The 61,861-nt window shown below is 31.1% G+C and overlaps 1 protein-coding gene and 1 long non-coding RNA gene across 2 annotated transcripts; both read left to right on the forward strand.

Annotated features, from left to right (window-relative positions):
* Nucleotides 1-472: 472 nt before the first annotated feature.
* LOC134720996 (uncharacterized) lies at nt 473-9,493 on the forward strand. Its single transcript, XR_010107820.1, has 5 exons — nt 473-505; nt 1,295-1,321; nt 5,255-5,284; nt 5,693-5,722; nt 9,463-9,493. It is a non-coding gene; the product is annotated as an uncharacterized LOC134720996 (long non-coding RNA).
* A 2,369-nt stretch (nt 9,494-11,862) lies between these two features.
* On the forward strand, nt 11,863-44,371 carry LOC134722449 (uncharacterized). Its single transcript, XM_063586070.1, has 13 exons — nt 11,863-11,871; nt 16,741-16,776; nt 21,264-21,296; nt 21,994-22,069; nt 24,523-24,783; nt 26,238-26,678; nt 26,970-27,121; nt 28,722-29,945; nt 32,938-32,997; nt 33,890-33,955; nt 36,194-36,274; nt 38,073-38,565; nt 43,299-44,371. The coding sequence occupies exons 1-13, from the start codon at nt 11,863-11,865 to the stop codon at nt 43,340-43,342; spliced, it is 2,976 nt and encodes a 991-aa protein (XP_063442140.1). The 3' UTR covers nt 43,343-44,371.
* The last annotated feature ends 17,490 nt before the right edge of the window (nt 44,372-61,861 follow it).

Consider the following 61,861-nt stretch of genomic DNA (forward strand, 5'->3'; position numbering starts at 1 on the left):
ATTGTAATGAATATATACCATGTTAAATCAAGAAGAGGTGGTATGAGTGCAAAATACACAACTATCTACAAGATTTAAAATATAAGGATATCATGCAATTAAACATAATGATAAACAGTGTAGATAAGTCACAAACATTGATAAACCAGATTTTTGACACAACTTAATTGGAAATTCTTTTTCTGATTTTGATAAAAATTATTTTCGGCTATGTATTATTATTTGCAATCGATGACATCTAGAATTCACAACAACAACAAAAATAATAGACAGGAATTGCCTTTACAACTTGTCCTTGACTTAAACATTGTGTCATAAAAACATTGATAAGACTACAACTTACAGCGTACTAGTTCCTTGAACTAAGCTATATTCAAAATTTTAGCAAACCATTGAAATATATAATAAGAAAGTATTTGGTGTTACTTTCAACATAATTAGTTCCGAGTATATTTGATATGTATTTCAATTACAGTATTCAGATTCTGATGAAAATGATAATGAGGTAATTTGTTTTAATTAAATGAGTCTTAGTTGTTTCTGAAACAAAGTTAGCTTGAATTTGAGATATTCAAGAAACTAGTTTGTATTAAAAAAAAAAAGAGGGACGAAAGATACCAGAAGGAGAGTCAAACTCATAGATAGAAAATAAACAGATAACGTAAAGGCATAAAATAAAAAGACAAACAGACAAATAATTGAAAATAAGACACAACATAGAAAACTAAAGACTTAGCAACACGAAAACCACCAAAAAATGGGTTGATAATAGGTGCTCCGGAAGGGTAAACATTCCTTTTTTGCACAGAATCCACCTGCAGTTGAAATAAATAATCTATGTTTTAGTCTGTAGCAATTTGAAATGCACAGTAACTGTTGACATTTTAATCTGATGCAATAGAAAAGAAAATTGAACATTGAGCTGAATCCCATTCTTTTCTTTTTATGTAATGAGATGCTTTCATGAAATTTCGAGAAAATTGGGTATGATTTCAAAAAGAACAACTAACTAAATGTACTAGAGCTAAAATGAAGCGAGCATTGCAACGACAAAAAATGGATTAATCGCAATAGATTGTACTTTTTAACTAATATCTTGTAAATTTCCTTTTCTGAATTAGATAACTATTATTACTTGTTAGATTTGATTATTAACATCAGAACTACACCTAGAAGTAAATACTGCCCCGTCCATGCTATTATTCAATAATGAGATAATAAAATATTTAGCAAATTCATTTTTAATTGTATTTCAATTGTAAATAAATCTTTTTTATATGTTTTGTATTTTCAGATTTCGATTTATGAAGATATGAATAAGGTATTATGTTTTTCTTAAATTGCTTGAATGCATTGTTTTGTAGTTTACGAGTAGTACCACAGTTTGTTTGGTTACAATTTTATTACAAATTGAATTAATGTTCAGTGTTATAATCACTTATATCACTAAAGTAACATAGCCGAAATACACATCTGGCGATTTAGTTTGGTATGATACTTAAATATCACAAATACTATTAACTAGGGAATTTGTCATTTTTTCACATATTTAGTTGCAAAAGAGATTTTGTCACCAAATCATGAAATAAAAATTCACATTTTTGAAAATAATGGAAATGGACAGAATATGAGTCAAAAAGTAGCTGAAGCCAGACATACATTGTGTTTTAATTATGTATTCTCTCAGCGGTTTCAATATCAATAGGCTCCGTCTCAGTTAAAAAAATATACACCGATAACCATACCAAAACTTCATTCAATTTTAGCTGCAAGATGTTCTAACATTTTCATATGTTTCTCTTTCTCGTTTGGTACCAAGTTTAATTGTTTAGTAAACATTTGACAACGTCTAAAATTAATTCATTTTAGAGATCAATGAATTCGAATTTGTAAAATAATCCTATATCATGACTTGTTATTATTGGATAAGTTTTGGGAAACATACAAAATGTAAGACCAGTCTTTGTTACCAAATTAACTTAAAAAGCAATTTTTTTAAACATTTATTTTGAAAATCATTTTTTTTTTCTTATATATAATTACTTACATTAGGATTGGAACTATCAGTCCCGTAGCATGAACTAGATGGCAAATACTTTTACAACCCGTCCGTTGTTAAGCAAACCATTTCAAAAGATAATAAGAAAGTGCTGGATGTGCCTTGTAAATTTATTGTTTCCCTGTCTATACAATAAATATTATATTTTCAGGATGAAGATTTTGATGAAAATGATAATCAGGTAATTTGTTTTGAAAATTGAATGAGTCAAATATTTTGTAGTACACAACAAGTTTAACGGAGGATTAGAAAGACACCAGTTTAAATTATACTTTGCTAAAACTTAAGTTCACAAAAAGATTACACTGCAATTGCCCTTACAGCGCACTTTTATATGATGCTATATTAAAAATTAGGGAAAACATTACAAAAGATAATGAGAAAGTGTTGTGTGTTCTTTGTAACTAGATATAGAAAGATGTGGTATGAGTGCCAATGAGACAACTCTCCTTCCAAATAACAATTTAAAAAAGTAAACCATTATAGGTCAATATACGGCTTTCAACACGGACCCTTTTTAACTCACACTGAACAACAAGCTTTCAAAGGCCCCAAAATTACGACGTTATTGTTTATACGATCTGTAATATAATTTCAGAGTGCAGGTTCTGAGGAAGATGATAATCAGGTAATTTGTTTTGATAATTGAATGAGCCAAAGATCTTGTAATTAACAACCTAAGTTTTGAAATTAACTGAAACGCGACATTTTGGGGTTTACGAATTTAACACACAACACATAGTATCAAAATTAATATCGAACTGAATAGGATCGTATTTGAAAAAAAATCAAGAAGAGAGAATTCTGCCTTTAACAATGAGTTTTATCCGATAAAGTGACAGAGCAATGTCTTCCTCCTTCTCTTTGTGCTTGAAATTTTCTATCTGCATTTATATCTCATCTTATAATTTTTATTTGCATCATACTAATTTTTCATTTCATGTGTTTTTTGTAATGAAAACATACCATGTAAAATCAAGGAGAGGTGGTATGAGTGCCATTTATACCTCATCTTATAATATTTTGTTTGTATCATACTAATTTTTCATTTCATGTATTTTTTTAAGAATATATACCATGTAAAATGAAGGAGAGGTGGTATGAGTGCAAAATACACAACTATCTACAAGATTTAAAATATAAGGATATCATGCAATTAAACATAATGATAAAAATGTCACAAACATTGACATACCAGATTTTTGACACAACTTAATTGGTATTTCTTTTTCTGATTTTGATAAATTTTATTTGTGGCTATGTATTATTATTTACAATCGATTCCATCTAGAATTCACAAAAAATGAATAGACAGGATTTTCCTTTACAAATCGTCTATAACTTGAACATTATGTTATAAAAACAGTGATTAGACTACAACTTACAGCGCACTAGTTCTTTCAACTAAGCTATATTCAAAATTTTAGCAAACCATTGCAATATATAATAAGTAAGTATTTGGTGTTGCTTGCTTTAAATTAGTACCGATTATATTCAAACCATTGCAATATATAATAAGAAAGTATTTGGTGTTGCTTGCAATATAATTAGTACCGAGTATATTTGATATGTATTTTAATTGCAGTATGCAGATTCTGAGGAAAATGATGTTGAGGTGATTTGTTTTATTTTAATGGGTCTTAGTTGTTTCTGTGAAAACGTTAGTTTCAATTTAAGATAGCAAAGAAACTAGTTTGTATTAAAAAAGAGGGACGAAAGATACCAGAAGGAGAGGCAAACTCATAGATAGAAAATGAACTGACAACGTAAAGGCATAAAATAAAAAGACAAACAGACAGATAATTGTACATAAGACAAAACATAGAAAACGAAAGACTTAGCAACACGAAAACCACCAAAAATTGGTGTGATTTTAGGTGCTCCGGAAGGGGAAAGTATAACTATTTTGCACGGAATCCACCTGCAGTTGAAATAAATGTTCAATGTTTTAGTCTGTAGCAATTTGAAATCAACAGTAACTGTTGATATGTAAATCTGGTGCACGAGAAAAGAAAATTGAATACTGCATTGAACAATGAACTAAATCCCATACTTTTCTTTTTATGTAATGAGTTGATATCATGTAAATTATAAGAGATTGGGTATGATTTTCAAAAAGAACAACTAACTAAATGTACTAGAGCTAAAATGAAGCGAGCAATTCAACAGCAACAAATAGATTAATCGCAACAGAATGGCTTGATAGTAATTTTTAACTAATATCTTGTAAATTTCCTTTTCTGAATCAGATAACTATTATTACTTGTTAGATTGCATTATTAGCATAAGAACTAAACCTAGAAGTAAAAACAGCCCCGTCCATGCTTTTATTCAATATTGAGATGATGAAATATTTAGCAAATTAATTTATAGCAGAATAGAAATTTTCGTTTGATGTTGATTGTATTTCAAATGTAAATAAATCTTATTTATATGTTATATTTTTTCAGATTTCGGTTTCTGACGATATGAATAAGGTATTATGTTTTTCTTAAATTGCTTGAATGCATTGTTTTGTAGTTTACGAGTAGCACCACAGTTTGATTTGGTTATAATTGTATTACAAATTGAATTATTGTTCAGTGTTTTGATCACTTATATAACTAAAGTTACAGAGCTAAAATACACATCTGGTGCATTTAAATTGGTATGATTTTTAAATGGCGCAAATCCGATTAAATAGGGCATTTGTCATTTCTTCACATATATGTGCACTTAATACCATATCAAAACTTCGTTCAATTTTTTTTAATGTAAATTGTAGCTGCAAGATGTTCTAACACTTTCATATGTTTCTCTCTTTCGTTTAATTGTTTAGTAAACATTTGAAAACGTCTAAAATTAATTCATTTTAGAGATCAATGAATTCGAATTTGTAGAATAATCCTTTATCATGACTTGTTATTATTGGATCAGTTTTGGGAAACATACAAAATGTAAGACCAGTCTTTGTTACCAAATTAACTTAAAAAGCAATTTTTTTAAACATTTATTTTGAAAATCATTTTTTTTTCTTATATATAATTACTTACATTAGGATTAGAACTATAAGTCCCGTAGCATGAACTGGATGGAAAATACTTTTACAACCCGTCCGTTGTTAAGCAAACCATTTCAAAAGATAATAAGAAAGTGCTGGATGTGCCTTGTAAATTTATTGTTTCCCTGCCTATACAATAAATATTATATTTTCAGGATGAAGATTCTGATGAAAATGATAATCAGGTAATTTGTTTTGAAAATTGAATGAGTCAAAGATTTTGTAGTACAAAACAAGTTTAATGGAGGATTAGAAAGACACCAGTTTAAATTATATTTTGCTAAAACTTAAGGTCACAAAAAGATAACACTGCAATTGCCCTTACAGCGCGCTTTTAAATGATGCTATATTAAAATTTAGGGAAAACATCACAAAAGATAAAAAGAAAATTGTTGTTTGTTCCTTGTAACTAGATATAGGAAGATGTAGTGTAAGTGCCAAAGAGACAACTCTCCATCCAAATAACAATTTAAAAAAGTAAACCATTATACGGCTTTTAACACGGACCCTTTTTAACTCACACTGAACAACAAGCTATCAGAGGCCCCACAATTACGACATTATTGTTTATACGATATGTAATATAATTTCAGAGCGCAGGTTCTGAGGAAGATGATAATCAGGTAATTTTTTTTTATAATTGAATGAGTCAAAGATCTTGTAATTAACAACCTTAGTTTTGAATTTAACTGAAAAGGGACATTTTTGGGTTTACGATTTTTACACATAACAAATAGTATCAAAATTATTATCAACCTGAACGGGATCGTATTTGAAAAAAAAATCACGAAAAGAGAATTCTGTCTTTAGCAATGAGTTGAATCCGATAAAGTGACAGAAAAATGTCTTCCTCCTTCTCTTTGTACTTGAAGATTTCTATCTGCATTCATATCTCATCTTATAATTTTTCATTGTATCATACTAATTTTTCGTTTCATGTGGGTTTTTTTTTATAATGAATACAAACCATGTAAAATCAAGCAGAGTGGTGTAAGTGCTATTCATATCTCATCTTATAATTTTTTGTTTGTTTCATACTAATTTTTCATTTCATGCATATTTGTAATGAATATATACCATGTAAAATCAAGGAGAGGTGGTATGAGTGCAAAATACACAACTATCTACAAGATTTAAAATATAAGGATATCATGCAATTAAACATAATGATAAACAGTGTAGATAAGTCACAAACATTGATAAACCAGATTTTTGACACAACTTAATTGGAAATTCTTTTTCTGATTTTGATAAAAATTATTTTCGGCTATGTATTATTATTTGCAATCGATGACATCTAGAATTCACAACAACAATTTTGGGGCCCTTTATAGCTTGTTGTTCGGTGTGAGCCAAGGCTCCGTGTTGAAGGCCATACTTTAAGCTATAATGGTTTACTTTTTAAATTGTTATTTGGATGGAGAGTTGTCTCATTGGCACTCACACCACATCTGCCTATATCTATAAACACGGCTTCCTCTGCCTCATTCAATAGAGATATATATCTGGAATTTGACATACGCGGTCATTTCAGTTCCAGAATCCATAACAAACGAGACGATGTTGATTTGAAATGTTTAATTTCCCAAGCCTTAGTAGCAGTACTGCATATGTATAGGACATACATTTGATAGGTTATTATGAATTCACTAGCATGTAACTGCTACTTATACTTTAGAAATAAGTCACCAGTGGCTGAGCAGACAATTATTGAGCCAATTTTATGCCAATGAACGTCTCGTCATTTTTCTGTTTCAATTATTTTAGAAGACATTGTTGATAAATATTCCGTGCCAACTCACAAAGAAAAGATAATAGTATTGACGAATATTTTCTAGGAACTGACGTTTTTTATCATATTAATTGAGTGTTATAGTGTTGGTTTTTTTTTTATTTGTCAATTTTAATATTTAATATTTAGTCTATTTTTGGTAATATCATTTTGCTGCAAAATGTGTGACAAATATGTGCAGTTTTAATAAAAGTTGATTTTTTTAAATTTACCATTGAATTTGCTCGATAGTAGTTAATCATACGCAGTCTTATCTTATTTTCATTGGTTTTTATTTCTGTAAAATAAGAAAACAATCTAAAATCAATATATAATGTATTTGATAAATCACACATGAAATTGATTGAAAAATATATCAAAATCGCAATCATACTGAAATCAAAACGGAAAGTCCCTAATCATATGAGACAACTCCTAACAAGAAACAAATGACACAGACATAAACATTTATAGCTGGTCACCGTACAGCCTTCAACAATGAACAAAAACAATACCGCATAGTCAGTTATAAAAGAACCCGAAATGACAATGTAAAACAATTCAAACGAGAAAACTAACGACATTATTCATTTTACAAAAATAATCGAAAAACAAATATGTTACACATAAACAAACGACAACCACTGAATTACAGACTCCTGACTTGGGACAGGCACATACATACATAATGTGGCTGGTTTAATTGTTAGCGGGATCCCAACCCTCCCCTAACCTGGAACAGTTTTATAACAGTACAACATAAGAACGAACTATTAAAATCAGTTGAAAAAGTCTTAACTCGTCAGATTGAAAATAATACAAGTGGACGTGGCCAGGTACTTGTACATCTCAACAACAAAAATACACTAGGAACAGATGTGAGAGAACTCGTAGTTAACATCTTTTGTAAAAAGGACGAGAGGTTCTTAAGATACCCCTGATTTTTCAACTATCTTCTCAGACACTGGTAACGGTTTAGAAAGTCGCGTAGATGCTCGTTAATAGTGAATAAGTTGGGAAATGTATCCATATGCAGGTGCAGTTGGTGAATTGCTTCTAATGTGGGGGACATTAACAATTTAAAAATTAAAAACGTCTCGTTTGTCTTTGATCATGGTAATGATATGACCGTGTATGTTAAATTCGAGATATAGGTCTAAAATGAGGCGGAGAAAATTTTATGGAACCCAACGTATAAAAATAACACAAAAATGCATATAGACAAAGCACATTAGCAAAAATGAAAGAAAGGATTACAAAATATTATCATAGAACAATACTACAGTGACGGAAAGTTTAAGTACAGGGCCACATCGTATGTATTTATCAAAGACAAAACAACAAAAGGCATTTATACAAAGCACATCAGCCAAAATGAAACACAAGAATGCAAAACTTATCATAGAACTATAAAACAATGACGGGATCTAACTTTTGTCGGTTCAAGCGATTACCTCTTAACCAGATTTTGATTTCTTTTAATTTTGATTGCTTAAATGCAAAATTGAACTGTGTAAACAATGATACAAAAACCAAAAAGAATTATATAAAAAAAATGTCGTCGTGTTATTGGCTTTGTTTTAATGTTGTTGGTTTAAAATTATTTTTTTTTTATATTTGAAAACAATTTTGTAAAATGGGCCTAATTAATAATCTTCTTTTGAACCTTTTCGAAAGAAAGTCATCACAAACACCATGTAGCGAGATGGACAGTATTGTATTTATATTCATATGTCATTCGCTTTTTCTTAATTTGATCAGCATCAATTCTAATAGGTAAGTTCTTTGACATAAGGAATAAAATTTATAGGCGCAAAGTATTGCCTAAAACCAACTGCCGTTTGATTATATAGTGACATGATCAAATCTTATTTAGAATTTTAAAAAGATAGTATAAATATGTTTGTTTTTTGCCGTTTATAAAATTGATTCCCCGTATAAATTCTATATTTTTAACATACAGATTCCGAAGAAAATTCAAACAGGGTCAGTTTTTTATAAGTTATGCACGAACATATTTGAACATATTTGAATATACATGTACATTAACCCATGCATTTTAGATGAAGGGTGACGCTCTGTGGCAAAATTGCTTGAAATATATCGTTCACTCTGTATTATTTCTATTGTTTTGAATTTCCAAATATTTTGGTGTCGATATTAACTAGAGCAATCTGTAACTTGAATGATGTATACTGTCATAAATTGCATAGAATTTATTGGCTTTGTTTCAATGTTGTTGTTTTTTTGTTTTTTTATGATATTTGAAAAAAAATTGTATAATGGGCGTTTTCAATGATTTTTTTTTGGGTACATTTTCGAAAGAAAGTCATCACAAACACCATGTAGAGAGATGAACAGTATTGTTTTTATAACTCATATGTTACGAGCTTTATCTAAATTAGATTAGCATTAATTCTTATAAGTAAGTTCTTTAACATAAGAAATACAATTTATAGTCGCAAAACATTGCCTAAAAACAACTGCCGTTTGATTATATAGTGACAGTGGACCATTTAAAAAAAATATGAATATATTTGGGTTTTTTCCCCGTTTTTGAATTGATTCTCAGTATATATTTTATATTTTCAGGATACAGATTCAGAAGTAAATTCAAACAGGGTCAGTTTTGTATAAGTTATGCACGAACACATTTGAATATACATCTAGAGAAATCGGTACCTTTAATGATGTATACTGTCACAAATTGCATAAACTGAGAGATGTTCCAACATTTATTCATGAAGCCAATATTTTTTCCAACAAATCGCACAAAAAAAACAACGATAAACTAGAACTCCTTTAAATGTCACTGGAGTGACACATACATATTTATCAAGCCTTCATCTTTTAAGTGTCGTCATAATTTAGACTTAAGATATTTTTATACATAAAGACCTTTCTAAACCCACTGATTTTTTTCTTTTAAATTATGATAGCTGATATTTACCTGAAAGACAACCTACGTTCGTTTTGAGATTTCCTTACTTTTACTAATAAATAGTCTATATGGTGTTTATTAATCAATGAATTTTAAAATATAGTCTAATCAGGAGCCTGTAATTCAGTGGTTGTCGTTTGTTTAAGTCTTACATATTTGTTTTTCGTTCATTTTCTTTTACATAAATAAGGCCGTTAGTTTTTTCGTTTGAATTATTTTATATTGTCTTATCGGGGCCTTATATAGCTGACTATATGCGGTATGGGCTTTGTTCATTGTTGAAGGCCGTACGGTGACCTATAATTGTTAATTTCTGTGTCATTTTGGTCTATTGTGGATAGTTGTCTCATTGGCAATCATACCACATCTTCTTTTTTATAATACATTTTTGAGACATCTATGACTTTTTGAAATCCAAATGTAAAATATGAAAGTTTTACAGGCAATCTTTATGTTCAAAGATTGCTGTATTTTGCTAATTTACTACTAATAAATCGGATTTAGTTTTGAATTCTATATATTGATATAACTTTGTCTGTATATAGATAAGAACCTTGAACAAAAGCTTTAACATAATTAAATACAGCATTTATTAATTAGTTAAATCGCATAAGGCGACATATAGTTGGGGTTAACAACGCTCAATTTATCTCTTGGTGATAGTTTATTCATTGTTATTCATTCACCATCCCCCAACATATTTTGTATAGAGATAAACAAAGAATTGGCCACTATAAAATTTCTCTCATAATAATTAAAACTTGTGTCATCCAAGTCTCCGTTTTCAAGGCTTCAGTCAAGGTGCAGAAAAAACCCAGGTGTCGTTTATTCTCTGGAAGGTCAAATCTTAATTAAGAACTGTGGTTGAACTGAAACTACAAATGTATGATATACTTTTTTTTGCAAATTCCAATTTCGAAGGGAAAACGAAATTTGTTCTCTTTTGTTGTCGTTTGATTTGTCATTCATAAGTATTAAATACAATTTTCTTCTTCTTTTTCAATATTGAAATTATGATAGAATAAAGCATAAGAGTTTAAGGTAGGGTGTAGACAATAATGTTTAAATGTCGGAGGCTTTTTATAACACTGTACGTATATCGTTAAGGATTAGTTTTCAAATTGATAATCGACTATTATAATTGTTTACATCCACTGCATTCAGTAAGGTAGCTTTGGTGTCTGAATTTTTTCGACGATAGGTTATTCGTTAACTTAGTAAAATACTTCTCGGTAAATGTAGTTGTAAATTTCAAAAGAAGTCTGAGGATCATGGACATAGTTTTGTCGTGATGATATATTGAAATTAACGAAATTTGAGATATTTCACTTCTTTTTCATAAAGGGGAAACATTTTAAACTTCTGAATTATAAAAAAAAAAGGGGGGGTCACAGCCCTTATTCTCTTAAAAAAACATAATATGTATTAATTATTGTTCAGTCTTTAAATTTCAAGTATTAGGTATTTTGTTGTATATTGAAAGACACTTAGTGAAATATATTTAAAACAAAAAACAAAATCTTGCAACATGACCAGAACATGACCTCAACGGACGTTCAGAAAACATACAATTTACCTAAAACTTATAGTTGTCTCATTTTAATGACCCCATATATCTTAATATCATCTTAAAAAAAATCATTAGCTCAAGATACAGGAACATTTTGTATGGTCATATACACAAGATAAACTCGTAAATAATTACATGAAAAAGCTCTTTGTTAATTTACGAAGCACGGTTGTCGGCTCTTCGAACTTTCCCGAAGTCTTCAGTTAATTGACGACTTTATTTGGAAGATGTCTCCTTACATTATACTATATATATTCTAATAAAATTACACCGCGGGTCTTTATTTTGACCTCTTTTACAATTGTTTGGCATCATACTGAATGTATACATTCTCGTTAAATCGCCCTTGGTGTATTATTTAAGCACTACTTCCGTTCGATTATAGCATTATACCGGTACCACTACATTTATTGCATATAAACACACACAAAGCTTGCGAATTACAATTTACAATTACAACTGTAGAATTACCATATACACAATGCTACAGGTATTGATCTATGCAACGAGAAGTTATATAAAAATAAACTCTGAACTGTTTAATTTTCCAGAAACTCATATGCAGGTCCTTATTTTGACCTTATTATAGCCATAACAAATCTCAGGATAATATGCATATGAAGGTTTCTTATTGTATAGAAGTCGTACTACATGTACATGTGGATATTTTACAAATAATGGTACAAGAAGGTATTTTCTATGTAACTGAAACCTCCAGCAAACGTTATATCATTCTTTGTCGTGAAGTTTAATTTTAAAATACAATTGCAGAGTTGTTTCACTTGAACGTGTGTGAACCTCACAAATATAATTGGTTTTGTAAGCAATGCACCGGAAATGATGGAAATGAAAAGATGCAGAAAATCATATTTTCTCTCTTTAATACAAATACGCAGAAATAAGATTTTTGAAAAGACATGTATACGCTATCCTAATAATATAACATTTTTTTTATGTAAAGTGATTATGTCTACGCTGTGTTAATCTCGAAAATTCAGTACCGTTTTTGTCAAATAAAGAGATAAGAAATAGAAAAAAATGTCAGGTACTTACAACACGCATATTGTTATAGTACCAGGATTTCTCATTCAAATGATATATTATATGTGTGTGTTAGGGGGAGATTAGTATCCAAAAATGATGCTCTCAGTCACTGCACTAGTAATAAAACGGCTATCTAGTATATATAATTAGCTTTATATTTACAGGATACAGATTATGAAGACGAATAGAATGATGTGAGTTTGTTCTCAACTTTATGAAAATTTTGTAGTTAAATTCAACTTGATTATAAGATTATGTAATAGTAAAAGCTCAATGATCAGTATATATTGATATTAATTAAAAGACCTTGAAAAATAAAGGCAGGTAAAACTTACATAAATGAAGAGATAAATGATAAATGAAGAGATTGATGCCTGATTTATATAATTCCAAGGCCCTCAGTCGGCTCCAGAAGCGACGAACATGACGAAGCAGCGCATCTATTTTGGGTGGGCAAATATCCTCTTTTTGATTTGGGACGAGCTCTGACGTCCCACGGCCCCAGCTTGTCTGGCAAAACAGCCGTCGGACGTCAGAGTAATCTCGGACTAAGCAAATTTATAAGCTAGATGCAAGGATACTTCGACCTTACATAAAGGGTACAATTGTTAAATCTTTAATTCACAAATATCGTCAGTGCATAAGAATCTGTATTTTTTTATTTTATCATGACTGCAGTAAATAAATTGTTCCTTTGACTTGTTCACCGAACCTGTTCTTTTCTAATAAATTGAAGATTCTTATGAGATGTAATAATTGATTGTGCCATTTTGATATAAAAAATATATATGATGATTATTTATTCCAATATTAACAATATCATGCATTTTCTAAGGGTTTTCATAAATAATATGCCAACAACTTAAAACAACAATTGTAATAATTAGCTAGTGTTCAAGTGATGTTCAAGGTAGACTAAACAATAAATATTTCACAATTAAACATTGTATAAACACTGTTTTTCATTATTTCTTTTGAAAAACGTTGTAATTGACAGTAATGTTTGAACAGGCATTGAATATTGGAGTTGGCATAGCTTTCTTGTTAATACTAACAGCATCAACTGAGTTTGACTGCTTTGGTATACATCTTGGAACTTCAATATGTATGAGGGATTTCAAAAATTAGTCATTACCATCATCATGATCATCAGCTTCCAATTCAGAAATGATTTCATTAATTAGGATTTGTGTTTTGGAGTCGGACAATGACTGTAAAATGAAAGTGAAAATGAGGCAGTTGATATTGTTTCAGTTTCAACGGTCAAACTTGTTTGTGAAAGACACAAATAATCAACATTTGACGACAAAGAGGCTGGTTTTGTAACTTTGGATGTTTTGCATTGTTGTTTTTTTTACTTCCAGTCTCTAACATCACTTGTCTTGTATTTTTTACACATTTTACTTCTATATATGTCTTTAAGTACACATCAGATTTATGCCCAGTGACACTCATAATGTGTTGACTGGGAATGTGTGTTTCATCCAAAATGTAGACAGTTGTAGTCCTACAAGAATGGTTGGTATACTCTCTTGACAGATTGACTGCATTGCTTATCTCATATTGCCTAACTTGTTATGTCCAAAGGGAATGTTTTCATTATATATCCCCTCTTTAGCTGCTGATTTTGGCTGTTGAAAAATAGTATTACACTTTGGATTTAGATGGTAGATATATTTTACAAACGAGCGTAATGACAATTGGTCACTACCTGAAAAGACAAAACACATTACAATGAAAAGACATTGTCTATATTGAAAAACAAATCAGAGATATGCAAATAATATATTGATATTAATATATCAATGAGATAGTTTTCATCGAATTACGAGATTGGTTGTGTCTTTGATTTCTTCGTTTCTTTTTTATTGGCATTTCCATATAAAATTAAGCCAAAACGTCAAATTGTTCATCGTCATAAGTTTCAAAGTCGAGTGACAGGCTCTTCTCTGCCAAACATTAACGTAAATTATTAAGAGCTATGTTGATTTTCCTCTACGTTTTTCATATAGATCTCCGTCTTCGAGGGATGCCAATCTTCGTTTTGTTGGCATTGAGCTATCTACTGCTTGGTGAATGTACCGGAGGTAGTGCAGACAATTATTCAATTGGTTGTTGAGAATGCGTCATTAAATGTATTGATTTTTATACCTCTAATTTTAGATTTTAAAAAATGGCCGTGCAATATGGTTTTTGCTATCCGCCGTTTTTCTATCTATCTTAAAAAATATAGTTTAACATGTGACTATTCATGAACGGATCAAATTAGTTAATATACGAATTATTAATATAGACAAATAACCGTTACCTAATTGCATTCAAAACGGACCGATTAAATGGCATTACATTATTTAATAAATTATCTATTTGTTTATTTCGCATTTAGATAGGACCATTAGATACTTTTATGAAAATAACTTTTCAACATACGATTTTCTATTTTATAAATGAGGAAATCAAAAATCCGATACAGACCTCATTCACAACTTACCAAATAATGTTCTGCGCTAAAACTTCTTGCAATATATATTTGAGTTTTTTTTTTAATCTGTCAGTTATCATGAAATAGATTCATTATGATCATACCAATTTAAACAGTAAGTAAACTCTTTCAACAATAAGCTATTTAAACAGAATGTTTCACACAGATCTAGAACTAGATTCATAAGGGCATTCACAATGCAATATTTACGTGAATGTTCAGTTTTGATTCTATAAATTTCCTACACTACGTTTCATGTAAAATAATTACTGTTGTCTGTTCAGTACAACTAATCAGTCAATCGTATTTTGGTTGGACTTTGTGGTATTGGCTTTGCTCATTGTCGAAGAGCGTACGGTGAACTATAGTTGTTAATATCTGTGATATTTTGTCTTTTGTATAGTGTTGTCTCAGTAGCAATCATACCTAGATATATTATTCTTAAATTTCAATACAATGTATTATATAAAAACAAACTCTGTTATTTAGTCGTTCATCATTCCCTTTTCACATCTAAATGAACAAACAACTTTAAAATAAGTTTTATAACCGCCTGACAAAACCTTATCAATAATTGCAATTAAATCGTAGTAAATTACAAAACCACAAAATAAAATATTGCACTATAATGAAGTTATTTAAATGAAAATTTAACATTACTTACATTTTACAAGATCTTGTCCTCGTGAACTGTGTACATTGATTAATTTATAGACTTGTTTGATGGTTGTTTGTTTTACCTCCAGTACAAAATATTTCATGCATGTCCATGACGAGAACACATAAATTTTTAAAAACAATAATTGGATCCTGCATTAGGATGTATAGACATTGAGATAGGACGTGAAAATTCAAATACCACTGAAAATTAGGGATATATTGAATAAATACGGATATAAGCCTTGTTATAGCTGGCAACATCCAAACCCTTGAAATTATTAGTAAAAAAGGTGAATTGCAGAGGGCATTGATCCACGAAATCTATCAAGAAGTCGACCATCTGTATTTATCTGTAGTTTCTCAAATAATTTAAGATTTTGAATTAGGGTTTGATACTTTTAACACAACTGTGATTTTTTTGTGAAACTGTATTTTAATTTATCTCTGTACATTAGTTTTTGGTATGATATTCTGTACTATCGCTTTCCTTGTTTGTTTCGTGTGTGTGTGTGTTTTTCTCGAGATCTGGAGGTTGTAGTTTTGAATCTTGGCCGGATCTAACAAAACGTAAAATTGGTAAATGTGTTTGCTGTTTCAACGCAAAACTAACGGTATTTTACAGTAAAAGCACATACTTGTCGATTCGGAGCCAGAAATGTTCAGGGTAGGGTGACTATTCTTCCTGCGAACTGATATATTCGTGTGAGTTTATGTTTAAAAAAACAGGCTCGGCTTGTCAATCTAGAACAAAGCAGTGTTAAAACACATTTTATATTTACATGTTATTGTCCTGAATATTCATTTACCATGAAAAAATATGTGAAGTAGTTAATTAAGTACACATCGCCCTATTTTATGGTGTTTTATTAAATTGTGCTGAAGACGCAACCGTAAGTGACGAAACATGTAGATCAAAATCATGCATTTCCTTGCAATAATCCAGGAGTTTGTAGTCTTTTTATAGTTATAATGTTGTTTTATGTTATTATATATAATTTCTTTGCATAAGTATTTAAAACTAGAAAGTCACAAAAAACATTCAATTAATATACACTGTGTATGTGCTATAACTTATTAAAGGAATGATTTAATACTTCATGTTAAACAGAACAAGAATATTTTTGATGTTGCAAGTAAAATAATTGTAATTAAGTGTATGTAATTTTTTTACAGTTTCAAGATACAGATTATGAGGGCAATGTCCATCACGTAAGATTTTTTGAAAGTTTGAATGGACAAAAAACAAAATCGGGGTAACAAACTAAAACCGAGGGAAACGCATTAAATATAAGAGGAGAACAACGACATAACACCGAAACGTAACACACACAGAAACGAACCAAGCATCAGACAAAACACCACGAGAATAACAAATATAACATGAAAACCAAATACATGAATTTGGGATAGACAAGTACCGTGCCACGTCTTATCTCAATATCTCAAAAATAAGAGAAAACACAAACGACTTAACGTTAAAATGCAACACACACATAAACGAACAATAATATAACAATGGCCATCTTTCTGACTTGGTACAGGACACTTTTAAAGGGGAATAAAAGTGGTGGGTTGAACCTGGTTTTGTGGCATGCCAAACCTCGCACTTTAATGGAATAGTTAAATATAACATTGAGATGACAACATATTATTACAGGACTACAATACAAATAAATAGGAGAACATATTAGACAAAGAAAAACATGATTAATAGATAAAAAAAAATCATCAGCTTTAAAATTCAATACGCCAAAAACACGCCTTGTCCACACAAAAATCAACAGTGACGCACAAATATAAAAGATCGAAAGTGAAAAAAGTACAAAGTTGTACAGCACTGAAGATCAAAAATTAAAAAGGTTTTGCCAAATACGGCATTGTTTTTATGCCCGGGATAAGAACATTCTTATTATATAGAACAATTCATGTATAGATAAAACATGTATTGTTCAAATACTAATCTGGTACACTACGCTCTTTAAAAGTATCGAACCTGTATAATGTAACTTATTTTCAGTGTGACTGAGGGTATTTTCTAGTTTGTGAATAAAACGCACACAATAGAATGTCACATTGTGAAAATTGGTTAGATAAAGTAAAAAAGAAAGAAGCGAAAACGAGACTTATATACGTAGCAATCTACATTCTCTTTGCGGCGAAAACTTTTAGGCTGAGCCTCAAGTTAACATTATTTATAAGCACCCAATGTCTCTGCTTTGATTTTCACTAAATTTTGACTTTATGCGTTCCTGGTGGATATTTAACCCAAAAAACACTTTAGACGCATACAATATTAAGTGTTGTATTTTCATCCGTATCTGAATTAATTATTGTTGCGTTCTAAATATTCATAGTAATAAAGAACAGTCTATGGAAGAAGTGAATCGAAAAAAAATATTCTTATATGAAAAAATGATATTGTCTAATATGAAATGTAAATCTGCATGCACGCCATGCGGAAAAAGTTGTTTTTTGGCTACGAAAAAATAATATCAAATTTAGTGTTCAACTATAAACAACACTTAATTATAAATATATATACAGTAGTTAGTTAAAATCGAGAGTTTTAATCCGTATAAAATTTGAAGTGCTGTGTTTGTCTTGTGTACATAAAAACAAAATCAAATGCTATGAATTCTAATATGAATGCAATACTTTGAAAATATGATAGCAGTCTTTTTGTTAAGTCAATATAATATATTATAAGCATTTGTTGTTTAGGGAGCTACCATTTGATTTTTCAGGGGGGAAGGGGGGGGGCTAGGATGATTAATTTTGTCCTGGTCTTTTTTTAATTGTATACTCTGTCCTGCCTTTTTATCTGTCAATCTTTTCAGTCTCTTCCTCCTCCAAGTTGATCATCCTATTTTTTTTTACTAAAAACTCCTGTCTTTATTTTAAATTTCACCCTAGCCCCCCCCCCCCCCCCCCCCCCTAAAAATCAAATGGTAGCTGCCTAATAAACAGTTTTAAGGCATTTACTTGATTCAAAATGTGTTTGGTAGCATATTTACAAATTCTCAATTGGTTTCGGAGCAAAGCAAATCAAATGAAGGTTTTATAAACATCATCGTTATTAATTAGCCAAGTATAAAAAGTATTGTTCACATATGTAACATTTAAATATCTTTATGAACGTAACAAGACATTTCCGATATTCTCCCTACAAACGCGTGGAATACTTTCTGTATTGAGAAAATGAAACTAACTTGTGCCAACGATGTATCAAACTGTCATCGTTTAGTTTTATTCGACAAAATCTGTATTTTTCAATTTCGTTTTTTATACAGATTAGACCGTTTGTTTTTCTGTTTTAATGGTTTAACACTAGTAAGTTTTGGAGCTCTGTATATCTTGTTGTTCGGTATGAGCCAAGGCACCATATTGAAGGCCCCACCTTCACCTGTTTTGTTTACTTTAGGCCACACCAATTTCATTTTTTCGTTGCCAAAAAAACAAATTTTTCCGCATGGAGTGCATGCAGATTTACATTTCATATTAGACAATATCGTTTTTTCATTTAAGAAAAAAAAAATCGATTCACTTCTTCCATAGAAGAAATCGTTTAATTGAGGGGTGCGAGCGATTTGAAAATTTTCATAAAAAAATATTTAGTTTGCAAGTTTTTGAGGCGAAGCTTAAAAAGTTAAGGCGAGGGATTATATTGTTTTTTTGTAAACATACAAGAGTAGTTTTAGACAATATTAAAAATTGATTCCGTTGTTAATATAGGAGCACTCCCATGTGGGATAGATTAGTTTCATGCTAAAACAGATATTCTCACAGATATTTACACAGTGTGATGGGGTGCTTATATGTTTAAAATCGTTATATACGTCAGGTTAGACTGTGATTTTTAACAAAAATGTTTATATTTTTTTATAATATTTACAAAAAAACGATGCGGGAAATAGACATCATTACATTTCCTGATGAGGGAATTTTAAAAAAAATAGTTGCGGGCGGGTCCGTCGAACAAGGAACTAAATTGGTGTGGCCTTAAACAAATTGTTACTAGGATTGAGAGTTGTCTCATTGGCACTCATTCTAGATCTTCTTATATCTAAAAATGTTCTACAATTTTCCATTAAATAACTGCTTCCCAGTCCTCCAAAACCGTCTGACTTCTTAGTTGATACGCATTGCACGTGTATTTTAAGTAGTGAACCAGGTAAAAACATTAAGAAATAACTAATACAATATGTTTTTAAAAGGAGAGTTTATTGGCAAAAATTCTGAAATGATCGCTCCATCCGCATGATACCAACGTAATCACTGGCAGATTGTCGCAACTCTTGCATCAGTGAACAATAATGCCAAAACATCAGACGCCATTCGATCTTGACCTAACCACTGGCGTTTTGCTGGTTCCTTAGTGTTCACGGGCTTGAATCAACGCTTAAAAGAGTATATTTTGCTCTTGTTTGAGTCCGACAAGGCGCCTATTCAGCATTGCAAATTATCATCATTCTGATGGAATAGCCATCATCTTTAAACGATGGACGGTTTGTTTTTCCAAACATTCATTCCTGCCGAATTGTATCCTTCTAAATAAATCTAAAATATGTTGCTCGACGAACGTACCACTGTTGTACGACAGGCAATGAATGTTGTAGGAGCATCGTTCGAAATTTGGTATTCGTGAGACAATCGTGCGACTGTATTACGAGTGTCTTGCGACAGTCGTAAGATTGTCATACAACAATCGTGCGACTATTGTTTGAATAAAATGCTTAATGTGGATACCCAAGACAATATGTTTATCGCACGACAGTCGCACGACGGCTGTAAGACACTTTCACGACAGCCACAAGACAATGACATGACAAAAAATCGTAGAGCAAATAGGTGCATGCTAAATTTTCGTCCCACGACACACGACAGCGCCACGATGCTTAAAATATCCTGCGACTGATGTGCGACTGTCGTACGACGACTACAGGTGACCTGCTATTGACCAAATTGCATGTCGTGGCGCTGCATAGATGTGTCGTGGGTTCGTTGTGACCAGGGCTTTAGTGTATCACACGTTTACTTAAAATTGAAAACAAAATAGTCATACAAACATTGACTAGACGGCAACTACCTTTTACATTACTCTCGCGATTTAATTTTTTTTTAAAAGAGGCGAAAGTTCATACTCATCAACCAAGTCGAAAATAAACTTACAACGCCATGGGTAAACACGCAATAAACCAACGAACAAACTATAGCATACAAAAACCACACATAAAACTAAAGACTGAGAAACACGAACCAACAAACAACTGTGTTGATCTCAGGTGCTCCGGAAGTAGTTAGCAGATCCTGCTCCACATTTGTTGACCATATGTTGTTCATGTTTGTACAAACTAAACTCGGTTATAAGCTTAAGTCAAATGTGGTAGGCCATATTCTAGACAAGAGAGCGGGATTGCAGTAACGACATAAGTAAAATATACGCTATCATCTGTGAAACGGATAATCCATACCGGTTAACCAAATACAGATGGCGTACGTTATATATTCGATGGGATGAACAAAGCTTCACCACTTGGAACTCTATTAAGAATAATCCTCATTGGAAATGCAATTAAAAAGAGATAATGACATGTACTGGTATACATATATAAAAGACAACATCAAACGAATATATGTTTTCTGTTATCTGCAATATAATGGTTTCCAAGTTTATACAATATGTATTATATTTACAGGAAGAACCATATATAGTAGAAACTGATTATCAAGTAAGTTTTGTGCTAAACTTCTTAAATTAACGGTGGTTTCAAAACTCACCCTATGTAACCAAACACTTATTCTTATAGAAGTTATTTCCCCGCGACCCCTTTTTCTTGTTATCTCTATATCTCTAAAACCGTAAAAGATTTTTACAAACTGTTTTCACCAAATTGTTTTATGGGAGTTGTATCCCTTTGAAAAATTAAGATAGGCGATATGTTGGATAAATTCATACGGTATAATAAGTCGTAGAGGCCTACAGTCTTTTCGTATGAAGTCCTTGGTCCATGTAAAGGAAATTGAGGTCAAGGTATCGCTAAAAGCTCGCCTTGTATCCTTGCCTCGTACAAATACAGCTGATATTTAAATACACAAACAGTTATTGTCTATATCTGTGTTTTGGAAATTCCTACGATTAGATGTTGTTCTTGTTATTTCAGATGTAACAAAATTGGAACAAATAGACAATAAATGATATACATCTCCTATGTAAATATATCACCCGTTTAAGAGTATAAAATTAATGAAAATATTCGATTATGATAATTTTGCTGCCAGATAAATATTATCTAATTATTTTGCAGCAAAATTATCATAATGTACGACATTTGAGCGTCCAGTTTAAAATTCAGATAACTATCAAATAAAAAATTCAGACTACAATTCTTTCATACAGCATTTTAATCTTTTTGTTTCTCTTGATAGACTGACATGTCAAAGGCCGCACAGGAAAATCGTGAGAAACTTCTTCAGCAGACAGCGGAAGATCTACAAATTGAAGGTTAATCTTATGATGGCTAAATTTCTTGTTTAAAATTATTCATGTTACATTTTCTTTTCTTAGCACAAACAAAACCATATAGTATTTAAGAAGAGTATATTCAAGTTGAAATTATTGATAACTTTGTATTACATGAATTAAAAGATACATGTATAAGCAACTAGTTCAGACAAGGGGTTTATTGACGACAGCTTCAGGACCTTACATAAAATGTAAACCAAGCTTATTGTTTAAATTATGGTAGAAAAGACAATTCATTTTAGCTATAGGCCTAAGAGTTCAAGTATTTCTAGAAATAAAAAAAAAGATGTGAACAATACAGATATTGTAAAACTGTGATAGGAGAAACTCTATTTAAAACCTCATTGAAAAAGAAATACTTTTGTAATATACTTATCACTTTATTGGAATGAATCCTTGATTATCATTATAACATAAGCAAATGCGATATGGTTTTCAATGCGACGACTCTACAATAGACACCAAATGACATAAAAGTTAACAACTGTCGGTCAAAGCGCGGCCTTCTATAATGAAGACAACCCATATCGCAAGTTAACTATGAAAGTTTCTAAAAGACAAATGCAAAAATATAAGAAAAAAACGACCTAATGTATGTTCCAAACAATAATCAAAACAAATGCATGACAAAAGCAACACACGATACCCACTGAATAACTGTCTCCTGACTTGGGATATGCACATACAGGGTAGCGATGTCAAATATGTTTACCGCAAAATTGTTAGCTCGGGTAAGGTTATTCCACATGGGATTTAGCCATACTCATGTTGACAATTTTTGATAATCAGTGACTCAATGGGTCATAATTATTTTATAATACCGAACTAACAGTTTTAATTAAAAGTTAAATATGGTATCAAGTTCTCAAAACACGTAAATGATTTATATTAGAAAACTAGTATGTGTCTATCGACATTTCGCGTGTGTACAACAAATGTGGGCTCTCTCTTACTGTGAAAAGGGCTGTTTACTAGAGATATCGTCTACACTAGATGAATTTCCAACGCTTGTTTGTTCGCCTCTTGGTGGGCTACCTGCAAAGTGAACGTTGCCATTTTGTTTATTTAGTCTGTGACGTCATATGCATGCGAAATAACTCGTGTACAAATCAAGAAACCTAAAAGGTTATTTGGCGGTAAATAATAGTCTTATTCACCGCTGGTATAGATTTTAACTAAAATATGTCATTTTACATAATAGCGTTTGAAATATTTGTAAGGTAAAATAACAAAAATAAAAAACATGTTTCTAAGACTATAATATCAACCAGTACCCATACAAAACCACTAGATTTATTGTAAAGAGGTCACAAACATTCAGAGAAAAATACGACCTTGTGTGACGCCAAAATACAGGTATGGTAAGAATGTTGAACGGTGATTATAAAAATTGTATGAAACAATATTATTTGTTGCATTTTAATTCATTGGTAACAAAATCATAATTCATAAAACTTTTATTATTGTGTTGAACTGGTAATCGTTAATAATGTGCGAATTTAAAGGGTTAATAAGTTTACAAGGCTCGTGTCTAAATTTACGCCTCGATAAAAAAAAAATATCACCGTAAATATTAGGTTGTTCTATAATCTATACCGGTTGCAAAAAGATTCAGTCAAACTTTGCAACAAAAGTTGTGAATCTATGGGCGACTCAGGAACGGATGTAAGTAATTTGCCGTAACGACATCCAATACTTAGAGTTTCCGGTGTGAAACTGCAATATCTAAATCTATTAAAGGACTGTCATTGGTGTTTATATTTAATTGTTTTAAAGTAAATAAGTATATTGTATATTTTTTGGCAAAATATTCAGATAATTCTTATTATCTTATGAAAACAATTATTCAAGCAATGAAAAGTGCTTTTTAATTCATCAATTAAATTGAATTTAGACGAGTCTTTTCTGAATGTGACCTTTCTATGTCAGTGATTCATAACAATACATAAACAAGTCTGCTATCAAAGGTGTACAAATGGTGTCACTAGAATACCTATCAGATGTCGATAAGCTCACTTGCCAAAACGTATGTCTATATTGTATAAGAAAATTTTCAAGCTTTTGTCATCTCATCACACCACAGAAAGTATTTCTAGCATATTTTACTTTGTAACAAGTAATAGAGAAGAAGCTATGTAATTAAGTGGTTGGCAATTTTTATTGTTACGTTTATCACTTTTTGTTACAAAAATCAACCCGTTGTTTTTTTCGATTTGAATTTGTTCTCATTTTTCATGTCGAAACGTTTCATCGCTGACTTTACTTTGTTTGTTTTAATCATTGTTTAACGCCGTGAAGGGACGTACCTTGCTTTGAACCACTTTGTTTTGATACTCTTATCTCATTAGAAATAATTGCTGATATCCCTATTTTATACTTTGCTGTTGAACGGTTTGAACTTGCTGTCAAAAGATATTTATATTTTTTTGTAGACGATAATGTTCCAACTGAAGTCAGGTTAATGTCTGACAAAAAATCTCTTCCCTTGTACCTAAAATTATTAGAATCAGGCTCAGAGAAAAAGAGAGACATCAGGTTGGTTATTGTTGGGGAGAAAGGTGCAGGCAAAACATCGTTCCTTAAGCGATTATTTGAAGAAGAGATAGGAGATGTGACAAGCACAAACGGAATCGAAATTCATAGAATAAAATGTCTGGCAGAATCTGACGACGGCATATGGGATAAACTAGAAGGTATATTTATTTATTTTCAAATTTAAATACTACAGCAATTTAAGTTATTGTGTAGTACAATAACTTATTTCATAAATTGGAACTAACACATGCCAAGATTACGGGTGTATAGACAGACTCAAACATATGTTTGGTTATCTATATTTCACGTTTGCACTTCTGTTCGTTGTGCTATAATTAGGAGGTTTGACTAACTAGAAAACCAGGTTCTTAAAATGTTCTGTGTCTAGTCTCGATTATGACAGTTGTAATTAGATAGTCGGTTTCCAGAATGTTTTGTAGAAGTTAAGTGTTTCTGTTATACACCTTATCGCTATTTGTCCACCATTACTGAATATCACACAGGTTCCCGTAAAATTTTTACGTCATAAAACAAAACATCTGACGCCACAATGGAAAAGTGATTGTTGTATGCGTCAAAAGGTCAATCGGCCGGGTCGGCCGGCCGAGTAGGGTAATAGCGATAAGGTGTATTACGTTCTTTACTCACACAGTTGAGGGTGTTTCCTCAATTTGTTTTTGCATAAGTGAAACTAACTCATCGTTAATCTGTTCGCTCTCAGTAACTTACAAGTGTGTTCTTTTTTATTTAAAAATCTTAATTGTCACTATCAGATGTCATTACTTATGTTAAAGCCTTACTTTAAATTTGGGTCATTTATTTCTAAAGAACAGATAGGTTAAAAATAAAATTATGTAGGAATATCTAATAGAACGAATGGCACTAAATTGTGTTTGTAATATCAGTTCGGAAGACATGTATAAAAAGAAAAAAACACACAGTACTTAACCAGTGTTGTTATATGGATGCTACATATCCTTTAGTGTTGTTCATGATAAAATGCTATTTAGAACAAATTTTAAACCAGCTGTTTATATAAAGTCTTTGTGGCATAATGATTGCAGGCTCACCTAAAGAGCTAGAGGTTATTGGTCAAACAAGTATACGTTTTGTATTTGCTGCTTGTCTGTGAGCAAAGCAGCATTTATAATTAAAAGAAAAGAAACTTGTAAATGTGAAGGCATGACGAATGACATAAAAGATGTTATAAGCTAAATAAGAACATTGAGCAATGCCAAAAATATTGATATTTCCTGCATTCTGAAAATAATGATAATTTTAATTGACTAGATTCCAATAAAATAATTAGGAATTTTGCAAATTAAAAAAAAAAAATCTGAAATCGATAAAGACCTCAATCTACCACAAAGGTAGAATGCTTACTTTAATAAGTGTATACTTATTTACAAAAGTAGAATACGTCGATGAGCTATTAAGAAATATGCATTTCATAACAAATCGGATTTGCTATCCCTTTAGTAAATGATTGGAGTAGCAGATCAATCTCCAAACCATTGTCACTTTTTGGTTTATACACGACTTTCCTAACTAAGGGTAATAATAATTTTAATAGTAAATATTTGGTTTCATTTTATTACAAACAACACTGAAGGCATCAACGAAGAAGTCGAACTGCATAAGAGGCTGTTACAACCCTACGAGGAAAGTCTTAAGAGCCAGGTTAATGTAAACAGTAAAGAATCAGTAGAAGGGACCGAGTACAAAATTGATAGTAACAACAAACAAACCAGTTCTAGTGAAAAAAGGAAAATGACAAAATCTGTGAATTCAGCGTCTCAGTCACTTGATATATTACAACCTACAAATGAATCCGTATCTCGTGAACATCCGTTTGAACAAGCAGAAAAGGAAGTCAAAAGTATGTTACAATCAGAAGTTGACCTTCGTGATAAAGGAAATTATGCAACCTTACTCCTTTGGGATTTTGCCGGAGACACAGAGTTTTACCAGACTCATCAGACCTTTTTATCGCCAGATGCAATTTATCTTGTTGTTACAAAACTTAACAAATCTAACGATAATGAAGCTCAAGGTAATGTTGTGTAATATTTTAAGTACAAATAAGAATTATTTACTTAAAGACGGACTTTCTAAGTGAATTTGTCAACAGTTTTATATTTTAGTATAAAGCCCTATGGTTTCTGTCTACTCTTATCACTAAGAAATCATTCACGATATATTTGTTTTGAAAAATGTAGTACATGCAACATAAACAGATATTTTGAACCGAATAAACAGAACCAATATAAAAGTCCCAGATAATGCACTTCTTTTTCTGTTATATGAATGATAAAAAATATTGTGGTTTTGCTTTATCTTTTAGAAATGTTTGAATTATGGATGGAATCGATACATTGTTACTGTCCAAAGGAAAAACGTAATTCAAGCAATCATTGTACAAACCAAACCATTTCTCCACCAGTCATTCTAATTGGTACATGGAAGGATGCAGTTAAAATATCCGAGGGAGAAGAGGTTTTGATTTTACTTTGAATAACCTTTATATATTGAAATTAAGTTGTTATTGATAAAAAAGAAATACGAAGTAATAAAGACAATTGATTCATTCTGGAACTTACAAAAAAAATGTGTAAACCTTCCCATTATTATTTGCTTCGCTATTAGTTTATGAATATGATGATAAAAACTTGACTCTCTAGTAAAAACTTTAACATTATATTTACATATTTGACATAACATTAGTCGATCACTTACATTTAATATTTTCAAGTGAACTTGAAATTAAAGGTACTAACGACAGAGATAAATCTGCTTCATATTTAGACCTTTTTTCTCGAAATGACTTCTGATGTTAGGTTAAATTTATGACAAACGAAATGATATTAATTTCCATATAGTCAACTTTCAATTTCTGTGTAGCAACATCCCAGCAGCACCAGCATATGCAGCAGATGGGTCTCAAATGACTTTTTATATTTCTTTTTTGAACGAGGAATACTGCTTTCTCAAAAGTTGCTAAGATCAATCAAATTAAGGTCATCACTCAAGAAATTTTACGGTCGCCATCATGAGCTGATTGGCCGTTATTGCAAAAGTGTGTCAGAAATCATATCTAATATTCTTCCTCAGTCAAAATAACCTTCCATCATTACCGAACTGAACAAAGAAATAACACAATGGGTGCCGTATACGGCGCAGGGATGTTTACCCATCCGGAGCACCTGATTTCACTCCCAGTTACTAGTGGAGTTCGTGTTGTTTTTAATTTATTATTTAAAACTGTTGATGTAAATCCTTTGGTTTCGTGAGTCCTTGTTTACTCTTTGGTTTTGATTGTTATTGTCTTCTTTAACAAAGTCATGGATCATGTTGTGTCGTTTATTTTCTCTTATATTTGAGTGTGAATTCACATTACTATAAGACGTGTCACGTTACTTTTCTATCCTACTTCATGTATTTGGTTTTGATGTTAAATTTGTTTTTCTCATCGGATTTTGTCTAATGCTTAGCCCGTTTCTGTGTGTGTTACATTTTAATGTTGTGTCGTTGTTCTCTTCTTATATTTAATGCGTTTCCCTCAGTTTTAGTTTGTTTCCCCGATTTTGTTTTTTTTGTGTCAATAGATTTACGAGTTTTGAACACCGGTGTTTTTTTATGAGCAACACGCATTTCAAACATAGATATGTTTTACAATTGACTGATTGTTGGTTGCTTACCGTCCAGTGGCATAAGCTATGTTTTGAAAATAGAACCATGACCTCAGTCGTTGTCCGTCGTCGTTTAACGTTTTTGAATTTAGTTTTCTCTAAAACCGCAAGTTGAATTGCAACCATAATTAGGCTGAATAATTATTGACGTATCTTATATATTTTTATATTATGAGTCTTTTTATCCGTTACGAAACAGAAACATTGCCGGCATAAGAGTAAAATGCATACATTGTCTTTTAACTTTAAAAGAAATATATATATATAAAAGGTAATGACTGGTTGGTTTTTTTTCCTTATTGTTAATTTTTCTAATTTTTTGGATGAATATATGTATAATAAATAATTAAAATTTAACTGTTGAGGGTGTAAAGGAACCTTTTTTGAGATTTTTATTTGTTTTGTAGATGCAAAATGCATGTATGGAAAGGCTGGATACATACGCTATAAATGTTTCAGTAGATGCATGCCGGCACATAAGAGATGAATATACACAATTCATTTCAAACACAAAGGATAACAACGGTGTATTCCAGGAAATACGAAAAAGTATTCTTAAATTAGCAAGGACAATTAAAACATGGAATAAAGATTATCCGCTAAAGTTCATTCAGTTGGAAAAGCGCTTACAAGAGAAAAAGAAAGAGTTGCCAATAATTTCGTTTCCGGAAATGCAACATCTTTCTTTAGATTCATCCAAGCCTTTGAGCACTGCAGAACTTACTTTGTTCTTGAAGTATCACCATGAAATCCGAGCTTTGGTATATTTTGAGGATCTTCCTGGTCATATCATTTTAGATACACAGTGGTTATCTGATGCCTTTAAAAGTATTGTTACAGCAGACAAATTTCAATTGAAAATTAAGACCTTTAAAAACAAGGAAAAGTGGGACGACTTAAACCAAAGAGGAATTTTACATAATGAGGTGCTCGGAGACATATTAAAAAACGAACAAAGTATTTTGTATAAACATAAAGACCATATTTTGAAGGTTATGGAGAAATTTGACATCATTATACGTCCAATTATATCGGAAGAAGATGCTACTACAGAAATATCCTGCTACTTTGTACCTTGTATGGTAAAAGAAAAACCTGAGTGTGACATATATCAGATGTTTAAGGTCACAGAAGACACCTGTAGGAAATCAACGTGGTTTTGTTTGAAATTTAATTTTCTTCCACCACATCTAATAAATCATTTGATTGCTTCACTGTGCCGGGAATATGAAGTTGCCAAAGTTGCTACAACTAAACAGAAAAAAAACAAAATTGCCCTTTTCAGAGGTACTGCCATTTTTGACCTACAAAAGACAAAATTACAAAAATTACTAATAACAAAAAGTCCAAATTTAATTCAGATTCAAATTCTGGAATTTATGATGAGTACAATTATTGAAAATGGTTCATACTCACATATTTCTGAATTTATTGAGAGAGAGACAGATAAAATTATTAAAAAAAGATACAAAATGACAAATGTAACATTTGAGAGAAAATGGGAATGTGGCTGTGTAAAACCAGATTCTGTGAAGGGTTCAAATGTCTTTATTGAAGAACGGAATACAGAATATTTCTGTGAGGCCTGTACAGCAACACATAAATTGATTGATGAGTGGTCAAAACAACATGTAAGTTTGATTAGATTATTGCAGTAATACTTAGAAAAACACTTACAAGTGCTTTATTCAACTATTTTGTTTTTAAATTAAAAAAAAAAGTTTGCTAGTTTGAACCAGTTAGGATACTGTAAATAAACTCATCATAGATACCAGGACTAAATTTTGTATATACGCCAGACGCGCGTTTCGTCTTCAAAAGACTCATCAGTGACGCTTTAATCCAAAAAAATTTAAAAGGCCAAATAAAGTGCGAAGTTGGAGAGCATTGAGGACCAAAATTCCCAAAAGTTTTGCCAAATACAGTAATCTCGTGTTATATGTCTTTCTATCTCGCACGTTTGTGTTTTTGCTTCGTTTATCGTTGTTTTCCATCAGTTACCATTGACTTGATTCAAACAAATTTGAAATAAATGCTCTTTAAATAAATTGTATCAATTAACTCGTGTGTGTCCTTGACAAAGTATACACATTGGAGGAACGAAGTTCAAGTAAGACAATTAGACAATTAGTGTTAAAATCTATGGAGTTCTAGCAGGCTTATCATTTTTTTACACCAATTTCGTCTACAAAAGATGTATCAGTGACCATGGTGACGCTCGAATAAAAAAAGATATAATCCAAATTAAAGAAACTTCATTTCTACCAAGCATATCTAACTTCTAAAGTTTGTGATTTTTATATCCCGCTTGGAATCCAAAATGTCCGTCCCATTTTTTCTCAGATGATGAATAGTGAGCCACATTTTGAAATTAATAGAAAATTTTAAGGAATGTGTTAAGTCATTGAAGAAAAGTTATTTCAAATGTTTTTTTCTATTCCTGACAAATTTCACAATTGACTTAAATGTTGAATTCAATTTTAGCCGATATTAATTTCCCAATTCCAAAGTTTAGTCCGTGGAAAATGTTTTAAAAATGGCAAATGAGATTCAACTTTTAAATTCATTATACATTTGTAGTATAACCCATGTGGGTCAGGGATGATCACGATTACTGGCAAATGCAATACATTTATAATAGATTTTATGAAGTATTTTAGTGTGACCATTTAATAATCGATTACTCTGGGTTTTTTTTGTATCTAATCGATCGTAATCGATTACTTTATCAAAAAGATTATTACTTAGCTTTTGATTACTGTCAATTTCATGCTTCAACATTTTTAACATCTAAAATTATGTTTTCTAGATGGAATCTCTTACTGAGGATCCGTTTTATTCTTAAAATCTTGCAATTTTGACTATCAACATTAATGCCATCTCATTTCATCAATCCCTTATTTATAGCTAAGATTATTTTTTTCTAATTTGCTTTCGAACCGACTTAAGTAAGCTATTTTTGTTTTTACTCCTTCAAAACAGGTAAATGTATATTTTAACATAGATAATAACAATGTTGGAAGTTTTCTATCAAAAGAAATGTTAAAAAGTAAAATAACTAATAAGTTCAGCTAATTTTATAGATCAAAATTTGTAATTAAAATGACATGCATAATTTAATCCTTTTGTTTATTAACCACCCAAATTACAGGTTATAAAACTAATAATGAAGTATAGTTTATGATCTTGGGCAACATAATGTAAATCTCCATCTTAATTAGACATAATTGAAATCAAAACAAAGTATGATTTTATTGATAAGTAGACTTAAAAAAATAATAGAAGTTTATTCAGATTTTGTTTTATAACCATATGTATTTATAGTGTCGAAATCGGATACATGTAGTTCTAAAAAGATATTGTGAAGTTTTTAAATTTTAATATATATCAAAACATTATAGCAATCAATTATTTATCTTTTATTGAAAAGTATGCTTTCAGAAATTTGGATATAAACAAGCTTACTACCCTTATGTAGTAATACAAATTAATTCAAGGCACTTTTCTTATTTCAAATCTTTTTTCTTATTTCAATACAAAAGGTCTTGATTTATTGATAAGCACATCCATTTGTGTGAAAAGGTAGACATACAATTAAATTTGGTAGGGGATCTGATTGATCATAATACAGCTTGAGACAAAAGATACATATACATAGCTTGTTGTTCGGTGTGAGCCAAGGCTCCGTGTTGAAGGCCGTACTTTAACCTATAATGGTTTACTTTTTAAATTGTTATTTGGATGGAGAGTTGTCTCATTGGCACTCACACCACATCTTCCTATATCTATATAATTATCTATACTACAAAATTATGAATACATACATATTTTCATCTAAAATAGGTACAATTCCATCAAACTATAATCGATGACTACATCTTTATTTTTGCTGTAATCGATTAAATTACGATTACATATAATTGAAAATGTCTTCGATTACAGATAACGTTCGATTACTAGAACAAATGTAATCATTTCCAATCGATTACTATATAGGTTATGATTATCGCATCCTCCTGCTGTGAGTCGCGAGTTTTTAGAGATTCGTGGGTCCGTTGATCACTTCTTTGGTTTGTAGTTGATAACTTAAAACATATGTTGTCCATTATTCACAAGGTATATACACATTTTCATTAAAAATAACTAACAGATCAAGTTCATTTTTGTTTGTTTTCTATTTCTCAATCAAAGAGTAACACACCCTTTTTTAATTATGAAATTTGTCAGTTTCTGAATTTCTGCTACGAATATGTCTTTTGTCACTTCAATTTCTCTCTAGTTGTTGCGATCATTGAAATAAGATAGTTGAAGACCCTTAAATTAGAACTTAAGGATGAAATGCACTAATTACTTTCTTTCTTTCTAAACCAAAGCCCATTTGACAAAGGCTTATAAACTGAACAAAATGTCTTGATCAACCTTCCTCTTTATTCACATATAACCCTGTGGCATTCAATCAATTTGTGTTTGACAGGTTTGTAAAGTTAGTGATACAGGCACATTTGGGCCTCTTGGCTTTTTCTCCTTTATAAAATCCAATTATGCAATGGAAGGTATGTGTTTATGTATGGGAATTCTACACCGTTTAAGCATATAACACAGATATGTCTATCTTCCTTTCAGGGTCATAGAAAAGGCATCAAAAGGCGAAAAAGGGATAAAAGAAGGCCGTACAATAAAAAGGTAAATTCAATGATAACACTGTCAGGTAAATTTATTTGATTGACTGAAAAATTTTCAAGCCAATGCTGTTCCTGCATACCAATGCTTAATTGTTTTACATTTTCTTATCGGGGCCTTTTATAGCTGACTATATGCGATATGGGCTTTGCTCATTGTTGAAGGCCGTACGGTGACCTATAATTGTTAATGTTTGTGTCATTTTGGTCTTTTGTGGATAGTTGTTTCATTGGCAATCATACCCCATCTTCGTTTTTATATTAAACTTTACAGACTTAAAAGAAGTGAAATAAGCATTGATTTAAAATAACCACACCACTACCCCGAGGATCCAAGTATGTATTTTGTTCATTTACCTAGAAGAACACAGGATTGTCCAACCACAAAAAAAAATGATGCCCTGTTCCTTTTCCTTCCTTCTAAAATCTTGAAAGAATACGGTTTTGACTTAGTACTTAATGTTCTTAAACTATGTTACCGAATAAAAGATTTTGAAACCCCAAAAATGGTATGACTTTTATTAGATGAGACAGGCTAATGTTTGTCCCTTGTGTATTTGTATAATATATATCACAATCCTAAGTACCACTATACAACACTGCTTCTTGGTTGTTTCAGACATATATACTTGAACTACTCATCAATATACATGATGAACTATGTGCATTGCATAGAGTAAGTAAGAAATGTGTCCTAAATTAATGTTACAAAAGAAAACAAAATGTTATTATTACAATATAATGTGTCCATACGTGAAGTAATAGTTATTGGTAGAAATCTTGATCATTGTTTGACTTTATTCTTGGCAATATTTTTTCTTATGTTTTTTCATTATCGAGAGAATTAGACGTTTAGTTTCCCGATAACCATCATTTATATTTTTGATTTGTTTCAGCAGTCCCGAAGTTTTGATAAATCAAATGATGAAACCACTGGTAGCAAGAACACAATATTCACAGAGGTAACGAAACAATAGATGCTTAATGAGAATTGTTTATTTGAACTTGATTATTTTAAACATAGATACGTTATCCCAATACCCTTGCTTAATCTAAGCGGGGGCATACTGTGACGTTGTTAGTACATATGTTTGTTTCATCAAAATCTCATCATGGAATCAAAACTGTATAGTTCGCTTAAAAAATATAAGGCCACCAGAGGACAACACTTGGCGTTCATCGCAGCCCTCATCTTTGTTGTCGTAAATGTTTTCACGTAATCTTCTCCTACGAAACTACCGACAAAACTAAAAACAAATATAGGGTGAATGATTTTAAGAATATCTAGTATATGTTTTATTGTTTCGTCCACCAGTCAAGAAATAGGGCTGAAACGGCTTAAAGTATAACATAGGGGTAGATGCATTATTGTTTAATAAAATGAAATATATTATATATAGATAAAAGTGCATACTCCTCATAATAACAAAGCTACTTTCTTCCTGTTTTCAACAATATTTAATGACGACTTCTTAATGAGTTATTGTTAGTAACGATATTTAGGGCATACGATACAGTTTTGATTCCATGATGATATTTTGATGAAAATTTGCAGAACGGCTATTTTTCACCTGATTAAATCAAACACGTTATCAAAAATATACCTTCATGTGCTACTTTTTTTAGTAAAGTGAGATCGAAATTTCAGTTATTTGCTCAAAATTCAGATTTGTAAACGTATTTTTCCTTCCGACCAGAACACAAACTTTGTCTTGCTTAAAAAGATAAACACAAGCTGTTTTTTGCTAAATTATTTGTAATTTCTGTTTTATATATAAATTCTATAAATTTATACATTTTATTTTTACAAATAAGTCATATTTATTAATGTTAAGGATTGTAATAAAAAAACTACATTTTTTGCTGTATACTATTTATCAAATTAAAAAAAATTGCACTATTGACCTTTTTATGAAAATTGGTACATATAATATTCGTACGTAATTAAACCAAATGTCATTTTAAAGAATAGGGGTCCATGAACTCGTTTTTAAGTTAAATAATTTTAAATGATAAAAATCAGTCGAAAAATGCATCTGTTCCCGATAAGTTTGACGTCACGAAAATAACAATTTACGTTAGTAACGTCATAACGTCCCATGTAACTGTATCGTATGCCCTTGAGCAAACGTTTATGTTTTTTTCTGAAATTAAAAAAAAATACATTAGATAGAAAATCTGCAAAACAAGTCTCATGACTATAAACATTGAATGACATCTTTAGAACTTATACCCCGAACCAACTTTTCTTAACTATGTTTCCATTTCTCCATATACTTCGTCGAAAATGATTTGCTCTGACATAATTGAATATTTTTTTTCTAAATGTGTTGAATAAATATCTAGTTAGTTTCTTCGTGTTTTCCCGGTCAATCAACAAACATCGCTGCAATGACTGAACATATTACATAAGAGTAAGTGATTGTCATATATATTTACAACCATATGTTTTACAGAAAATCAGTCACAGCAATTGTGCAAAAAAAGTCAAGATCTGCTTATTCAAACACTTTTCATATATTATCAGAATTCTAGAGGACTTATTGGCCTAAAGGTTGCATTTCTGTAAATAGTGACAATGTAATTTCCCATAGGAACTCCTAAAACTGTACCACCTTTACTTTGAAGTTTTGAAAAAAAATCATATCCTAGAACGGAAAGTTCATATGCACTAGAAGTGTTTTAAAAGTCAAAATATAGGGCTGTGCGGCATATTTTCAACGTTAATGGCCGAACTTCTCAGAGTTTAAACTAAAACTAAATTTCTTAACCTTGACTGTAGGATTACCACATATTTCATTAAAAACAATATGCATATGTATATTTACTGATAACATTCCAAAGTAATGTCTCTATGAGATAAAACATAGAGATCATAACTGGGAACCAGTATGTAAGCAAAATAAATTATCTATGAATATTCAATATCTCCCTAAAAAGAGGCGTGGTTTGAGAAACATCTGTCTTTAAAAAGTGCAACCTTAAGATCTACGGTAATATTAAATTTCAGAAATCGTCTTTTGAATGACACTTAATTTGGTATAATGTCGATTAAAAACTTTATCATTTGTTTTTAATTCTACGTTATTATTTAGCCAAACTTGGTTTTGATTTAATAAAGTGTGGGATGATTTTATAAACACTGTTGTTGAAAAATTAAGAAGCCTATAGTTGCAGCTTATATCAAACTATTTTTTCAGGTACGTTGTCGTGTACAAGCAAATACAAGTACAAAATTAAAAGTGTGTGACGTTGTTACCAGAACAGGAAGCTCGAAAGTGGTATGTTGTGCAACAATTATTGTTTTGACTAAAAACATAAAAAATAAATTCGGCATTTTCACGAATCGCTATTAGAGGTTACAATTGTTACTGATTTTTCATATTGCTTAACTCAGTTAATAAGACCCAAATAAATGTTAAAAAAATTTTGGGAATTGCACGAACTATTTTGAATACATCACCTACATGCAAATTGACAATCACTTGGAATCAAATTTCTCCAAAAGATTCAATCTATGTTCGCTTTTTCTTTTTTATATAGAGCCACGTGTACGATCCGTATTAACTACGTTTTTTAAAGTCTACCTGGCCGACCATACACTTCTTAGAAGATGATTGAGCAAATATGTTAGTTAAGAACTTATAATGAAACTATTAAAATTCCAAATAACATCCTGTATCTATCTGTGCTACCTTTTTCAATATTACTATCGTTAAAAAACAGTCTTTACCTCGAAATTTATGCAATTGACATAGGATAATTTTTCAACAGAACATAAAAATATTGTTCGACCTAACATATACTATTAAAGGCCTCTTCTTATTTCATATGAGTCGGGGTTCCTTCGGATACTTGTTAAAAACAAGAAGATCAATGAAGACATGTCTTTTAATATCACTTTCAGATATATGGATGATGTTCTGTCCATTAACAATCCACAATTTTCGGATTGAGTCCATTTAAAACATTCCCCAGCATTCGAAATTAAGAAAACAACAAACAGGTTTTCCTCCAACTCAATTTTATACCTATATCTCTAATTTGACATACACAGTCATCTCGCATGTCCCAGTACCAGAATCTATGATAAACAAGATTTTGGTATTATCAATGTTCCGCATCTTAATAGCAATATACCAACTTCACATGGAATATACATTTCCCAACTTATTCGGTATTCAAGAGCAGCTTGTAGCTACTGCTCAGATTTTTTAAAATGTCACAAGAGTCCGAGTAGAAAATTAAGGATCCAGGGAAATGTCAAAGAACGTGCCGCCCTGAAAACTTTCGTAGTAAGGTACAAAGACCTTTTTTATATATATTTCGTATCAACTTCACAAATAATACACGATGGTCTTGAGTATATTTTCTGGGTACTAACGTTGTTTATCATCTAAATAACGTGCTATAGTATTTTTCATTTGGTGTTTTGAATATTAATTTTACTATTTAGTCTACTTTTGGTCTTGAGTATATTTTTGAGGTACTAATGTTGTTTATCATCTAAATAACGTGCTATAGTATTTTTTCATTTGGTGTTTTGAATATTACTTTTAATATTAAGTCTATTTTTGAGGATATCCATTTGACGTGGCTCGGTATTTATATATCGCGCCATTGCGTTATTGTGCTATTGTTTTTTTTTGTATTCTTGTCTTACATTTTGCTTATGTGCTTTGTCTATATGCCTCTTTGAGTTTCTTGTTACATGTTTTTTTTAAAGTGGTTAAGTATATAACACAATGTTGACTGCTCTACCTCTATTTTGACATTTTTACCTATGATGTCTGTTTGGTTTTGTTCAAACATCGTTGTCAATATAGTGGAATTTTATGCGACTGTCATACAAGTGATCGGTTTGGTTACCCGGGTTTTAATCAACAATTTTCTATTTAAGAAAATACCTGTACCATGTCAGGTATATGACAGATATTATTAATTCATTTGATGTGTGTGAGCTTTTAATTTTGCCATTTGAATAGAGAATTTCCGTTTTGAATTTTCCTCAATATTTTTGTGAATGTTTTTTTTCGTTTCTAGTAACACGTTTTTGATATTCTTTAATGTTCATTTTAGTTTTCAAAAGAGGAATTTAATTTTGCAAAGATGGGAATGATTGTACTGAATATTCTTGCCGATGTTTTATATGATCTTCTTAAACAAGACAAACAAAATATGAAGCCTAGGAGTGAATGTGATATAACGTACTTGTCAAAAGAGCTATGGAGTCTTAATAAACATATTCCGAGTAATTCAGGTGGCCGCAAATATCCTTGGGCAAAGACATTGCATGATATAAAGAATACTGATACAGCTACTGGAGATGACATAGAGCGCATACGACTTACCAGGAATGAACTTCAACACTCTACGACATATGAACTTGAAGACAAGCGTTACACTGACCTGTGTCATATTATAGAGGATCTTTTAAAACGATTTGATAAACGCAACAATCCAAGGAAGCTGTATTCAAAACGACTCAATGATATTTTAGCCAGAACAATTGGAAATGAGGAAGTGAATGACATTCATCATCAAATTGAAAATGAAATTAAAACACAGTCGGGTAAGATTGATTTGAAAATCACATGATTTCATCATCCATGCTCTACGTTTCAAAATTTTTGCACAGTCATTTATTAAATCTATAGTTATCAAAACAAGTATTTATAAAAATGATTCAAGCTTTGTACGCAAATAAGAAACTCATACATATTTTACTTTTATTTTATAGAGGTCTAAATGATATAAGTTTTATATGAGTAAATAAACTCATTATAGAGACCAGGAATGAAATTTGGTATTACCGCTTGACGTGCGTTTCGTCTACAAAAGACTCACCAGTTACGCTAGAATCAAGAAAAGTAAAAAATGCAAAATCACTGGGCTGGTGATACCATTGGGGAATAAAACTCCACTAGCAGTGTCATCGACCCAGTGGTTGTAAATACACCCTGTATAACCCCGATACAGATGAAACCGGACGTTGACGCGTTCGAGTCGAGCACACCGTATAGCACTGAGTTCAGACAGTAAGGAATTCATACTTTTAAAGACAATCCAATATCTATTCTTCGTATATTTTGCGCCAATATATTCTTTGCCATAATACTCATGACTTACTAAAAGGTTTTTCAAAAATGTGACATTTTTTTATACAAACATCAAAAAACGCACGACGATATCAATGATAAAACGTGCTTGGTATTTTTAAACATTCAAAACTTAATGTTTCTCGTACCTCATAGTTTTTAAAACATACATTTTTGAAAACTTCATAGTATAAATTAACAAACTAATAAAGATCGTTTGTTTATGTTGTATCTAGAAACAAAAAAAAAACACGTTTTAAAATGTCTCTATTTTCATGTTGTGTACGCTTCGTTGTCATTACACCTTTTTATACTGTACGCTTCGTTGACAAAATATTGCGTTTGTCAATGAATTTTGCATGTATTAGATTATGCTTTGATATGATTATAACCAATATGCATGTTTGAAAATAATAATTTACTTTCATAACATGCAGACAGCAACCCATAATGTCAGTTGTATTGTCGAAAAACACTTGGAGGACATTTTTACATGTGAATTGGTAGGAAAATATAATAACTCAACAGATGCAACTATGATAAAGCATACAGATACACACGTCCGATTTCTAATTTCATAGCATATTTGAAAGTGTTTACCATACAACAGTCAATGTACGGTTAGGTGGTGGGTTGGGTGCCCGCTAACATGTTTAATCCCGCCATATTCTGTATGTGCCTGTCCAAAGCCAGGAGCCTGTAATTCAGTGGTTGTATATATTTTTTTGTTCACACTTTTGTGGAAAAATTGAGCCGTTAGTTTTCTCGTATGCACTGACTACATTTGTTATTTCGGTGTGCTTAATAGCGGTGTGGGCTTTTTCATTGTTAAAGGCCGTACGGTGACCTATAGTTGTTCATTTTTGTTTCGTTTGGTCTCTTGCGAAGAGCTGTTTAAATACCGCATCTTCTATTTGATATAGAAAGTAATCAAATATAATCAATGGATTATAGGTTAAGCCTTTTAGCCTAAATCTCAGAGGCGGGTCCAAGGGGGTCATAGATAACCATAGAGTTACATTAAGGCTCAAGCATAGGTGTATGCAAGGAACATGTAACTGATAGCCATCAGTGGTAACACAGTTACTTTAATGTGAAGATATAAAGATGAAGAGACAACACTCAATATTAACTGGTTTGCTTTCTTTAATTATGTTTTTATGTTTGTTTAATTTTTATGGTATAAAGAGTATGCTTAAATTCCTCGAACATTACAGTCTTTCTACTGTGGTGCAAAAATCTAAATAATTGGTCAGGTCATTCTGGTTATTATACCCTCCGGAATTACGTCAGGGACGTTTGGATTGCCACTGGATAAAATGATGTATATTTTATAACGACACAAATGGTGCCTTTCAACAGGCTATTTATAGACCTCTCTTGAAGTTTTTGCAGGGGTTCGTACTGTGTAGTTAGCGTGGTACTCTCTTTACACGAGACATTGGATTTTATATTCCCATTCGGACAGGACGTGACTGTGTACTGTTACATCCCACACAACTAAATGGGTGGCCGACTTCAGTCAGTTTTTACTGCCGATCGGAAAAAGACCAAAGTGATCATAACTTATAGTATATCTCCCAGTCACCCTTCACCAAATTCTTTCATAAATAAAAAAAAACAATTGGCCACAATATAGAAAGTTTTGCTCTACCTGTTAAATCAAAACATCACTTAACATTATTACAATTTATGCACACTTATGAGAACTCATAATACCGTACATCCTCTCGATACTGTTCATATTTGGCATTGCACAAGTTCGTGCGTTTTATTACGTCTTTACCTAAAAGCGTAGGATATACTGATTAAAACACTTTGGATACACGATTTACTTCTTAGTTGTAATTCGCTTTGAAATAACTATCAGTTACTACAATTACTCCTTTGTCGATATTTTATGTATATGGTTTTTGTGCCTTGTACCGACATTTTGAGTTTAGCCAATTGCAACTGAACTTTTTTATCATGTTGTGCTGTTACACCAGTGTCCTATGTTAAGGAGAGGGTTGGGGGCTCACATGTTTAAACCTGCCGCACTTTGTTTTGTCGGTCCAACGTCAGAATCCTGCAGTACTTTGGTTATATAGATCTGTCATTTCATAAGTTATAAATTATTAACCGTTAGTTTAATCGGGTTTTTTTTCATATTTTTTTTTCATATCGGGGCCTTTTTTTAGGCGACTGTATTGTATAGGTTTTCCTCATTGTTAAATGTTGTACATTGGACTATAATAGTTTATACGCCAACTTCATTTAAACTTTGATGAACAGTTGTCTCACTGGCCATCACACCACATCTACAAAGCTCCGCATGTAAAAAAAAGTAATAAAAAAATTAAAGCAGTTGGAATGCCATCTATGGCATTCGGCAAATTAAGTTCAACGAGCTCCTTCATGTATGTCTGCTTTCGTCTAGGCGAATTTGGACCAACATCGGCATTTGGAAGAGCCTCAAATTGTGAAAAGGAAGTCATTAAAGTTTTAATGACTGTACTATCCTTTTTGAAACTTTCTTTCCCCTGGAATCTATTTATTAACTGTTCATTTCATCTGGAAAAACATTGAAAGTCTCAATTTTCAATAGAAACATTCCAAGCAGATGTACGCGAGTTACATATTTCAATTTTGGCTTTGTATGACAGATATTTTAAGTTCAACTACTTTGACTAAGTTAACAGATAAACATTTACAATAAAATACAGAAAAAGGGTCGCCGACACCATCTCGAAAACCTTGACAAGAAAGTGTTTGTCACGGTTTTTGTCAACGAACTGTACAGTGATTATTTCAAAACGCACAACGAACGCGACACATTTGGTGGAACGAACAATACAGTCCGAGAAAATTTATTTTGTATGATATTGCGTTTATTCTAAGTTCTAGGGCACATTTGAAGGCACGTAGTAATTCAATGTATAGTTATTTAGTATTGCTTAAGGTATTAATACTCAAAGGTGTATGCACGAAAAGATATTCAGCATTGTTTACATCGTAAACCGTATGAAATTGCACCATGTCTGTGCGTTTTGCATCTAGCAGTTTAATCAAACGTTTTATACAATATCTAAAACTTACAACAACTGTATAATTGAATAAAGATACTAACATGCTCATTGACATATTTATATATACTCAAATAAGTTCTAGAGAGGCATTCAAAGTTATTGTAATCCCAAATGTTGTCCTGATTATCGCTTCGAACGCGTCAACGTCCGGATTCATTTGTATCGGGGTTATACGGGGTGAAATAAACTCATCATGAATATCAGGATTGAAATGTTGTATTGACGCCAGAAGCGCGTATCGTCTACAAATGACTTATCAGTGACGCTCGAAAAAAAAAAGATAATTCAAACCTCAAAATGTACAAAGCATCTGTACATGATGTTGTGTTTTGTATACTTTTGTTTGCTTTTTGGTCGTTTTTCGTGTTTTGCCATGACCTTGTCAGTTTATTTCCTCTTATAAGTTATCCCTTCAGTATACTAGTACAACGTGCATTCTTTTGACGTGTCTTAACAAATTTGAAAACAATGAGACCATGAATTGATTAAAAAAAATATGTTCATAGAAATGTTAATAAAAAACTGAACAGTATCTTCTTGTGAAGATGACTACATACCGAATATTGTAAGCACACCAATATTATTTAGTACACTTTATGAAACGAGAATAATAATTAAAAAAAAACGAAATAGTTATCAGGTACCAGGCTTATAATTTAATGAGCCAGACGCGCGTTTCGTCTACATAAGACTCATCAGTGACGATCCGATCAACAAAATTGGAAAGCCAAACAAGTAAAACGTTGGAGAGCATTGATGACCCAAAATACCACAAAAACTGTGCCAACATAATGTTGTACAAAGAGTGGTCCCAATGGTCGTTTATCATGCAGAAAGAATTGCACACTCCTAATGTGGCTACTAGTTTTCATTAGGATTATTTCTTATAAAGTCAAAACCGCAATACAGTTACCAATATGAATGTAGAAGTATACGAGTACATACAAAATATTTTCAATCAGAAAAAAACACATCCAGTTAATTAGAAGGAACCTAGGGGGTGTTCTAATGTACCATTGAAATTAGAATCGATCTGATTGATCTTTCTTGTTACCATGATTTCTGTATTTTAATTGTGATTTTTAAGAAAAAAGGTTTTGTTATAATTATTATGCAATGATGGTTTCATTTATTTTCAGAACTGGAACTTGTTGTGGAAGTTAAACACAAAATAAATAAGTAATCACCATGATAACAGACTTGAGAACTCATGTTTGTTTTTCTGCTATTTCGTTTTTACAGATGGATTAGTGTTATTGTTTTATAAATTATTACATTGTGTAGTATATGTTATAAAGAACTATATAGATTCAATGTAAAATAAAACAGTCTAATCATATATCCTTATTAGATGACGTAACATTATCTTGTATACACTAAATGTGTATTTTATTGCCAATAAAAGTCATTCTGCAGAAAAAATTACAGACGTTAGCAATATTCAAGATGACATAGACACATTTAACTACTTTTGATACTACATCAAACAATAGCAAGAAAAAAAGTGATTATTGAAAACTATACTAGTATGTACATACACATTTATGCATGTGAGTAAAATGAAACAGTTTGAGTTCATGATTTGTATATAAGAAATAAGAAGTAATATCCTTTTCCTACTGGAAATTTAGTACAATTTAGAGTCTTCCGTAAAATCAGAATATTATAATTTTTAACAGTACATATTGTAAATCGTGTATGTACTAGTAGTGTCCTGAGTCTTACTGAATTCTAATTCGTACTGAGAGAAGTTTCGAGTCCTTAAATGATTTGTAAAAACCTAGCCTTTTATTTGATTTCGAAAATATTATTTGTACAGAAAATGCAAACAAACAACCGAATATACCATTGAATATTATAAAAATGTACATTTTGACTAATTTCATTCCTTCAGAAATAGTTTCATTTTAAAATGTATTTTCAAAGGTCGATTGAAAACGGTGGATAGATATGTAATATTACACGGTTATTTAAGAATATCTAAAAAAAAAAAAAAGATATACATTGTCATGTCATCAAATGAATTTCATGATATTGCTAAAAAAATATAAAAAAATATATATTTATGATCTATTTCGGAAAAAATATCTTCAAATACAGAAGCCGTGTGCACAAAAACATAAAAATAACAATAATTGAAACAATAATTTTAAAATATGTTGTTATTGTCAAAGAGATAACATGATAGATCTATGAAATTCCCCCCCCCCCCCCCCCAAAAAAAACTATAATGCAATGGCGATTTTGATACAAATATGGTCGAAAATTGATAATACGGTCTGCGGTCAATAAGAATATATCCACCTAAAGAAGTGTAACTACCTCGTGTTTCGTCTTCAGTCGATATTCTTCTTTTAGGCCAAAATATATTTGTACCGACATCATACAAAGGCTATAATTGTGGAATGTTGTTTTTCGTATTTTGTTTCTATTTTCTAAATAGCTTAGAAATTGTATATAATAACATAGTGTCTTATGCTATTACTGTACAATGTATTGTATATATTTTGTATATAACTATGAAGACTTTTTATAATAAATATTATTATACAAAATGTATGTAGATTGGTATACAGAAATAAGAAGATGTGGTATGATTGCCAATAAGACAAGTTTATATCCCAATCACTATGTGTTAAAAGTAAACAATTAAAGGTCAAAAATACGGCCTACAACACGGAGCCTTGGCTCACACCGTACAGCAAGCTATAAAAAGCACAAAATGACTAAAAATAATTCAAACAGGAAAACCATCTAATCTATATAAAAATGGTATAATAGATATGATTATCGATATTACGTGATTTAGTAAAAATTTTGGATAGATGTTTTGCACATTGGGGTTTCCTTTAAAGTCATATGAAACCTCAAATTAAAGAAAAGTGATGCATATGATTTTTTATAACAAAATGGATAGTTGTCATTATAAAACTTATGTACATATACTTTTTCTGAAGAAAATTCTTAAATTTGTCCACATTTAGAAGTAGTTTACCTTTTTTGATTGCTTACTTCCAGAAAGCAATTCGCCGACATATTTTCCGTATTCAACGTGAAATTAGCTTGACCCATCTTGTAAAATTCCGGTGATCGCAATACGCATGGATCTGTCACTGAAATAAACTATTATCTGATTGTACATGTAATACACATACTCAATATCCATGATTCTATGTTGATTGTTTACAATAAGGTAACAATCAGTTGACTACGGTTTCATAACACGACAATTAATGAGCTGCTTTTTTCACTTCATAACAGACAGAGAGAACAAAAATTACGATTATACGATATTTTAGCGTAAAAAAATGATGAAATCGTGCACAGAAGACTAAATTTATGATATATACATGCATTGGTTCAAGAATTGGATAAACATTACTTTTCACCAGTCACTCGTTCCATATGAATTTAAAAATAAAAACTCTAAATAAGGCAATCAATGTGAATCAAATTGACATATTTAGTTTCCTCAATCTTTGCAAGGATTTGATTATGAAAATGTTATACCTTTCTAATAAGCACATCAAGTGCCTTTGATATAACAAATTTGTCTTTACCGGTCTTTCGTGTATAGAGCAAATTTCCATTCCTTATTATCATGAAGATTTAAATACAGTAATTTTCTGAAAATTGTTAATATTTTGAATGCAAATTAAAACGTTTTAAATATGAACAGTGCCCGAGTACTAGCATGCAATAAGGAACAGAATTTGTATACTATAACAGTTTATGCCGTTTTTGGTTGTATCGTTTGTTTTGAGATTTGTAATTTTTAAATAGATTAAACTTGAGCAGCCCTGAAAAGACTTAAATTGTCGAAATGCGCATCTGATGCAGTACATGTGTTACCTTTTTTCAATCAGATGCTTGGTTTAACCCAATTCAGGCTACGGGACCGTGAGCTTATCGTTGCTGTTTATCTTATTTGTTTAACTGATTAATTTTTAAATAGTCGGATGCATAGTACATGTAGTTGTCTAAGGTCATTTAAAGGTTGCAGTCTTGTAATTGACTGCGCCTTAGGCTTACATGCAAACCAGCTGATATTTGATGTAAAATAAATAAAAATGCTACATAGAAAATTTTGTTCATGTTCATATCTTGTATGTACTAATGTGAAATTGTGATTTAGTCGAAAAAAAAGTGGGTCATGCCAAGAAAATAAAGAGTTACGTAACCCTGAAACTTGTTTTTCTACTTTCTGTTTGCTGTTTTAACTAGGCAGCACCACCTTGGATTGATATACCAACACTAGTAGCACGATTTCAGTCTGAAACGGTCATTTTGGTCTGATCACATCTTGATTGACTGGATTTACCGCTAGAGGAAATCGTCGAGACTTTTTAGACCGTTTCAGACTCCGTTACGATCGATAGTCACATCAGGTAAATCAGTCCGTTAAGGCATGTCAAGATTATCAAGACTGAATCTCCTAGCGAGCTGTTAAGATCTGTTACGACAGTGTCAGACCGAAACAGACCATGGATACAAAATTACGTTAAGATGTTGTCAGACCGTGTTTAGTCGTGTTCCGATTTTATTAATTTGGACAGAAAACGGGTAAAACTTTCCCAGTGTTTATCAGGGGTTGCTCCCCTTTTAAGAATAAAATTAAAATTAAAAAGAAGACGGTTTATGTTAATTGAAAGTCTGCCATGTTTTAATTAAATAAAGAAAATAATCAATTCTAATTCATACCTCTTCCTATTTATTTATTTAACACTTTCTATATTAAAAAAAACATAAGTGGTTCAAAGTCATACTGCTGCGCAAACCGTGGTGAATTGAGTTTAAAATCAACAGATTGCCGAAATTATATTTAATAATTATTCACTGAATATACACATCAAAAACTTTATATTTAATGGTTTATTTATGCAATTACAGACTGGTGCCGTGGGGGGGGGGGGGGGGGGGGGGGAATGTGTCAACTTGACGTTACAGATAATTTGTATACCCTTAAAAATTACGGATGTCGGGATTAACACTTGAAAACGTAATCTAAATATGTTTATCTAATTAATATGTTTATCTAATTAAATTGTTGATGTTACTTTTCTTTAATATTGTAAATTATATGCATTATCATTTAACTTTTCATGTTTTCTATATAAATTTCATTTAAGTTATTGTAAACTTAAGACAGGAAAAAACTATAACAGTACTATGTATGTCTTTTGTCGTTTTCTGTTTATTGTCATAGCATTGTCCGTTCATTTTTTTCAGACTTGTGCGTTTGATTTCCATATTTTTTTTATTGTGTCTATAATCCAAAAGCCATTTATAACTTTCTTACATACCAGATTTAGAGGCGTTCGTTAAAAAATAAAGGTTTAATATTATTGCAAAAGTCTGTGAATTATTGAAAATATGACGTTCCGAAAACACAAGTCGCTATATTTAATGCTTGTAAATCTCCATTACATGTGGTGCGCATTTATTCAAATAACTTTCTGTTACATAAAAAAAGTGTAAAAACAGTTATTGAAATCCAGCTGAAAAAAAGGGAAAACGAATATTGTCTATCTAACTTATTTTTCAAATATCGAATACACAAATAAATCTCTAACCATCAACGCTTGCAATTAGTTTTTACTGACAGGTGTCTGCTGGCATTCGATTGGATATCAGTGTTATGTAGGCGTAACAATTCATCACACTTATCCAATCAGCTGTCTTGTGTGCGATCTCATAAGGTCCACATAGTTTAGTTTTTTATACATTTAATGGTAGCGATAAAAAATATTCGTGCAGAATATACATATACTATGAAACAAACAATATCCTGTCCAAAAATGACTTACGTGACCCCATATTATACCAAATAACTATTTAAAAACTAAGACAGCATACTTACATGTATAAAATATTATCATTCATAACAATTACTATTTAAAAGTGAAATATTTTACTATTAGTATCATAATCCTAGCAATTTAAAAAAAAATATCATAAAAGGACGTTGTTGCAATGGTGTGACAGGGACTTTACGGTGCGTCTAAAAACAATCTTGGCCGCCGTGGTGCACTAAGGTCTCGAAACTGCACTAAGACCATGATGGAACACTATAGCGAACTTTCTATACTTATGAAATGTCCATGTGTGGAAAAGAGATCTTACTATACACTGTACGGACATTTAGACTTATTCACTAGCTCTGATATACAGGAAAAGATTTAGCAAGGATAGCAAGGATACAAAAATTACGATTTTAATAATGCTAGAAATTGAAAGGAAAGTGTACGGAATTCGCCAAAAAAAAAAAAAAACGTATTTTAGAATCACGAAATAATTGAAATCGAATTTAGATTAGATTTGTGATCGTTGGAATTTATTAAGACTGTTTAAAATATCGATCTCTTTATAATTATCTTGTTTAGATCGAAATTAATGAGGTTCATAATATCATATATATATAAGTATATATTAGTATTGAATTGGTCTATACTCATGCAAATAACCCTTTCAATTATAAATACTTATAAACTGATTTTAAAGTAATCAAACGGAACACATACTACAGGAGATGTGGGATATATTTCAATTTGACAGCAACCAAACGACAAAAAACAAAGATGAATCAAGAGCGCATGTTTAGTCTTCAACAAGAAACAGGTGTCTATGCAAAAGGTCACGGTCTGAATGATCAATCGTCATAAGTTTGTATAAAATTTGTAAATACAATAAATATAAACAATTATATGAAATAGTCTTAACAACTTAATATTCAATAATCTACATTGTTTTTATCGTTAGAGACACGTTTGTAAAGCTCATTTTCTGTTCTCTTAATTTTTTTTACGGTCTTCTCTTTTTTCATTTATAACCCACAAAAGTTGCTCAACCTTTCATTCTGACAGCGTGAAAGACCAGAACCAAGGTAACAAACTAATATAAGTTTTCACAAACCGGTAATTTCTTCGCCCAGGGATATGAATTTGACATTTAAAGTCCCTAAACAGCTTTACTATACCCAGCCGTGTCACTTCCGCGTATATTGTAGATGGAACGGATAATATACACAATGAATTGCATACACCAGACATACTAATACAGGGGAATTTTACCTTTTTGGAGGACTCCGAAGAGGTGGTGCATTGCATGTGCGCTAATTTTGAACAAAAATCCAAATTTTTATTTGGGGTACGTCTGAACACCGCTAATGACCTCCTTAGTGCACTCAGGACATACAATGTGCACTCAGGATCCTTCATATTCATCCTATTTGCACACGGGACGGGACGGGTGAATATATTCATTACACGCTGCTTATTTAAGAGTATAATAGATTTTTTTTATATAAGATGACCGATAGCGCTGTCTCAATTCAGAGATTGAACATTAAAAAACATGATTAAGTATGTATATAGTACAGAATAGTATAGAACGTGAAAGCGATTCGTTTGATATAAAATTTGCAGCAAATATCCAGTATAAAATGTCTGTCTATCTATAGCTACATCCAACGCTTTACATGTCATGATATAATGATATTCGTCAACTCTCAATCATTTTTTACAGCCATTTTTATCATATTAATATAACTTCTATAATAACTTTATGGAATTATACTGAATTTTAAAGGGAATTTAACGTATGAATTTTTTCAAATTGTTGAAGGCCGTACGTGACTATAGTTGTTAATTTCTGTTTCAGTAAAGTTAATCTCTTTTCATGCTTTTAGAGCGTTGTCTCTTTGGCAATCGTACCACATCTCGATCTTTTTTTTTTTTTTTTTTTTATATTTAAAGTTAGACTTCAACCCCCCCCCCCCCCCCCCCCCCCATTTTTCATGAAACTCCTCATAGATTTATGATAGATAGCTTACATATAACATATGTTTCGATAGCTTATATAGATCTTATTTTAGTATAAAAACTTTACGAATGCTCAGCAAAGATTAAACGTGTTGCCGCATTATCAGATTCGAAGTGATCAGACTATCGCTAGGCCATTTCAACTCAAAATATATAAAAATATCGTTGCATCGGTAAAACTTTGAATCTTTTTTGACAAAACTATTAGAATTTAAGGCTGCCCTGCTTTTATAATAACTGTTAACATGTTATCATTTCAATGAATATCAAGTAATATTTGTCGATGGACGGTTGTTGAGTTAATGCACGGTATTGTGATTTTTTTTTCACAATTGAATTTATAGAACCTTTTGTTAAGATTCATTGTCCTATGTATCAAATTAAAATAGCTTTCTATTATCAGTTCTTTGGCGTTGCAACACCACTGCATGGTCATCCAATGAAAAAAGGAAAGTCATAATATTTATTTTATTAATAATATAATCTTTTATTCGTAAGCAATACATCTTACAGAAAATAATTATTACAAATATTCAATTACATCAGTGAAATATATTTACATTTAAACAATTAGTCAAATAATCATATAAGTAAGTATACCCATTTATATAACAGTACAGCACAGTATAATCAAATATAACACATTTTCAATTGAATTTAATTTGCCTTCACAGTGAGTCAAAAATAAAAATTTCCCTTTAATTGTTAAGTTGCTTTACATAATGAACAGATACTGGTGAGCACCCAGCCACTTTAAAAGGGGGTCACAACCGAGCATCAAAAAAAGGGACGAACTATATGTCCCTATTCAAATGCATTGATCGTCTAAAAAGTCTAATATTCGACGGTTTTCTTCAACAATATGGTTTGATAAATTTCTTTCGAAAACTCATTATACTTTTCACATGCTAAAATAAAATGATATTCATCTCCAAATACTTGTTTATCACACATATTACAAAATTTTGGATATCTCTCAATATTATAAAATCGACAAGTTTCTATATTCAAACGGCGAGCAGATGTATGCGGTATTTTCAAATAAATGATTCTATAAATATAATTTTAATACAGCATGATCTAAATAAAATTGTTGGGGTCAAATACATCTATATATGCAACAAACATTTAGGCGAGTCTTCAAAAAATTAGTTCATTTCACTATTAAAGCTACCGTTTAATCTATCTTTGAATTCAATTAATAACAAATTCACATTTTTTACACCCTGATGTAACCGTACTTTTCAAGCGTAGTCATCCGTATCAATAAATTGTTTAATATCAAAATTGAAGTGCATGGAGTATTATTAACGTCTGGGATGAGTGTGAGAAATCTCTGTTGATGGGAATAAACAAAATTTAGCTTAATTTGTATTATTCAAATTAATGAAAAAGCAAGCTAGTGTGTGTTTAAAATGATATTGTTGGAATGGATTTATAACATGAAAAATGTGTGTAACCGATTTAACGTTGACTTGGACTGCGAATTTGAAAATAATATATTTGTGAAATCACATTCTACAAGATGACATATTTTGTAAGTACTTTAACCTTTGATTCTAATAATTCTAATACTAGTATCTTTGACATGCATTTTATAGCTGACTATGCGGTATGGGCTTTGCTCAATGTTGACGTCCGTACGGTGACATATAGTTGTAAATGTCTGTGTCATGTTGGTCTCTTGTGGACAGTTGTCTCATTCGCAATCATACCACATCTTCTCTTTTATATTTATATAGCTATTACTTAAAACTGTCATGTTTACATGTTCCAGGCTCGTGCCGCTGAAAGAGGTCTCCTTTCAAGTTTGAAAATATGTTAATAGGTCGGAAAAACTATCAAAAATATATATGATAAAAAAAAATCAGTAAAGTTCCCAATACTCTTTTTGTGAACTTTCTTGCTATTCCCGAGTGTGTTTTAATCGATGAATTTTTTTTCTCTAATGACACTATGGTTGTCTTTAACCAGGATTGCAATTTAATATTTACGGAAGACTTGCGTTTCGTCTTTAAAAAAAAGGCTCATTAGACTAGTGCGCTCGAATCAAAAAAAGGCAAAATAAAGTACGAAGTTGAAGAGAATTGAGGACCAACTTACCTTAAAGTTTTCCCAATTTCATCCTCCGTAAGGTTATCTATTCCTAAGATAAAAAGCCTTAGTGTTTCAAAAATACAAAATTTTGTTAACTATAAATTTATAATTATGAACATATCAATGATAACTCTTCCATCCTTCAATTGTAAACCACATAAAACCTAAACAATTCAAGTGCACTTATAAATTAAATGATGAAATGATGTAAAGCAAGACTTTAGTTAGCGTGCTTGCTTTTTTTTTTTATTGTACAATGTACAATCATTATGATAACACCAAATTTAATTCAAATATAATAATTATATAAATACAGGTTAAACTATGCCGATACATATTGTTTAAAGATGTCAATCTTATTAACAAAGTTTGTATAAACAATTATACAAACAAAGCAAGCAAGTAAACCAAAGTTTTGCCTTACATGCATTAGGAAACTAGCTGTAAAGCCTTAATTTGGCCGACTTGCTCAAACAATAGATAAAGTAAGAGACGGATTTGATAAAATTTAACATATGGAGGAAAGTTTGGGTTTAAAACACTCTAAATAAATTCAATAGAAATTTCATTTATTTCAAATGTATTCCATTTAATTTTTTATAAATCGTATAGGGATCTTTATCCTTGTTTTTTTTTTATCCATTTCCATATCCTTGTTTTTTTTTTATCCATTTCCATGACACTTCACCACTAATTACGTACATCTTGATATAGATTGAATCGTTGGTTTTCCCGTTTAAAAGGTTTTACACTGGGGCCCTTTATAACTTGCTGTTCGGTGTCGACCAAGACTCCATGTTGAAGACCGTATTTTGACTTATTTTTATTATATACTATTATAAATTGTGACTCGGATGGAGAGTTGTCTCATTATCACATACGACATCTTATCTATCTATGGCTCAAACCGAAATGAAACGGGACAAAAAGGGATAAAAACACACTTTTTATATATTTGTAATGGGCTTAATATGAGTCAGAAAAGAGTAGAATAGTGAGTCGCGTTGGGGTATAAGCGTGACGCTGAATTGCCGATTGTTTTTGTAAGCGTAGCACGTGAAAGTTAAATGATTGTGTCGTGAAAACGAGAAATAAAGTATAGCAGGACACGGAAAATTTCAAAAAATGAGAACTGCATAGTATAAGCGGGATACGGGAATCTGACAAAGCAGTTAGCGGGATCAGGTATCAGACCCCCCCCCCCCAATGATACCCCAGAATAAGATATTTATTTATCTTCATCATATTGTTACAGTCATGCCTTCAATATCAAATGTATCCCATGCATGCATTTTCATATTTTTGGTCCCTTTTTCAAGTTTGTGGTCTTCAAATTTATAGACAAAATTCCTTATGGATATTTGGGGTTCTCTGACATGCTGAATCTAACCGTGTATCCAGTTTAGGGATCTTTTGCCAAGTTACCGAAATAGCCCACATAGAGGTCCAAAGGGTCTAAGATCATCAAACATGAATTGTAGCATGCATGTCGTGTACAATTACCCAAATGTGCATTGTTTGACCTCTGTGGTACTGAGTATCCACTCGCGGATTTAGAAATTTTCATAAGTAGGGCCCAATAACTGCCTAAGAGGGGGCCCGCTACAGTGATTCTATAAAAGTAACCAAATGTTTTCCCAAAAAGGGGGCAACCCCCTGCCCCCCTAAATCCTCCCGTCTGGTATCGAGCTGTGCATTACGGGTCATTTTTTTTTTTGTATCAAGGGTGCTCTACGTCACGTACCAATGCATACAAAAAAGTTCGCCCACACACCTTACATTTCATGTTTTAATGACTGTGGATAATTTATGTCACATACCGTTTCACCTTATACAGTAAAAATCATGCAAGCAACAATCGAGTCAAAAACATTTATTCTACCAAAAACTGTCTTTTTCAGAATATGGAAATTGAAGCAGTTGTGGGTACAACTGATAAAGTTAATCTTTTATAAGCTTTTCTGTCACCATTGCGTTTCAAGATGCACATTTCTCTGTTCGCAAGTGAATGTATTGCGTGGAAGATAACGTCCTCAAATGTACTCGTCTCTATTTTACACAGACTGCACTTAAACTCCGCAATATTAATCTTTGACTTAAAAATAATACAGAAATAGCTTTTAATTATTTTTTTTAATCAAGGAAAAACGTAATTTGAAGAATACAATATGACATTTTGAGAAGCGTTTTTGTTACAAGTGTAAAAAGCTATATATTTGATAAAGAATGAATGAGGAGCTTGTATTTCAATTTGAAAATACAATAATCATAAATTCTAAAGTCTTCAACTAAGTGTTTTCATTTGTTTCAAGTGCATTTATCACATAATTCTACAATAAAAATTCCTCGCATCTTCGAAAATTCCACATCAGAAATGACTGCACTAACAGTGATAATTCATCGCATCTATAGTTAAAATGGATCGCTTTCAATAATCGATATGCTATATTATGTTGCTTGTATAACTCTTATTTGAACTTTAATGCTATTTTTGTACATATTATAGACATATCACAATGAAATTATGTAAAAACTTTCCTTCAAATCAATTTATTTGGTATTTTCAAAACGTAAACAAATACAGTTTTCCCATGATCCTTTATTCTACAATAGATATACCCGCATATAACAGTGAAAATGAACTAGCTGGATTCGCACTTTATTTACACTTATTAGGTATGGAAATTAAAAGCCTAATTCAAAAACATAAAAAAGGATCTTTCTTTGTATCTTTAAATATCCTCGAAAATAACTTTGAGTTTGAAAGCTTTTTTTTATATATTTTACACGTATATCGAAATGTGTTCATACCAATTGTACCGCTTAATACCGAACCCGCGTAACCTTAAACATGAGGACATTACACGATCAAAACATTACAGTTTTGTTCATTACAGATAATTTATCATATTCACGGTTGAATGCACAATATCCCCACCAAGAGAACCGTCTACTGTTAGAGGAGGGACGACAGCCTAGATGTCGTGTGCAAAAATAATAATCACTTGGTACGGTTTTAGCTTGCATATTGCAATTTTGAATAGTATAGATCGATTCGTGTTTTAAAATCAAATAAACGCTAAGTACTGCATTCCTAGATATCAGAGATATGCAAATTCTGTAATGAGATTGAGGACGAAAAACACTTCTGTCTCAAATGCTCTAAATATAACTTTTATAGAAAAACAAATATTTTAACTCAACGAAAATCAATTCGGAGTGGAAAAACACTGCTAAAGATGACACATTCAAACTTAGAATATTACTAAACCCCTCATCTCACAGTCAAACAAAAATACAGTTTCCTTAATATGAGCCATTAGAACTGAGGACGGGAGACCCAAAACAATAATTTGAACTGCTACATTTTGTATTTTAATATTGTTCTGTATATTTTTGTATATATGTTATGTTTGTCAGAGATCAGTTTTTTTTTTATTTATATGACAATACAAGTATTTGATTAAAAAAATACAAGGCAAACGTTTTGTTAATATTTCGTTAGAAATCATTGAAATATATAACAATTATAAAGAATATTATTCATACACACAAAAGTCTATGAAAATGAGTGTTATTTGTGCAAAGGTCGACTTTGTTCTCTATTTCTATTTTGTGTGTGTGAAGAATTAGTACAATACAACTGTTTTTGTGTCAAATACAGGTGGGTACGAAATAATAGCTTAAAACCTTTCAAACTATTCTAGTAATCTCTCCATGCCGTATGGCATAGGTTATGATTAGCCCTCGGGAAAAAACAGTCAAATGTAGGGATAATTATGACAAGTACGTGTATTCCCGACAAACAATGAAACTTACCACATTCGTTTATTACGTGTACATGAATGCATTTTGTATAACCATTAAATCTGTATCTATATATATATATATAACTGTATAAATCACCCATGCAGGAATATATTTATAAGTAGTTAGATTTACTGTTACCAGATTTACCTTTTATATTTCTTGACACGTGTGTTGTGAGGTGGATTTATTTTGAATAACTAAATAGATAAAAAAAATAAACGAAAACATATTACATAATTGTACATAATACAAAACTTGGCTGTATGACATTATAAGTAATAACACGGGCAATGCTTTTAAAAACTGTGTGATAGTGGTTAGTTCGTATAATAAGTCAACGTTCGGTATAAGTCAGGCCGACTCACAGTTTTACACCAGGAATGGTGAAAACTAAAGACATCCAAAACCTTTGATTTCAAAAACATGAAACTATTTTATTGCCAATCAGCCAACTATTGTACAACTAAATAATATTTTTGACTCATTGGCACTCATACCACGAAGTAAAACTTCTTATAAGCGTGATTTTTAAATCAGCGTCCGCCACTCGGCACGTGACCAACGGCTTAATGCAAATTCCCAATCATCACAATAAAAAGGGTGAAACAGCTTGTATACTTTGAGCTTTCGAACTAAATGGTTACCCAAACCCCCAACATAGAATGGTTCAAATTTTGAGTTGGAGCCGTTAGACTGCTCTATAATTTGATATAATTTGTCTCGGTGGATCCAAGGGGGTTCCGGGGGTTGGACCCCTTTTTTTGGCCGATCAATGCATTTGAATAGAGCATATACTTGGACCCCCCCCCCCCCACCTTTACTCTGGGTTGGGACCCCCTTTATCAAAATGGCTGGATCCGCGCCTGATTGCAGTACACTGCACTGTGAGTATTTGTTAGATATTCACGCGCGATTTTATCATTTTAAGGAAATACTTCACGAAATAACTAAGATCAGTTTATGTGTACTCGTAACAAATAGAAGAAAAGATTGCGCTGCCTCTCTTCAATTGTGTCTAGTTACCAAAGTAAAATCAAAATTTATAATTCTCTGACAATGCACCTCGTGATATATTGTATATGTCATTCCAACACTTACACTTGTTCTTTTATTTGTGTGGCTATTTAATGACCATTTTAATTCAAAGCTTGGTCAGTTGGATTTGCATCCTTCATTTTCCAGTACTCCAGAATTTCTACATACATATCACAGTAAGTAATTAAAGTTGTGTGTTAAACGTCAATGCGAAAGCAAAAAATCCATAAAAACATTTAGAGGGCACATATGTTTCTTTCGTCTGACAGCAGGTATACACCACAGTTATCGTAAATTATAAAAACATATATAAAAAAAATCGAAAAGAAAACATTATTTTTTTTAACACAAAACAGAGAAAAGAACTGATAAGTGCGGGGAATCCATGCGCCTTTCCTCCCTGATGTTTCGATATTTTAAAAAATAATTATACTTTTATCCATGTTAACACGTGAAAACTACACCAGTGAGTTCCATATATGTCATAAATTACAGCTGGTCCTGAATATGCATGAAGTATTTGCCACTGGACTTTAAACAACACTACAACTTATAGTATATATAGTTGTGAAATACAAAATGTATATTATAATTATACAATTAGCCAAATAAATAGAATACAATGATACACAATACTTTATATACTAAGTAACTGACATAATTTAAAGGAATAATCTCTAAACTATACAAGTAGAGAAGCGAAAAGTTTCTTTTGAATAGTAAACAAACTTCCGAACAGTACATGTTTTTTAATGATTTTCCCTGCGGCGCTCAAATATTTTGCATGGTCTTTTAGTGTTTAGACATATATGACATTGTAAGAAACTTTAACGTATAATAGATTCAAATTCGTTATTTTGCTCAATATAAGAAAAACAAAGACATGTATATTAAAAACTGACGGTCAGACATCACTATTTTAATACGTGTATACACAAATTCATTAATTCTTTATTAACGTTTAGCCCTACGGCACCTTTTTATTAAGAATGATGATGAGAGTAATTGTAAAATATAATAAGCATGTTCTTTCTTACGTTATGGATCATTGATTTTGTTACCTGTTGACCCGGTTGATTACTAGCACGTGCCATTGAACTCGACCATTTTAACTAACACAGATTTTTTTTTAAATTAACGCCATACATATATACTAAGTACTATATACATAGTATATGAATTAGAAAATAAATTTTATAAGGATACAACATTGTTTGAATGAACATTTTTATACGGTGATACTTTAACACGGTCCCGACAGAGACTGAATGGAGTATCATGATCAGCTTTCGGGATCCGGGAAGTCTTTTTTTTTTAATTTCCGGATGTCGAAAATATTTTTTTCCAAGTTTAATAGAGTAACTCGCACGAAAAAAACATAAAAAAAGCAACAGCTTCCACTGTAAACTATGACATATATCAACAAATAACGAATTAAAGCAAATGTAATACATAAAACAAAAATATGTATGTGTTAATTTGCCTCCGTTGCATTTCTGTGGATTGTCTCATTGGCAATCATACCACATTTCCTTAACTTTTTAAGGTAACGTTTAGGATTTTCCGTTACTTTTTAATCTTCAAATACGAAACACATTTTCACCGGTGTTCACATTTTAAGGTTAAATTGATGGCATACATTTTGGTGTGTATACAATAAACATACGTCCTTGCATTTAATTATCAATATATTTATATTCATATAAACTAACATTTATTAAAAAATAAACAATTATATAGACGAATTATTTAGTAGTTCCTCAACAAAACAAGAAAAGAAATAAAGAATCAACAGAAGATTTAATCTTTATTTATCTTTTTAATTAACCAAAATATACTTCAAATTATAATATTAAAATACATATATATATATTAATCTAAAATGCATTATCGAGTAGAAGGGGCGCAACTCGTGGTATCAAACCGATATACTGAACGGATCTAAACAGGGTCTGAAAATTTTGAACGTAATTTTGTATCCATGGTCTGTTTTGGTCTGACACTGTCTTAACGGGTCTAAACAGCCCGCTAGACGATTCAGTCTTTTCCGTCTGGACATGCCTTAACGAACTGATTTACCTGATGCGGCTATCGATCTTAACACAGTCTTAACGGCCTAAAAAGTCTCGACGATTTCCTCTAGCGGTAAATCCAGTCAATCAAGATGTGATCAGACCAAAATGACCGTTTCAGACTGAAATCGTGCTACTAGTGCAAAAAAGGTAAAAAAAAAAATAAGTTATAATCTTTATATATATTTCAATTCAGCATAAACTTTTAATCAAACAGAAAAAAATGAGTCCAGTAAAAAATTCAGGAAAAAATGGACTATCTTATCACTCTCCATGTTTTGACATGCACCGGAAACTGGAGTTGTTATACAAGACTGGTACCTAAAGGCTATGTTCATTATTAAGATCTGGTATTGTCTATGTGGCTTATTGAGATCTGAAATAGTCTGTCTGGAAGATTTTGCATAGTCAATTAATGTTCTAAAAATCTCTCATAGTCAATAAATGTTCTGTAAATCTGACCTTACACCTGACATAGTCAATTGATATTCTGTAAAACTTAAATAGCCAATTAATGGTCAGATTATCTGACATAGTCAATTAATGCTCTGTAAAAACTGACATACTACATAGGTGTTCTTTAAATCTGACAAACAATGAAGTCAATTACTGTTCTATTATATATCTGACAAACAATGTAGTCAATTAATGTTATGTAATTCTGACAAACAATGTAGTCAATTAATGTTTTATAAATCTGACATAGTCATGGAATTATCTCACAAACAATGTAGTCAATTAATGTTTTATAGATCTGACAAACAATGTAGTCAATTATTGTTTTATAGATCTGACAAAACAATGTCGTCCATAAATGTTTTATAGATCTGACAAAAAATGTAGTCAATTAATGTTTTATAGATCTGACAAACAATGTAGTCAATAAATGTTTTATAGATCTGACAAAAAATGTAGTCAATTAATGTTCTATTATATATCTGACAAACAATGTAGTCAATTAATGTTTTATAGATCTGACAAAAAATGTAGTCAATTAATGTTTTATAGATCTGACAAACAATGTAGTCAATAAATGTTTTATAGATCTAACAAACAATGTAGTCAATTAATGTTTTATAGATCTGACAAACAATGTAGTCAATTAATGTTTTATAGATCTGACAAACAATGTAGTCAATAAATGTTTTATAGATCTAACAAACAATGTAGTCAATTAATGTTTTATAGATCTAACAAACAATGTAGTCAATTAATGTTTTATAGATCTAACAAACAATGTAGTCAATTAATGTTTTATAGATCTGACAAACAATGTAGTCAATTAATGTTTTATAGATCTGACAAAGAATGTAGTCAATAAATGTTTTATAGATCTAACAAACAATGTAGTCAATTAATGTTTTATAGATCTGACAAACAATGTAGTCAATTAATGTTTTATAGATCTGACAAAGAATGTAGTCAATTAATGTTTTATAGATCTGACAAACAATGTAGTCAATTAATGTTTTATAGATCTGACAAATCAATGTCGTCAATAAATGTTTTATAAATCTGACATAGTCAATGAATTATCTCACAAACAATGTAATCAATTAATGTTCTGTAAATCTCACATAGTCAAGTAATTATCTGACAAACAATGTAGTCAATTAATGTTGTGTAAATTAGTCGTAGTCAAAAAAGGTTTTGTAAATCTGACATAGTCGAGAATCTGATATAGTCAATTAATGTTCTATAATACTGACACATTCGTCATGGAGGTTACTGTTCTTTTGAAATTTCTGTGTTTTTTTTGGTTTGGATAGTGGTTGTTGGTTGTTTGTGTCTTTTATTGATTTCAAGTATATTGGTAATAGACCAGCGGTAGAATCAGAAAAAAAAAATTTAATGCACCAACCGAACACACGGCTGAATTATATATCTCTGAAAAGAGAAAATTTGAAACTTTTAGATTAATGATGCCGTAATCATGATAAGTGGTCGGAATTTTTCATAATTAAGGTCAAAGGTCAACAATTATATATTTCCAAATATTCTCCTAACTGTTATTTTTTGTTAAAATTCAGAAATAAAAAAATATGTTAAGAAAGCAGGACAATTTTTCTTTCAGTATATATGTAGCTTGTATTGAATACCGTTTGTTTTATAAAAACAACGTTATTCTTAAACGTTAAATTGACGTTTTTTCTTAGATAATACATTCTGTTCATTTATGACTTCATTTTCTTTCCATACAACGATGACCTTGAACTAATTGTTTTCATAAACATGCAAAAAAAAAACATTTGCAAAACTTTAAAGTCAAGTAAAGAATGGATTAAAGTTAATTTCATTTATTTCAGGTCCATTGGCTTTTTGAGTAAATTTTAGAAATTTTCAATTCAGACTAAAGCTGATTAAAAATATGTGTTGTTCACAATCCAAATGTATCTATATAAGGTTTATGCAATATATAGAAGCGTCATGTCATCGTTTTTGACGTTCTATGACGTTCGTAATGTCAAAATCGTCCTATCGCAAAAACAGAAATAGCTTTGTTGTCAAAAGCTTTTCAAAATAGTAATGTTTGTATAATGCCTTATTATTCTATAACATAATAAAACTTTTGTGTCAAGTATAAAAATACACATCTTTATAAAAGAAACGATACACCTTGACAAGATGAAGCTGTCTCATTGAAAATTAAACCACGTTTATTTTAAGGTAATCCGGCTAATGAACCATGCTTTATATTTACATCACTTGACATCCGTTGTCGTCGTCTGATAGAACTTGTTTTTAAACTTCTCTTGAAAAGTTGACCAATTTCCAGCAAACTTGATCTGAATGATCATTCAGGTATTTAGAAAAAAAATATGTATCTCCTCCTTAACCAACTATGAATTGACGGTGCAGTTGCAATAA

This window comes from Mytilus trossulus, chromosome 6 (genome assembly GCF_036588685.1).
Source record: "Mytilus trossulus isolate FHL-02 chromosome 6, PNRI_Mtr1.1.1.hap1, whole genome shotgun sequence".
Classification (NCBI taxonomy): domain Eukaryota; kingdom Metazoa; phylum Mollusca; class Bivalvia; order Mytilida; family Mytilidae; genus Mytilus; species Mytilus trossulus.

What these genes read in the sequence shown, in the direction of transcription:
- LOC134722449 (XM_063586070.1), top strand. An exon ending in TAGTAGAAACTGATTATCAA is followed by an intron (nt 21,297 to 21,993) that starts GTAAGTTTTGTG and finishes TTCTCTTGATAG; the next exon opens with ACTGACATGTCAAAGGCCGC. An exon ending in AAATATCCGAGGGAGAAGAG is followed by an intron (nt 27,122 to 28,721) that starts GTTTTGATTTTA and finishes TTTGTTTTGTAG; the next exon opens with ATGCAAAATGCATGTATGGA.